At 36.7% G+C, this 72089-nt stretch overlaps 3 protein-coding genes across 3 annotated transcripts; 1 reads left to right on the forward strand and 2 right to left on the reverse strand.

The window, feature by feature from the left end:
- Positions 1-1135: 1135 nt before the first annotated feature.
- Positions 1136-2030, reverse strand: LOC132605158 (uncharacterized). The gene is made up of 2 exons (XM_060318393.1): positions 1520-2030; positions 1136-1441 (listed from the first exon to the last, which is right to left on the reverse strand). The coding sequence occupies exons 1-2, from the start codon at positions 2005-2007 to the stop codon at positions 1138-1140; spliced, it is 792 nt and encodes a 263-aa protein (XP_060174376.1). The 5' UTR covers positions 2008-2030; the 3' UTR covers positions 1136-1137.
- A 2833-nt stretch (positions 2031-4863) lies between these two features.
- On the forward strand, positions 4864-30836 carry LOC132607987 (uncharacterized). The gene is made up of 6 exons (XM_060322071.1): positions 4864-4959; positions 11322-11564; positions 11645-11758; positions 11873-11942; positions 27253-27771; positions 30438-30836. Exons 1-6 carry the CDS (start codon positions 4864-4866, stop codon positions 30770-30772), a joined length of 1377 nt encoding a protein of 458 aa, XP_060178054.1. The 3' UTR covers positions 30773-30836.
- Positions 30837-31929: 1093 nt separating this feature from the next.
- LOC132607988 (uncharacterized) lies at positions 31930-44246 on the reverse strand. Its single transcript, XM_060322072.1, has 4 exons — positions 44079-44246; positions 43692-43805; positions 43179-43571; positions 31930-32013 (listed from the first exon to the last, which is right to left on the reverse strand). The coding sequence occupies exons 1-4, from the start codon at positions 44244-44246 to the stop codon at positions 31930-31932; spliced, it is 759 nt and encodes a 252-aa protein (XP_060178055.1).
- Between the last annotated feature and the right edge of the window lie 27843 nt (positions 44247-72089).

The raw sequence follows: 72089 nt of genomic DNA on the forward strand, positions 1-72089 counted from the left end.
GAGGCTAAGGAGGAAGAATAAAGACGCACAAAAATGTAATTTCATAAAAGTTGCCAATTTCAAAACACTGATAGTATTCGAAAATCGAGTAATAAAGCTAAACCATTCCAGATAGAACCTATAAATAGGAAGTAAACAATCAACTACTAATTTTAAACATGTAAAGAAAATATGTAAGTCTAAAAAGAATACTTACTAATTGCTATTAATCATCTTCCCCATCCCCATCTCCCTCTTCTGACCATTCTTCCTCATCAGTTGTTTCATTTTCATTATTACATTCGTTCACCTCTGCATTTATTTCTTCCAATGTGTTCTGCATGCTCTAAATCATCTTCTAACTCATTGTCAACTGTTTGGTGAACAACTGATATGTCGTCATCCTGGAACGCAACAGGCAACACATTCTCCACTTCCACTCGACCCACAGGCTTGACTTTAATTACCACCCACCAGGCAGACTTATCTGGACGCAAGGGATAAGGAGCATAGTACACTTGTCTAACATTTTGTGCAATAATGAAAGGATCATAAGCCGCCTACTCCCTCGTGTGATTTACTTCTATGATGTTATACTGCTTGAGTACCCTTGTACCTCTATTTGGGGTTGGATCAAACCACTTGCACCGAAAAAGTACAATTCTTTTTTGCCACCACCAGAATATTCCAGTTCTAGGATCTCCTTAATTACACCATAATAATCGACCCCGGCTTGGTTTCCATCCCCACCTTTAACCCAAACCTCGCTGTTGTTAGTTTTCGTATGCTTAGATCGTTCTTCGGTAGTAAATTTAAAACCATTTACCACATATTTGTCCATAGAATAGACCATACCGGGTCCCCAAGATATGTCCTTTAAAAGTTAGTCATGGTAACCATACTCTGTACTGTAAACCTATTAGTAGTTAAGAAATAGCAAGTTAGCAATAATATAATGCGCACTTTTTAAATAATATTAGCTTTGTGAAAAGGCTGTAACACTTAAATAATCGTTAAACCACTTCCCAAACTGGTCGTACACTTTTTCAATGCCATTTAAATGCACAAAGTAGCTGTCCGACAAAATGGAGTTTGAGTTAGTTGTTATGCTTTGTACTTGGATATTTAGTGCAAAATAATAATAACTTACTCATAATATCATTGAACTTCCGGGCCATTTAGCAAGATATGTATCGATGCAGATTTAGACTCCATATCATTAAATTCTCTTGTACGTTTTTTTGAACCTGAACCCGGTTGATTGAGGATTGATATCGGCTTCGCTAAAGCATCATTCTCACCTCCTTCATAATGCCGTTTGGGTCTGTTTCGCAAGCATGGCACATCATTCCCAAAGTAGTAAGAACATAAATGAGTTGTTTCCTTAGCAAGGTAGGCTTCGCAAATTGATCCTTCAACTCTATGTTTCTGCTTGATACCCCGTTTAGACTTGCCAATAGTTCTGCATAATATTATTTTAAGCATGATTTTTTTAAAATAAATTAGTAGAGAGAAATAAATAAAAATTCACACCTATTACCTCTCGAAGGGATACATCCAACGACAATGAACTGGGCCTCCGAGTTGAGCTTCCTCCGCAAGGTGAATTGGAAGATGTTCCATCACATCGAAGAACCCCGGTGGAAGAATTTTCTCCAACTTACTTGTTATTACAGGAATATTCTGATGCAACCGATCCAGGTTGTCTACCCTCAACGTACTGGAACACAAGTCTTTGAAGAACAAACTAATTTCTGTCATAGGCTTCCAGATTCGGGCAGGCAAGCTACTAAATGCAATGGGGAGTAAAGTTTCCATGAAAACATGACAATCATGGCTTTTCATCCCATGTAACTTTCCTTGCGCCATATCAACACGTTTTTCCAAATTTGATGCATACCCATCAGGCATCTTCAAGTTCTTAACCCATTCACAAATCTTTCGCTTATGATCCATTGTGAATGAATAACTAGCCTTAGGCTTGAAGACCCCGTTCCCTTTGTCTTGCAACCATAACTCTTTACGCATACAATATTCATGTAAGTCCAATCTTGCCTTTGGATTATCTTTTGTCTTGCCCTTGACATCCATTACTGTGTTGAATAAATTATCAAAGTAATTTTTTTCAATGTGCATAACATCAAGATTATGCCGGAGAAGATTATATTTCCAATATGGTAACTCCCAAAATATGTTCTGTTTGGTCCAGTTATGTGCAAGCCCATACCTATCGAACTTGTACGGTGGTTCTTCAGTAACTTTTGGAAAGTTCTCAACCCTCTCTCAGATTTCCTCTCCTGAAAGTCTTGGAGGTGGATAGTTTCGTTCAATTTTGTTCTTCCTAAATGCATTTTTCATACTCCTAAACTCATGATCCATTGGCAAGAATTGACGGTGACAATCAAACCATGAATTTTTTTTGCCATGCTTTAAAGTGAACGATTTAGTATTCTCCATGCAGTAAGGACAGGCTAACTTTCCAGCAGTCATCCACCCAGACAACATCCCTTAGGCAGGAAAATCATTAATAGTCCACATTAAAGTGGCCCGTAAATTAAAATTCTGCTTAAGAGAAACGTCAAACGTCTCAACCCCTTCAACCCACATCATTTTCAACTCATCAATCAAAGGTTGCAAGTATACATCAATCAAAACTTTTGGATTACGTGGGCCAGGAATGATGCAAGTAAGGAATATATATATGGACTAGTCATACACAACTCAGGTGGAAGATTATATGGTGTTAAGAAAACAGGCCAGCAAGAATATGGTGCAGCAGAAACAGAATGTGGAGTGAATCCATCGGAACATAAACCCAACCTAATGGTTCGGGGTTCAGCCGCAAAGTCTGGATATGTTATGTCAAAATGTTTCCAAGCCTCTCTGTCTGATGGATGACATATAACACCAGGCGGCCTTCTATTTTCACTGTGCCATCTCATATGAGGAGAGGAGCTATTTGATGCGTACAACCTCTTTAACCTTGGTGTAAGAGGTAAGTAATGCATCGCCTTAACGACAACCCTCTTCCCGCTACGAGTCCGCTTAAAACGAGCTCTTCCACAAAACATATAAGATTCTAGACCTTCGTCATCCTTATAGTATAACATGCATCCATTTTCACAACAATCAATTCTCATCGACGAGAGTCCTAACTTAGACACTAGTCTCTTTGCCTTATAGTAATTTTCAGGTATCTCTAAATTCGGGTCAACTAATTCATGTATAAGGCCAACCACAGCATCCATTGCACCTTGAGGAACATTCTAATCTGCTTTGATGCTTAATAATCAAACAACAATAGACAATTGAGAGTGGGGACTCCCGTCATATAAAGGCTGACTAGCCTTTTTCAACTGTTCAAAAAAACGACTAGCTTCTTCATTTGGAGCTTCTTCACCATGGTTACCAGATTCAAAATCGGAATGCATCCCATAAGCATCTTGAACCATGTCGTGCATTCTAGAATTTTGGACATTAGGTTCCACCGCCCCACTACTTTCACCAACAACAAAGTCTTGAAATCTACCAAAACTACTATTTTGCTCCATGACTAGTCCACACTGTATAATCTTTTTGAAAGCCGTTTTTATAGAGATGAAGCCTAACAATCTCTGGATTCTCGTAATTCCTACATTGACATTTCACACAAGGGCACCTAACCAAGCCATGACTTAGAAAAGTTTCAAGTGTCATTGCATAGCCAACAAAAGCATCGACACCGTCTACAAATTCTTGCCTCATCCCCCCTCAATTTTTGTTTGTCCTATTATACATCCAATTACGAGATTCCATCTACACAAATAACACCAAATTAGAAATTGTTAGGGAACAAATTCAATGTTTAATTTTATTCAATGTTCAAAACCCAAATCACTAGTTGCCCTAATTAGCAAATTAAAGCTTCAGACTAGGACAATTTAATCTAAGAAAACTTCAAAATTAATTATCATTTATTTACCTTTTCCATCCTTTACCGACTAATGTTTTTGGAATAGTAAAGAACGTCATGATTCTGGACTTATTCTTGAATTTTCATAAAGAAAAGAATCATAGCCTGTAGACTACTTCGGTACTCCATTCTTTTCTTTACAATTCAACAACTTTAATATCCTTCATTAATTATTTTCTTTTTATATTTCTTTATTTTTTTTTTCAAAGTCCTACACGAACTTTACTAATATGACAAAATGGTCTACTGTTTTGGCTAGTTAATGATGCCATCATGCCCCAAATAAAGTTGTACAAAACAATGGAAGACAAAAGACAGCAAGATAACAATTACGGTGTTTCTAATTCCAAATTACATGACAAAAGAAAGCAAGATAACAATTACGGTGTTTCTAATTCCAAATTACATGACAAAAGACAACAAGATAACAGTTACAGTGTTTCTTATTCCAAATTACATTAAGCATCAATTCAACAATTAAAATAGAGAAAGCACATTTTGAGATAGGAAAATACACAGCAGAAAGATTAAGGAGGTTGTCTACTAATCGTCAAAGCTGTCAATAGAGGCAGCAGCACAATGATCTCCTAAATCAAGCACAAACAACTGAGAAAAGAAAAGGAAAAAAAATAAGCGAAAGACTGGGTCAATTCCAGCCAAGGCTTTAACATTTTAGTTAGAGTAACAAAAAATGGGGAAGTAACTTTGGGAATTAAAATGAGAAAGGAAATTAGTGAATCAAAGGAGAAATTAGGGCTTACCCAGAAGATGGAAAATGAAGGTGGAGAGCATTGGAAGAAGAGAAGGGCGTGAGATATGGGGAAAATGAAGTGAAGAAAGTTTGAGAGCGTAGAAAATGGGGGAGAGATCTGGAAGAAGTAGTCTTTTTTCAGCTGGGTAGGGACGGCGGCGGCACGGGGTGACCGGCAGGAATGGTGGTGACGTCGCCGGAGTTACAAGGGTTAGAGAGAGAGGGGAAGAGAAAAGTGAGAGGAGAGAGGCAGAGAAATGGGAACGAGTTTAATTGGGTCTGGGTGAATTTTATTTGACTGATTATACCGACCTCATGAGGTCGGTATATTTAATAATTTTATTTTTTATTTAAAATAATACCGACCTTGTGAGGTAGGTATTCTTTTAAATTAAAAATAAAGTTATAATATTTATCATCAAATAAATTTCCAACCTAGTGAGGTCGGTACATTATTTTTTCAAATTTTGGTACAATATTACCGACCTCATGAGGTCGGTTTATTTTAAAAAAAAATAAAAAAAAAATATTATGACTTTATCGACCTCATGAGGTCGGTTTATTTTTAAAAAAATTTAAAAAATAAATATTATGACTTTATCGACCTCATGAGGTTGGTTGTTTTCCAACCTCAACTGAGGTCGGTTTTTTGAGGTCGGTAAAGCCTATTTTTTTTAGTAGTGAAGTGAGGTACCACTATATCATGAACAAGATATATCAATAGTCTTCAATATCTACTATTACCACGTGGCATCAACCCAATAACAATAGAGCAATCAAGTCATAGCACAACGGGATGGCTAGCCCAAATCACACAACAGGGTCCAACCTAAGACGATATCCAACCCAACTTCATACCCGAAGGTTTACATGATTTCTCCGACAATATCATCTAAATATATGCTTCGCTAAACGAAGTCTCACCAAGGATAAGCCATAACCTACCTGGACGACTGAACAACAATAACACTAACAATCACTCCTTAGCCTTCCCTTTCCGCTCAGCCTCAAGATGAAAAAAGTCTAGGAATATTCAAATCTAGATTAGAAATCATGAAGATCGATACCTATATTGCTATCATTCAAATTAGGTCAAAAATCAACCCTAGAATTTGTGGAAAACGGGGCCCACAAGGTCAAAACGGGAAATTCGAGGGTAAAATATCCAATTAAACACTAGGTGATCAAAACCCATCAACTAATTGCTAAATTAACTCAAGGATTCATCCAATTTTTAAAAATCCAAGCAAAACCCCCAATTTTGCGTATAAACTCTAACTCTTAAATTCAAGAATTCAACACTAATAGTGGAAGGTATTTGATTAAAAACTTTAGATACATCATAATCTAGCATAAACCCAACCAACAAATCTTGATTTAGAAGCCTAGATAAAATATCCATTAAACCCACTTTAGTCTTCCATTACTAATGAACTAACAAGGAAAAAGGGGTTCTAAGATGATTAGGGATTATGAAATAGCAAGGGGGTTAGAAGGACTTACCACCAAGAATCCTCTAGAATTGTTCCCAAGAGCTCAATTTTCGGAATAAAAATAAATGGGAGACTTAAGGCATTTAACACTTCATTTAATGAACTAACTGCCCGTCACCCGCTTTCATGACAATATAACCGCTCCAGCGGTGCTGCCCCAGTGGTCATGCCCAATTGGCACAGACCGCTTCAGCAGCAGGGTGACCGCTACACAGGTACCACTGCCACGATGTTGGTGCCGCTAAAGCAGGCACCAAACACTAGAAAACTATTCCTATTTTCATAAATCAACCTGAATTTCCGACTAACTCCTGAGGCCATCTGCTCACAAACCACATACACAGACACACACAAAAACACGCTATGAACGCACTCGTGGCCTCAGAATTCTCAACGGAGGTCTCGTTGACCGAGTTAACCCCCGACTTCCCAACCCAAGTCCCACAATGCATCCGAGGGCATTGGGAACCGAACCAAATATGCACACAAGTTCTAAAAGGCCATCTGAACGTCTCGAAATTGACGGATTTTCGAAAAAGGTCCGTTTACCCAAAAGTCAACCTTGAGTCAACTCTTTTTTGCTTTAAGCCCAAATTTCACAAAAAGTCGCCCGAATCAAATCTAGACACCTCGGGAAGGGTGTCAACGATCCCCTCGGGTCAAAAATTGAGCTAACCAAGCTCGGAAAGGGGCGAAAGTGCCGGAAAGACTATAATGACCAAGCGGGTCGTTATAGGGTTTGTCATGTCATCAAAACATATAATTTCTTATCAATTTCCCCCTTTTTGATGATGACAAAGCGACATCCTTTGTGTTACCCCTAAGGACCAGATACCTCATTTGTTCCCCCTGAGACTCAGACCTCGAGATACATGGTAGTATTCTGGTTCTTTGAGTAAGGTTTGTCAAATCATCAAAACATAAGGTTTGCATGTCATGACATATCAGTAGTTATTAAAGGACGATAGTAAAAGACAAGTACTCGCCAAGTATATCCTGAGAGCTTTCAATACACACACGGTTATAATACTCATGGATATATATATATTCATGCCTATAATATGTGAGATACAAAATTTATTCACGCCTATAATCTACTAATATCTTATAGCGATTTCTTTCTTATTTTCCCCTTAATTGCATTTCTCCCATTTAGTTCTCTTTCAGTTTTTGCATAACATCAGTTATAATATCCATGTTGAATTCCCTTTCCCGATTTAACATCCCCACCTAAAGTGTCCAGTATGTATTGGTGTGGATAGTCATATATTACCCACACCAGAAAGGAGAACTCATAGGCAAGTTCAATGTTCAGAAATGTTCTTCAGCAACCCCTTTATTTGTTTGATATAATGTGGCTAAATGATTTTCTTTATGAAGTTATGATTTCTATTATTGATTTGAGTACGTTGTTTAGGTTGTCAATTTTCCATAGTTCTTTTAGTTTTGACAATCACCTAAGGTAGGTAGTGAATCTTGAAAATTAATGTTAACATTTGCAGGATATTTGTAGGAATGACACTGAGCCGGGAAAATGAAGTATCCGTAGAAGACAATAAAACATGATTTTATGTAGGAACGTGTGTTTAATTTTTCGTTATAATATCATTATTGTGAAACTTCTTTTAATATAAATGGTTGACACTTTTTCTTTAGGCGTTCGCTTTTGTTTTATTGTGGCAACTTCTCTCTATTTTCAAATTTCATTTTTTTGGGTTGCTTTGTTCAAACCCAGATTATCCTCGGATTTTAATCCTAAGATTATAATCAGAATTAATAGTTCCATCTTCAATATGAGATAAATAATCTCATGATTTCTGTATTAAACATGAGATAGATTTTCTCACAAAATTTACGCTAGGATAACCCGCTTAATACCTCCAACCAAACGACAGCTAATTAAGGTTATATTTTGATTTGACTTTTTGCTTTTAGTTTTTAGAACTTTAAGTTTTGCAAAATACCTTTGACGTGAATTTTGTGAACTTATGTGGTTAGACTATCTTCTAAAAGAAAGCTTGCAAAACTTTTGTAACCTTTGTAAGAATCAGTCTTTTGGATATTTAACATTCGAGAATTAGATAAAGATCATTACATAAAATAAGTAATTAAAGATTTTCGCACCAGGCAAATTTACTAGCATACATGAAAGATGAAGAAATATTCATACCTGAAAATCAAGAGTAAATGAAAGTGGCAGGAGAAGATCCAAGTAATTGAGCTAGAATTAGACAGAAGGAACCAAAATCTTGAACTAATTTTTTATTCCTTTTTAGCATCAGATGTTAACTGTTACACCTCGTAAATTTTCACGTCGTCGTAAGAAAATTAATGTGAGTCCAGAGAGGCTATGATACCCCTATAAGGTTAAGGAGGACTTCTGACAAGTGCTAAACAAAGGTCTAAATGTTTCGGGATCAAGTGAATCGAAGAAATTAAGTTTGTTGAAAATTTGGGAAAACTTGGCAGAATTTTGGACAGGATATTTTGTCCAACTTGAGAGAGTCGTATCTCCTAGAATATGAGGATTTACGGAATCCATAACCTATGTCAATTGAAGTTCAGCGAGTCTTCTTTCCAATGCAACTGACAGATCGCATTTCTGTGAAGTACGGGATAAAGTACGGCCCGTACAAAAATGCACGTCCCGTACATTTTGGGCGTATTTTGCCAAAATTTCCAAAAAGTCGAAAAATAAAGTACGGATGAACAGTAACCCGTACGTTGCCCAAATTTTCTAGAAAAATTAAGTCGGTGGACTTGGTATATATTGATTTCTCCACGGTTTGAGCCTCATTTTTCACCAAAAAACAAGTCCCCAATGTCTCTCTAAGCTTCCTTTAACATCCATACATACTCCAAATCATTCCAAATCAAAATGAAGAGAAGATCAACATTGAAAACCTAAGTTAATTTTGGAAAGTTGGATGTTCTTGCTTGCACTTGGAGTTGTGGGGATTAAGTCTTGGAGCAAGTTGTGTGAGTTGAAATTCTTCAAATACAAGGTATGTTCTTCATCTTATCTCTTATGTTAAGTTAATTTGAAGGTTTAGCAAGTCTTAAAAGTGGAAAGAGTTATGGGGAAAAATTATAAAGTGTTGTTATAGTCTTTGGCTATGAATTGAATTTGAAAAGAAGTTTCGGATGAATATGCGTCTAGTTTGAATATAATTTCTTGGGTATGATATTATTGATGTTGTCTGATAATTGTGCAACTTGATTGAACGAAGAAAAGTCCAAATATGAGTTAGGAACTATGTTGAGTTCATGGACTGTTTTGAGCATCTTGTGGCTGAATTGTCAAGTTAATTTCCATGAATATGAGTAGTATCTAATGTTGTTGATGTGTTGATGAGATTATACTCCTTGATTGAAAGAAAGAAAGTGTATATTATTATTGTATATTGGTATACTTTAGGCTGTTTGGTGTATATTCTTTATATGGACAGTGAAAGGAGTGTTTATGGACATTTTGTAAGCTTGTTGTTGATATTGTGGGACTGTTGTGTATGTTAAGGAAATAGAAGATATAAGGGCAAATGCTGCCCAATTTTCGTTAGCTCATTTATTAATTTAGTTTGACCACATAAGTGTTTCAATGAGTTACCCGAAGTGCGAATCATCTTGAAGGTAGATTTAGGAGCTTGGGAGGATAGGTGTTGAGTAGTTAAGGAGACGACAAGGTATGTTAAGGTTAACCCTTTCTTTCTAAAGGCATGATTCCCTTATTATGAACCCATACATGATATCCATAATGTCCTATTTCCTAGAATGAGCTAGAAACTCATAATTCTCAAGATTCCTATGGTATTGTTAATAAAAGATAATGATGATGATGATAATGATGATGATGATGATTCCATTTTTAAAGATACCAAAGCTTATAGTTCTTGATGTTCTCGTGATATTATGGAGCTTGTTCCATGATTATTGATTTTATTCATTGTTGTTGATCTGATCTTATAATAATTGTTCTTTCAAGGTGAGATGTAGCGATGATGATGATTTCATAATAGAAATCGAAGGTTTACCGAACTTACGTCACTCCGATAGAGTAGTACCGTTTTATTTGGGCTCTCATGCATGCTTTATATATATGTATGTATTTTCTCACACTGCGCCGCACTATAGTCGGCCGGGCAGGCACGTAGATGTGCACACCACTGCAGTGGGCAGGTTATGATGTTACCCCGGACGCGGGATGCCCTGAACGCGGGATGATATGATATATGGATCGGGCTACACGTTCCGCAGCAATATATATATATATATATATATATATATATATATATATATATATATATATATATATATATATATATATATATATATATGCATGAAAAATGTTTTTTTTTAAACTAAGCATGCGTGACATCCGCCTTTAGAGGCATCCAGATGTACATGCTATCTCTCTTATCTCATGATACATTCCATATTTTTATTTTGTTGTTATTCATGTCTTACATACTCAGTACAGTATTCGTACTGACGTCCTTTTGTTTGTGGACGTTGCGTTCATCCCCGCAGGTAATTTTCTCAGTGTTGTACAGGAGCACTCCACTTGTTCCGGAGCTGTAGATCAGCTGGTATATTTCCTTGTGTACAGATGGGTATGGCGGGGTCCTGTCCCATCCTTATTATGTTATGTATCCCATGTTGAGGCGCATAGACAGATGTGCACAGTTAGATGTCTTTTTACTTCCTCAGTCCATATTTTGTTATATCATTTTGACAGCTTTGTCGGCTTGTATACATAGGCCCAGTTTGATAACGTATATATATGTATAGCTCTTTCGGGCTTGTGTCCCCTGCAAATTATGAGATATATATTAACTAGCACAATGGCCCAATCAGGTATGGATATGAAATGTATGTATGTTTTGTGGTGCTCGGTAGGTTAGCTCTAGGTACCCGTCATGGCCCTCCAGTTGGGTCGTGACAAAAGTGGTATCAGAGCAGTTTGTCCTAGGGTTTGTCTACGAGCCGTGTCCAGCAAAGTCTTATTTACGGGTGTGAAGCGCGCTGCACTTATAAACAGAAGGCTGCAGGGCATTTAGGATGGTTACCCTTCTTTGTATACTAGATGGTGCTATAGAGCTGAGTCTTAGGATATAAATCTTTGACCCTGACCTCTGTTGTTTTATAGTTGACGAAGACTCCTCCAGGAACGATTACGGGTGATTCGAGGATTGTAATAATGACAGGGGGAGGATTAAGTTACACTTTGGCGGAGGACCCAAGTGAGGATGTACCCTCCATTGCGATGGACCCATCCGAGCTCATGTCCTCTATAGAAACAGACCCGTCGGAGGTTCAGGATGAATCAGTGCTACAAATATCATCGACTGTGATAAGAGTAGAGGAGCCAGAAGAGGCCCTGATATTGCCAGTTCCTCCTTTGGCCATAGCTGGGTAAGGAAGGGAGAGGTCATTGCTGGGAGTTAATCCCCAAGCTTCGGATTATGGTAGAGTGCAGGGCTTTCTGAGAAACCGAGGAGTTTGCAGCCTGAGGACCCTATTAACCAAGACTTGATGGTATCTTCGGAGCAAGGTTCAAATGAAGGTGGTGGCCAGACCGGATATGTTAGTATAGTTGGTACATTTTTAGAAGTTTCGAGTGGCGGGGAAAGACCGACAAAGGGACATCAGGAAGGAGAATTTTCCCAGTCCATATTAAAGCGATCCGTGCCAAATTAGGGTGCTAGAGTAGCTATGGAGAGGCTCACATTCGTTGGAGTTTCAGGACCAGAGCAACCAATGAACAAAGGTATATTTTGTTTTCCGCTTCGATAAGGTGTTAAAATTAAGAAATTATGATTTTGAAATGTTTTATGATATGTAGCGACGGTAAGCTGTAAAATCCCAATGATTATGTTAAGGAAAGGAAAAGAGTAATGTTAAAGAGGAACCTAGAGTGAAGTTGTGGTTAGACGATGGGTTAAAATGGTGAACACGATGAGAGAACAGTGGAAAGATATGTTGTGGTAATAAGGCAATAGTATGGTTAAATAGGAAAGGTATGCGTGGTGAATGTAGTTCGACGAAGAGATTATATCTACAGAATTATGAATGATGGGTGTCAAGAGGAATTAGTAAGGTACGAATGATTGGTAAGTAAGACGAGATAGTACAGTATGAAGGGATGAGTGGCAATGCCAAGTATAATTAATATTGTATTAATATTTACACATCCTTGGGGATGTTATTGATATATCACATGCGATGGTGTTAATATAACCTCCGAAGTACTCCCAATAAGTCCTAAAAAGAAGAGAAGTTTGATGTGATTTTTAGTTGGGCGATAGCGAATGATTTTTTTATAATGTGAGTGGTTAGCAACCTTAGAAGTGTTTTATTAATGAGACATCAATATGATCAGACGGGAGTTGTAATTTTCCTCGATGTAAGACGTGGAAATGATACGTATGTGCTTAAATATGACCCTTGAGTGTAAATATGTGGATGGTTTATGAGCAAAAAGAGGTAAGGCAAGAACTACGAAAACAGAAAAGAGTATCAATTATAAGGATGATGATGCATAATGTCCAAAGGGGATAGGATACGGAATGAAAGATTTGCCAAGGAAAGTTATCGTTTTGAATGTTAAAAAGGGATATGATTGGTTAGAAGAAGTAAAAGAATGATGTATGTTGTTCAATAAGTTAGATGTTGACGAGGGCTATTGACGAGGGCTTTCTTATCGTATAGAGTATGTTGGCAAGATGTTATACAAAGGTATGAGTGTAAGGATATATGAAACATGAGTTTCTTGGCAGGTATGCATAAGACAAAGGTAGGACCCATGTACCGAAAAAACAATCCCTCTAGAAGTTTACCATGACAAGATTATCGAGCTAGTAGTACAAGGCTGAATAGTTAATGAAGGAAATGAGAGATATTCTAGAAGAATTAACTGTATGATAGGAAATGAATGTGTAGGAAATCGCAAGTTGATATACAATATGCCCTTCATTGATGAGGCGAACTTGTACTCTAAAAGAGACCCGCCTAAAGAACGAGCGCGTATGTAATGAAGAAGAGGAGGAATATTGACAATCAGGGAAGATTTAAAATAGAATTTTGTGCTAGATACTATTACAGTGATGAAATGGGAAAGCGAGTAATAGGAGAAGGGTGCTTTTTGGAAGGACGGTAAGGAAAATTATGCAGATCTCTTCAGTGAAAGATTAGACCCACACAGGGCCAATACGCCTATAAAAGTATGTGACCCTTTATGTGTGCGTGGAACGACCAGACAAACACAGAAGATGAATAGTTATGGTTAAGATTAGTCGCGGAAATTACTGGGAGTATGTACCTACAGGAAAAAGTTGAGCTAAATGGATGTCAAATGCATAGTAGTGGCTTAACACCTTAAGGGGGGAAGACGAAACGACAGGTATGGGATCAGAAGTATGCCTTGTAAAGATGGGAAGATAGTAGCAAAAAGGAATTGGAAACTAGCTCAAAGGAATATTACGCTAGCAGGTCGGTAAGGTGTAAGGACGATTTGATGATAAACATAACCAGTCAGTCATATGCATGACTAAATAAAGATTGGGAGATAGCATTTCAAGGAAGGAATTATTCGAAGTTTCAAGATGACGGTGTAATAGGAAGTTCAGTAATAAAGAAGTAGAAAATGATCGAGTAAAATGGCACTCGAGGTATATAAGGGACTAAGATTAGAAGTTAAGAGAAATAGCCACCGCGAGCAAGTCGTATGGATACGAAGTTCCAGATCGCACAATGGTTAGGAAAATATTGTACAAGGAAAACCTTAAAGGCAAAAGCATCCGAGTCAGAATCTAGTAACATCTTGTTGAGGGAAGAGTGCGAAGTTAACAATATGAGAGGGCTGAAATGAAAATGAACTATTCGAAGGAACGCGAGTACTTGACGGTAATAGCCTACGATGAAAAAGAATAAATGCGTATGATTATGTGGAAGCCAAAGCTTATAAAAGATCCGAGAATTCCAGGCATAGAATATTCGGGAAGTAAGAGAATTAAAGTCGCGTTGTGAGTAAATTGAATAAGATGGATTTAAATAAGGAACTAGAGGCTAGTGGCTGTAATAAAGAGGATAATGAGGAGTAAGTTCGTGTAAGACAGCTTTATGGCATTAAGATGAATAGAACAGATCTAGCACCGAAATGGATACGTTCATTCTGGAAGGTAACAGAAGGATATGGAATTATATACCGCACAGATGATATAAGTATATAAGAAGCTTGCCAAGATCACTACAGAGATTCAACTGATGAAGCATAGCATAGTGGAGAATAGCAATAGCAAAATATAGTATATGTCGAGAAAACCTGAGTAAAGACATAGTATCCTAGCTATGGTACATCTTTAAAAACCCAAGGCTTGAAAGGGTATTCAGGGAAGGAATATTTCAGTAAGGTGAATTTCTAAAATATCAGGACCGACTATATGATAAATGTAGTGAAGTTATATGATCTATTCAGAAGTAACAAAGGTGTATCGTGACCATAGTGGTCCAATATAAAGGAAATATTACAGAGTTCGTGATTCGTTAATAAATAAACAGAAGCCTGAAAGACCGAGGAAATATATATATATATATATATATATATATATATATATATATATATATATATATATATATATATATATATATATATATCCTTGAGGAATGAAAGAATGATCAATATGGATTTTATAATTATAAAGGATCATGTAAGCTTTATATGAAATTAGTTAGTAAAGATGACCAGTTGTGTGGCTTGAATTTGCATATCCAGATGGCCCGTCTGAAGCTCTATAAGAATGGGAGAATATTAGAGTATATGAGGTTCTCATCCTGAAAAGATCTATGATAGGTAATAACGAGAATAAGTTTACACTTGGATACCTTCGACTTTACAAGATAAAAATTGAAGGGCCTACGAGATTTCTCCTAAGAATTGGAATCTACATATCCAGTCTTTTATACATCTATGCTAAGCAAATGTATTGAGAAATCCCCCACATTTGTACCCATCTGATGACATTCGGATTACAGAATAATTATCATACGAGGAAGTTCCTACTACCCTCTCAGATCACCAAGCTCTAGGGTTGTGGATTGAGAATTAGAGATGTAACCTCAATAATAGTACTATGAAAAAATGTGAAGGTAGAAGTGATGACTTGAGAAACTAAGAAAGATATGAGATCCAGATATCCATATTTGTTCCCACTCCCAGAGAAGGTTCAGATAGAGACATCATTATCTTCAGTTGTGTAATGCTTTACTATTATGATTTCTTGGTCGTGTGGGGCCATTATTGTCGTTGTTGCAGCCCTGTGAGGCATTGTCTATTTTGGGTTGTTATAACAGGATGGTAGTGTATTGTTGCAGGAGAAACTCTGGCAAAATTTTTGTAGAATCCCTAAAAGTTTAACATTCGAGGACGAATGTTTCTAAGGCGGGAAGGATGTTACACCTCATAAATTTTCGCATCGTCGTAAGCAAATTAATGTGAGTGCAGAGAGGCTATATACCCCTATAAGGTTAAGGAGGACTTCTAACAAGTGCTAAACAAAGGTCTAAAGGTTTCGGGATCAAGCGAATCGAAGAAATTAAGTTTGTCGAAAATTTGGGAAAACTTGGCAGAATTTTGGATAGGATATTTTATACAACTTGAGAGAGGCATATCTCCTATGCAACTGACAGATCACATTTCTGTGAAGTACGGGATCAAGTACAGCCCGTACATTTTGGACGTATTTTGCCAAAACTTCCAGAAAGTTGAAAAAAATAATTACCCCCAAAGTACGAGATGAACAGTAACCCATACTTTGAAGTATGGGATGAACAGTAACCCATACTTTGCCCGAATTTTCCATAAAATTAAGTCGGTGGACTTGGTATATGTTGATTTCTCCACGGTTTGAGCCTCATTTTTCACCAAAACACAAGTCCCTAATGTATTTCTAAGTTTCCTTTAATATCCATACACACTCCAAATCATTCCAAATCAAAATGAAGAGAAGATCAACCTTGAAAACCTAAGTTAATTTTGGAAAGTTGGATGTTCTTGCTTGAACTTGGAGTTGTGGGGATTAAGTCTTGGAGCAAGTTGTGTGAGTTGAAATTCTTCAAATAAAAGGTATGTTCTTCATCTTATCTATTATGCAAAGTTAATTTGAAGGTTTAGCAAGTCTTAAAAGTGAAAAGAGTTATGGGGAAAAATCATAAAGTGTTGTGTTATAGTTGTTGGCTATGAATTGAATTTGAAAAGAAGTTTTGGATGAATTTGAGTCCAGTTTGAATGTAATTTCTTGGGTATGATATTATTGATGTTGTTTGATAATTATGCAACTTGATTGAATGAAGAAAATGTGAAGAAAAGTCGAAATATGAGTTAGGAACTATGTTGAGTTCATGGACTGTTTTGAGCATCTTGTGGCTGAATTGTCAAGTTAATTTCCATGAATATGAGTAGTATCTAATGTTGTTGATGTGTTGATGAGATTATACTCCTTTATTGGGAAGAAAGAAAGTGTATATTGTTATTGTATACTGGTATATTTTGGGCTGTTTAGTGTATATTCTTTATATGGACAGTGAAAGGAGTGTTTAAGGACATTTGTAAGCTTGTTGTTGATATTGTGGGAATGTTGTGTATGTTGAGGAAATATAAGATATAAGGGGAAATGCTGCCCAATTTTCGATAGCTCATTTATTAATTTAGTTTGACCACATAAACGTTTCAATGACTTAGCCGAAGTGCGAATCATCTTGAATGTAGATTTAGGAGCTTGGGAGGATAGGCATTGAGTAGTTAAGGAGACGACGAGGTATGTTAAGGCTAACCCTTTCTTTCTAAAGGCATGATTCCCTTATTGTGAACCCATACATGATATCCATAATGTCTCATTTCCTAGAATTGCTAGAAACGCATAATTCTCAAGGTTCCTATGGTATTGTTGATAAAAGTTCCCTATGATGATGATGATGATTCCATTTTTAAAGATACCAAAGCTTATAGTTCTTGATGTTCTCGTGATATTATTGTGCTTGTTCCATGATTATTGATTTTATTCATTATTATTGATCTCATCTTATAATAATTGTTCTTTCAAGGTGAGATGTAGCGATGATGATGATTCCATAATAGAAATCAGAGGTTTACCGACCTTACGTCACTCTGATAAAGTAATACCGTTTTATTTGGGCTCTCATGCATGCTTTATATATATGTATGTATTTTCTCATACTGCGTCGCGCTATAATAGGTCGGGCAGGCACGTAGATGTGTACACCACTGCAGTGGGCAGGTTATGATGTTACCTCGGACGCGGGATGCTATGATATATGGATCGGGCTGAACGTTCCGCAACAATATATATATATATGTATTTATGAATAATATTTTTTAAAAAAAAAAAAAAACTAAGCATGCGTGACATCCGCCTTAAGAGGCATCCAGATGTACAGGTTATCTCTCTTATCTCATGATACTTTCCATATCATTATTTTGTTGTTATTCATGCCTTAAATACTCAGTACATTATTCGCACTGACGTCCTTTTGTTTGTGGACGCTGCGTTTATACCCGCAGGTAGACAGGGAGACGATTCGGGTTTATAGGTTGTTTTCTCAGCACTGTATAGGAGCACTCCACTTGTTCCGGAGCTGCAGATCAGCTGGTATCGTTCCTTGTGTACAGATGGGTATGGCAGGGTCCTGTCCCATCCTTATTATGTTATGTATCCCATGTTGAGGCTCGTAGACAGATGTGCACAGTTAGATGTCTCTTCCTCAGTCCATATTTTGTTATATCATTTTGACAGCTTTGTCGGCTTGTATACATGGGCCCAGTTTGATAACGTATATATATGTATAGCTCTTTCGGACTTGTGTCCCCTGCAGATTATGAGATATATATTAACTAGCACAACTGCCCAATTAGGTATGGATATGAAATGTATGTATGTTTTGTGGTGCTCGATAGGTTAGCTCCGGGTACCCGTCATGGCCCTCCAGTTGGGTCGTGACATCAACCTTTTCTTTTAGTATCAGCAAGGATGGAAACCGAAATTGATTAAAGAAATTGCATGTTTTAATTTATTATGGCTGGACATGTGTTTTAATTTTTGATAAAATTGGTTGGAATAGAATTTGTCATTGTTTAGTTGAGAAGAAAAATGCAACATTGAGCTGACAAAGAAAAGTCCTTTACTTTTCTCTTTGGTTTGGTATGAATGAGCATCAAAGAGTACGTGGACCCCACAATCTAATAAAGATTTCCACCCCCAAATTTGCTTTAAAAATCAAACTTCCCCTTAACTTTGAACATTAGACATTCTCCCCCTTTATCCAATGCAATGACTATTTCACCCTTTTTTTTTCAGTCCTCTATTTATGTAATACATTTTATATTATATATAATATTTATCTTTTCAATCTAGATATTCATAGATTCTTATTTAAGTTGACTAACATTACAAGTAGAATAATACTTTTACGAATTTGTGACAAAATCTAATGCTATTTTTTATGATTGTTATTTCAATATTATATGCAATATGTATATCTGTATGTACATGCATGTGTGTATATTTAAGTTTCACTTCTCTCTTATTATCAATTGTTTATATAAATAAATTAGTGGTTGTCACTAATCGAATATTTCTTAAATTATAAAATTCATTTACAGGTATAAATAAATCATTTTTAAAGATTTACCTATATTTTTTAATTTTTTTTGCATTACCTGCATAGAAATATATTCATAAAGTTATTATAACCTGTTTCACTTGTATAAGTAAATATGCAAGTTTGATTATTTTTAATAAAATTATTTTTTTGTTTATTCTGTTAATTTATTTTATTATAGAAAATCATTAACTTATGTACTCAATTAGTATTTATCACTTTTTCTTCGCCTAGAAGACAATATTAATTTTTTATAAGAAATTTGTTACATGAATTAAAAAAATGAAAAATATCATGATTTTAAAAAAGAAGACAAAAGTTGATAATATAAGGGTAAAATAGGCTTTAAAAAATCAATTGGGATAAACGGGAAGAATATCTATTGTTCAAAGTCGAGGAGGGAGTTTGATTTTTAAAATATAGTTTGGGGGTGTAAATGATTTTCACCCATATTTATTTTATCTAACACAATTCTACTAGCTTAGCCTTAAAGTAGAGAAAGGGCCCATAGTCCACTTGTAATTTAATGAGCTCCTCACACAAGTATCACATGGCATATCTCACTTCATAATAAAAAAAACCTAAGAGAAGGCTTCTAGGCTTCGGGCCAACTTCCTCCAAATCTAGTTAGGTACTCCCTCCGTTCACTTTTACTTGTTTATTTTTAACTTTGAATGCCCTTTAAGAATTAATAAATAAAGTATGTAATTTTACTATAATACCCACATTCATTGGCGTATAGTCCCATTGAACTTGGAGAATGAGTAATTAATGATAAGGGTAAACCAGGAAATAAAAGTTTGTCTTTTCTTGATATGCCAAAATGGACAAGCAAAAGTGAAAATTTATTTTTAGTATAATAGACAAGTAAAAGTGAACGGAGGGAGTAGTTGGGTAGTACCCAATTTAATGCTACTGTAGTTATAGAAGATATCCAGTTGATTTAAGTTTTTTTTTTTTTTTTGGGATAAGAAGTTGACTTAAGCTACTTCCTTTGTCCCAATTTGTTTGATACTTTTCGCTTTTCTAGAGTTAAACGAGTTGTTCTTTGATCGTAATTTTTTCATATGTTTTTAAAATTATTAATTATGGTGAGATATAGTACTTTTTACGTAGTTTCCAAATATGAAAATTTTATTTCAAAAAATTTAAAGATTCTATGTTAATACACACGGTCAAAACTAAGAAGTTTGACTCTCAAAAAATGAAAAGTTTCAAATAATTTGAGACGAAGGGAGTATATATGAGCGTATATATAATGTATTGTCGAAAAATAGAGTAAAAAAAGCACACAAAGACTTGTGTGGTAAAAAAGTTCAGGTAACCCATCTTAGTTTGCACGTTACTCTAAAATCTTACTATGTACCACCATTAGTTATTATATTTTAGGTCATCTAATATTATACAAAAATATTTTAACTACCAGTATATAGAAAAAAATATCTTAATTTTGATTTTCAAATCAAAGTTTATGAGACAACATAAAATTTGTATAAATATTGAAGAAAACCTCTTTAACATAACTTAAGAGTAACATAACAGATCAACAGCCAGTTTAAAATTTGGTCCAGGTCACAAGTTTGAACCCTCGAAGAAGAATTTTTTGCACTTGCTTTTTAAATCAAGGTTGTTACTGAGAGGAAACAACAAAGTAGAAGTCACAATTTCAAATCTTTTCAAAAGTTCATTTACACCCTAAAGAGAATATATCACATCGGTGACAGATGAGAACCCTGAACTCCTTATAAGGTTTAGGCCATCCTTCTTCCTTTGATCTAACTTTTGGGGTGTGAGTTAGGCCCAATGCCTAATTTGATATGGTATCAGAGCCAAGCTCAATCCGATGTGGCCCTTGGAAAAAGAGGGGGCATAATGCGCCGGACCAATGACCAGTCCGGACCGATGGGGGATGAGAAATGCCCCCGGTCCATGAATGTGCCCCGGACCAATGGGGAATGAAAAATGCCCCCGGTTTATGAATGTGCCCCGGACCGATGGTGGTTGAAAAATGCCCCCGGTCCATGAATGTGCACGCTTCAGACTGGGTAATGGACCCCGGATAAAAAAGAATGTCCGGATCTGGGCATGAGGGGTGAAGAGAATATACCAAGAACTCTGAGCTCCTTATAAGGCTTGGGCAATCCCCCTCCCTTTGAGCTAGCTTTTGGGGTGTGAGTTAGACCCAATGTGTGATTTTATGCATTCCCTAATGTCTGAGTATTACACTTGCTCGATAAGAATCCATTATAGCTTGTAGGTATTCAATGTTTAAGCTCTAATGTTGTCCCAATGGTACCAATTCATTGAAGACTTTGATATAAGTTTTCCAATGACATGTTTCACGTTCTGAAAGACCAACTTGTTGCTCCCAAAGACGACTCTTCCAACTATAGTGTTCATCATTAATTGTAGGGTTCTCAACTTAGGAACGTACACTATGATCCTTCCAGTCTCGTTCTGTGCTAATCCCACATTTAACATCTTTAGTGTTATATCCATGCTTTCACTTCATAGACTCGTACTACCGTTGGGTAGAAGTTTAATGGTGGCTAGGGTTTGAAGGGGGAGAAGAAAGAGAAAAGAGATACAATTATGGAACAAAGAAAAATTAAAACCGACTCCTAATTTATTGGGACCAAATTTTAAAATATTTTATTATTAAATGTAGAATTTTCTTAAATATGCTACAAACGTTACAAAGTCTGCCATTATTGGAATACTTCAAAAGTTAGGTTAATTACGTACATAATTTTCTAAAGCTGATGCATAAGGTATATAAAAAATTCTTTAATAGGTGCACATGTAAATTTATTTTAAAAAAAATACTTAGTGTGTTAAAGAAGAAAGTGCACTTTCCCATGCAGCCGCTTATGGTCTCTTTTAATTTATTGAGATCTAAATTTGTACTCCCCAAATTATCTATCGTGATTATTAAAAATAATTGACTCAAATTATTTTTTGTTTTAGAAGTTTAAGACATAATTAATTGTTTTTCTCATATTACCCTTAGTAGAATTTTTTCATTAAGGAAGATAACAAATAAATAGAGTAAACATTTAATGGAGAGAGATTATAACTTATACATAAATAAGGGTAAAGTTAGTCAAATATTCCTCCTAATTAATATTCCCTCCGATTCAAAAAGAGTGTCCACTAAGCCTTTATTTTTTTTGCTTAAAAAGAGAGTCCACTTACCAAATCAATAAAGATTTAACCTTATTTTTTCGGATTTGTCCTTATTAAATGTTAATTGACCAAATCCCAATACCTATTTAATTGGGGGTAGTTTAATCAAATTACCTATATTTGCCTAGCAGTTAGTATATTCTTAAGGGGTGTACAAATGGCTAAATGGACACTTTGTTAAAACCGGAGGAAGTATTTCTTAAGGGCGTGTAAAATAAAAAAGCGATAGATAATTTGAGACAGAGGGAGTATTTTCTTAAATAATCTAGTCTTGTCACATACTCCCTCTGTCCCAAAATTATCTGTCGTGGTTACTAAAAATAGTTGCCTCAAATTGTTTTCATTTTAGAAGCTCAAGGTAAAATTATTATTTTTTCTCAATTTACCCTTAGTAGAATTTTTGGAGATAACACACAAATACAGTAAACATTTAATGGAGATAAATTATAACTTAAACATAAATATGAATAAAATTAGTGAAATACCTATTTTAATTAATATTTTTTAAAGGGGCGTATAAATAAATAAAAAGTGACATGATGTCTTGAGACAAAAAGAGTATCAATTTGTGGATCTTCCATTAATAAATTGGCCAAAGAAAATAAATTACTACTAATAAAGTTGAAGTTTGGCTGGAAGGGAATCCACTAAGGATTTGACTCTATGCCCTAAAGTTTTTGGGGGGGCCCATTTTCTAGTACTCTCTCCGTTCCAAAAAGATTATCTTACTTTCCTTATTAGTTTGTTCCAAAAATATTGAAACATTTCTATATTTAGAAACAATTTCACTTTATAAGATGATTTACAACCACACAAATATCTAAAGCTTATTTTGGACCACATATTTCAAAAGTCTTCCTTTATTTCTTAAACTCGGTCCCAAGTCAAACTAAGACAATCTTTTTGGGACGAATGGAGTAATACTTACATGAACCACTACCTTTTAAGAGCTTTTAACAATTCAAAACTACATTTTATGTATTTACATTTCATAGATAGTTTAGGACAATTCGTTGTATTTGAATACATCATTTAGTTGTATCAAACCTTATCTGTGTCGTGTGTATTTGACTATATCTGAATACATGCAACCTTAATTTCTTTGAATACATGTGTATTCAAAATTATTGTATTCCAGTGCATTTAAATACACGACAGAGTTGTATTTTAGTGTATTTATATATTGATGTATCCTTTGGTTTTGGCTGTCTTTGAATGTATTCGAGCTCCGACCAGCAAGGTCGCCACCAGACGTCGCAAGGTTGACTGTATTCGACTGTATTTGAATGTATTTATACTCAGAAAATGACTAAATGAAGAATACAGTCAAATCCGGTCAAATCTTCGGCAAAAACACAAAATACACTGTATTTAAAAAGGAAGAATACAATCAAAACCTATGGGATCGAAGACAAAATACAAAATACCACTGTATTTGCATTCAAAAAATAAAGAATAGATTCAAATCCTTTTAAAAATGCACTGTATTTACTCAAAAAACAGTTAAGATACATTGTATTCATACAGATCTGCAACAACTCCATCGGAGATCATAAAAATGCGAAATTGTTGATAATGTATTCACACTGCATTTACATTAAGAAAATGAAAAATACACTCAAAAGATACATTGTATTTCATACAGATCTACAAAAAAAAAAATGCATAAAAGAGAGATCTACGGGGTTTGATTTTTTTAGATCTGGTCGATGGCGGCGAAGAACCAGAAGGAGAATATGAAGTGTCGATGGTAGCGAAGGAGTTGACAGAGGGTTGGCGGTGATGGTGAAGAACTAGAAGCAGGAGATGGAGTGGTCGACGGAGGGCACCGAAGGAGTTGACGGAGAACATCGGAGGAGACAACGCCGACTGGTGATGGACTTCCTCCACCAGATGGAATCGCAGAGAGGGAAAGCAGAGAGAGGTGATGGAGAAGTGAGAGAGGTGATGAAGAAGCTTGATACAGTGGAATAACTCTATGTATTTGGTATAGCTATGAAACATAATTTACAAAATTACTGTAGCTATGAAATATAAATAAATTAAGTAGTAATTATTATCAATAATTACTTCTTAGAGGTAGCTATGCCAATTAATTTTTCCTAATATCTTTATGTATGCATACCCGTTTATGTATTAAATTTAGGGAAAAGGGTCAAAAATATCCCTCTACTTTGGAAAAAGAGCTAAAAATATCCTCCGAACTTATTTTGGGTCAAAAATACTCCTCCGTTATTAAACTTTTCAAACATACCCCTCTTTTAACAGAAATATCAAAACCACCCAAATACTCGTTTTTTTGACCCGACCCAATAAAATATTAACCCCTAATCAACCAAACAATACCCAAACGTTAAACACCCTTCATCGACATTAGAGACGATTTGTGTTCCAGTCGATTAGAAACAGTTTGTGTTCCTTTTGCTGGCCTTGCAATCTTTTTATGGCCTCTAGCTGTTGTTTCTGTGATAGCGTTTTTTTTTTTCGAGTTTTGGTCTTGCGCTTTACAGCGGGGTTGTGGTCCATCAGGTCTATTTCCTCTCCTTCCTCCATTTTACTATATAATCATATGAGCCGTCTTTAAAGTTTGGGATGCACGTCGCCTGAATCTTAATGAAGTGACACGAGTTTTGCTAGGAAGACTCGTTTCGAATGGGGCTTGCATACATCCTAGCAGACATTTCCATATTTGATGAATACACAAACGACCTACTTGACATGAGGGAAAGATCATGCTTCTCAAGGTATTCCCTATATAGTATAGTTGGTCACTTCTCTCTCTCTCTCCCTCCCTCCCTCTAATGTCGATGAAGGGGTGTTTAACATTTGGGTATTGTTTGGTTGATTAGGAGTTAATATTTTATTGGGTCGGGTTAAAGTTAGGTCGGGTAAAAAAAATGGGTATTTGGAGGGGGGGGGGGGGGGGGGTTGGATATTTCTATTAAAAGAAGGGTATGTTTGAAAAATTTAATAATAAGAGGGGTATTTTTGACCCAAAATAAATTCGTAGGATATTTTTAGCCCTTTTTCCGAAGTAAAGGGATATTTTTTACCCTTTTCCCTTAATTTACTTCAAGAAAATATTGAATACTATAATATAGAAATTACAAAGACTTTATAAAAAAGGAAAGCAACTTTCTAAGTTGTATATTAATGTTGAAAAAAAAATAGGCAATGAGAATAACGTTTTTTAGAACCTTACTTTATTTCTGAATATAATTTTTTGTGGGTCGTCATTTAATTTAGAATTGGAATAAAAATCGGCTAAGAAGTAGTTGCACGGATTTCCCTTCAAATGGACTGGTATTTAATTTTTGCCCTCCAAAATCGAACTTATGCCTAATGAAGCATAAATTTTCTAAGAATGCTGGCATAACTTGTGAATATTATAATACGTAACTTATGCCCCTTCAGACATAAATTCGGTTTTAAAGGACAAAAATTAAAGACCAACACAAAATAGGGTAATAAGCGCAAATGGGAAACAACTGCTAAAGATGCTGCTTTAGGCCCATAATAGGGCCCAAATTGTTTTAATAGGTGTATTTCATTTAGGAAAATTTACTTGTCATAGCTATCTCTAAGACATATTTATGAATAATAACTACTTTTTATTTTATTTATTTTTCCTGGCTAAAATATTTTCTTAAATTACACATCATAACTAGTGTCCTGTATTTCACAAGTTCCTCTCTTAAATTGATTTTCTCTCACCTACCAAATCTATCTTTTCCCTCACCCCTCTCTTTTTCTCTCTCCGTTCTCTCTCCTACCCCAGATCTCATTTCCCCTTACCCCTCCCTCCCTCCTCCATCTCCACCATAATGTTGTCGTCAACACCAAAAACAGCGGTACCCCCCAGATCTCGTTTACCCTTACCCCTCCCTCCCTCCTCCATCTCCACCACCAACGTTGATTTCAGCACCAAAAGCAGTGGTTGAAGCAGGAAAAGGGTACAAACCTAGAATCAATTGCAGAAAAAGTAAGAAAAGATTCAAAAAATAAGGATGATTGAAGAGGTCTCAATTAGGGGTTTTTCCCATCTGGATCTCTATTGTATACCTCTCTATACCCCTTTACGTTTTCTTCTGTGCTTAGAGAAGGGGAAAAGAAGACATTAATTAGTCTTTATATTGCTTTCCCCGTCGGCAACCTTTGCCTTGAAAACTTTGTTGTGTTGTCAACTTTCAACTCTTAGTCCAATTTGGTGCCCAATTCATAAATTCATTGTCAGATCCGTAGCTTTTAAAAGGATTTGAATGTGTTCATCTTTTTTCGGTGTAAATACAGTGGTATTTATGTATTTCGCTTGTATTTGTTTGTATAGAGTGTATTTTTTTGTATTCGCTTGTATTTCAAAGGAGAAAATGTGTATTTGACTAATCAAATACACCCAAATATAGTGTATTTTTTAAATAATTTGAATGTATTCATCTTTTTTTGGTGTAAATATAGTGGTATTTTGTATTTCACTTGTATTTTTTTGAATAAAGTGTATTTTTTTGTATTCGCTTGTATTTCTGTATTTCATCGGAGATCCGACCGGCGTTATTGTATTCTTCCTTTTTAAATATAGTGTATTTTGTATTTTCGCCTGAGTTATGACCAGATTTGACTGTATTCTTCATTTTCATCATTTTTTGAGTGTAAACACATTCAAATATAGTCGAATACATTCAACTGATGCAACGTCAGGCGGCGACTTTACTGAGCTGAACTCGAATACATTTAAATACGCCAAAACAAAAGGATTATCAGTATATAAATATAATGAAATACAGAACTCCTTCGTGTATTTAAAGGATTTACTCCACTCTATTTTTATGATACATGTATTTTGTTGTATTTAAAGCACGGAAATACAGCCGAAACTCCTTCGTGTATTTAAAGAATTTACTCCACTCTGTTTTTATGATACATGTATTTCACTGTATTTAAAAATACGAAAATATAGCCGAAACCACATAAAAGGTAGCTACGGTTTGTAAATTGCAAACTTATAGCTATTTATTGTTAGGAGCTTATAAAAAATAGTTGTTTATGTATATTTTCCTTTAATTTACCGACTGAAGTAAGTGGATCAAAATGGGCCGAATAACAAAATAAGCGGGTCATTAACCTATCCAAACCTACACGGATTGGGCGGATCAATGAATTTATGAATTGAGTTTGTATCCCTATATATAAGTATGCTTAGTATTACTTATATGTACATTAAGATGAGGCTCTATATTCAAGGACCCATTATTGGCTAGTTGAGCACCCAACCATTAGCCAATTTGAATGGAAGCATGGACAAAATTTTGGTTCCTCCTTACTTTTCCCTGCACTTTCAGCCTTTATCTACTTATCTCTCATTCTATTAGCATTTCGATATTCACTACTCCTCCCCACCCTCTCCTCCACCACCCTCCGCTGCATCACGGCCGTACACAGCCTCATCCTTTGCCTCCTCTCTCTCATCCTGGTCGTCGGTTGCAGCCTTGCTGTCCTCCACCAAATGCCTGACTGGAAATGGGTCTTTTGCTTCCCGGCCAATCGTACTCTCCCCCGTGGATTCTTATTCTTTTGGGCTAATCTTTTTTACCTTTCCAAGATTCTTGAATTCATAGAAACCCTTCTCATCATCCTCAGTAGTACTCGGTCACGGAGGCTCACGTTCCTACACGTGTACCACCATGCTACCGTGGCTGTTATCTGTTATCTCGGGATTTCTAGTGTGGATTCTGTTACACCCCGTACCTCGGAGAAGCACTGGTTAAATTTGAATGTAAGTATGTCGAGTTATGGCTAGGTGAAACAACTTTGGAGTCTGAGGAACGAGGCATTATTAAGTATATTGGTTAAGTAAGGGTAATTATGATCTCGTAAGTCGTAATCGGGAAAGACTATTTTGAAACACAAGAACATGGCCATTATCATGTATAATAAATGATAAATATCATGTATGGAGAGTTTCGGAAGATCCGAGATCAAGAAAATTGAAGAAAATAAGTTTGACGAAAATTTGAGAAATGTTGGGCAGATTTTTAGTCAACTTTGGAGGGGCATATCTGCTTGTATATTAGGAGTTTTAAGGTGTTTCAAAAGCCTAAAATGAAGTTCGTAGAGTCTAGTTTCTAATGCAACAAACCGCTCATCGATAGGATATCGGAGTAGAGAATTATAGACGTTACAAAATGAGCTGTCAACGCAAAAACAGGGCTGCTACAGTACTGCTACAGTACTGCCGCCCAACTTATTATAAAAGGGGTCAAAACCCCATTTTTCATCATCAAAATTGTCCAAAACTTTCCAGAAATTTCAGCAAAGGAAAAGGGCTCTCATATCACCCAAAAGTGAGGATTTTGAGTAAAATTAAAGCTACGGAGTATTAATCGAGGTCGAAGCAACGTGTGGTGGTGATTGTAGTGTTGTCTTACGGCGGAATTGGCTTGGATTCAAGGTGAAGGAGTGAAAATATAGTATTATTATCGAGATGAAGGTATGAATCTCTTGCTATTAACGTTAATATTGGTTTATTTATGGAAAAGGAGTTGTAAATTGTGTAAATTTAGTCTGTTGGTGGAAATATGGAACAAACACCATATGGGCTATTCTATGGAATAATTTGATATGGGAAATGATTTTATTGATGTTGGTATTGTTATTGTTGTGTTGGTTGTTGAATTGAGAATTCGGGCTGGGCATATAAACAGGGGAGATGCTGCCCGATTTTCGGCAAAACATAAAATAGTTTGATTTGAAACTTCGAATAAGTGTCCGATAAAGAGGCTAACGTTGATGTAAATCCTCTTAAATGTAGACTTGCCAGCCCGGACGAATAAGCGTAGCTAATAGGAGGTTGAACAGGTATGTTAAGGCTCGTCCCTTTCTTTCAAAGGCATGATTCCTATGATTATAATTTCATAAATGTTTTCATAGCCTCCTTATTTCCAAAAGTTAGATGTTCATGATTCCAAGGCATAACCCCTTTCCTAATAATTCATGAATGTTTTCCAAAATGTTCGTATTTCCTAAACCAGAGGTTTATGACTCCGTAAGCTTTTATGACAACTACGATGGATATGTTTTACAATGACAACGATGATGTCAAGGGTGAGAATATTATTATGATGACTATGATGAAAACGATTTTATGTTTAAAGGTTCCAAGTTTATGATTTCAATGACGATATAAGAATGTTGAACTATTTCTTGATGTCTCAATTTTATTCATGGATGATGACTATTTTTTTTTTTAAGATTCCAAAAGTATATGAATCGATGCCTTATGAGATTTATGATCTTATTCTATGTTTTCTCTTAATGCTATTCTTCATTGATAGTCTCATCTTATAATAATTATTCCTTCAAGGTGAGATAAAGCGACAGTGATTATTCTATAATATAATCGGAGGTTACCGACCTTACGTCACTCCGATATAGTTGTGGCTCTTGATTGGGCTCTCATGCATGCTTTATATAAATATATGTATGTATTTTCTCACACCGAGCCGCGCTATAGTTGGCCGGGTACGACACCTATTGTGCACACCACTGCAATGGGCATGTTATGATATTGCCCCGGACGCGGGAGGCCCGGACGCGGGCTAATGATGATCACACCGAGTCCCGAAAGGGCCGGGTACGTTACACACCGAGTCCCGAAAGGGCCGGCTACGTTATGATGACAATATTATATATATGTATGTAAGAAAAGTTTTTTTTAAAAGGCTAAGCATGCATGACATCCGCCTTATGAGGCATTCAGATGTACAGGTTATCTCTCTTACTCCTTGTTACCTCTCATATCTATATTATGTTGTTATTCATGCCTTACATACTCAGTACATTATTCGTACTGACGTCCCTTCTTGTGGACGTTGCGTTACATGCCATCTTACTCCTTGTTACCTCTCATATCTATATTATGTTGTTATTCATGCCTTACATACTCAGTACATTATTCGTACTGACGTCCCTTCTTGTGGACGTTGCGTTACATGCCACGCAGGTGTATACAGATGAGTAGAAGATATTGCTAGAAGATGTTTCAGTTGGATTGGCTAGCTCCATTTCCTTCCGGAGTGTTGCCGAGTCAGAGTATTTATGTTATGGTATATTGATTTATGTTAGAGACTTTGCAGACAGAGTCACATATATAGCATGTCAGTCTTGCAAGTGGCTCTTCAAGCCGATGTATCATTATGCATTATGTTATAAATTTCATATGATTACAGATTTTTACTTGATTTGAGAAAGACGAAAAGAATGTTTTTTTTAAAAGCTTTCATTATGCATTTCATTTCGTGATTTAAAGAGTCCAGTGAGATTATGAATGTAACGAGAACCAGTGGGTTCGCTCGGCTCTAAGTAAAGGGTCGGGTGCCCATCATGCCCTATTAGGACTGGGGTGTGACAGATTCCATGAGTCACGTTGCGGTGATTGGGAATGCTTCGGTTCATGTTATAATGTATGCTTATTACTTTCTATGTGCAATGGGAAAGAGGCCAAGATGGAAGAGGATTGTTACCAACTGTCAGATTTTCCAGTTCATTTTTTACTTCTTGTGTGCGGTTGCAACTATCTATCAGCACCTTACCACTGAGAATGGGTGCTCTGGATTTGGACATTTGTGCTTCAATATGATTTTTAATACCTCACTTTTTCTTCTTTTTCTTGATTTTCATTCCAAGAACTATGCCAACAATGTCAGCAAAGAACGTGAAAAGAAGTTGCTGGATAGACAGAAATAACATCTTTGTCAGAAGCTGCTGGACAGACAGAATTAGTATTCTACCCTTTTCATAATAAATGGTGCTTTTACCTTTTTTGTTTTAGTTCAAAATAGGTGGTTTTACCTTACCAAATCCAAAGAATAGCGGAAGCTTTGTGCATCAGATTGTCCTTTTTCAAAATAGGTGGTGTTTCACGTAATTAATAAGACATTGATTTTGTTTGTCCAATTTTAGCCTTACTTAAATTTTTAAAAAAGGTTTTACATAACCAAGAAATTAATAAAGAGCTACTTCTTTTTCAAGACATATATTAAGGATAATTTAGCAAAATACATCTTACTTTTTATTATGATTGAGCTTAATCTTAGTTTATAGCTTTGTCTTTACTTCTGTATGTCATTTGAGTTACAAATTGTAAAAGAGGAGTCCTCTTACAAAAACATTTTTTCTGAGCTACAATCTATATATAATATAAGTTAGGCATAGAAAAGCACTACAAAATAGAACACTCCATTTGCAGGGGTTAAATTCACATATTGCGGCGGTTGTTAACCCCTGCTATCCGCTGTAATTGCGGTCCACAAAACCCCCCCAATTCTATTAGCCGCAAACACTTTGCGGAGGTTGTTTTCCCGACCGGTGCTACCCAATTACGGCGGTTGTGTGATGTATTTAGCGGCGGTTCTGACCTCCTCAATTAGTAAAATTGACTATTTAATTTTTTTATTAAAAAATATTCTGGGGTTTAAAAACCCCGCAATTTAATTATTTAGCGGGAGTTACGACCTCTATAAATTTGAGTACATTTTACCGGCTAGATATTGGCAGCTATTCTCTTCTGATACCTTTTTTTGGGGGGCAATTATTACACCAAAACTGATTGATCTGATATTTCTAATGTATTAATATAATGAAGCATCAATTTGTTATTCGAGTTATTTACTAAAATCAAGTAACATCAATGTATTATTAAGCCATATTGACATTAACATAAAGCAAGTATTATCATTAGTCTCAAAACCTAACTTTAAATACATCTACTCCAACATCAGTATTATCATTAGTCAAAAAAACTAGCATTAAACACATCCACTCAAACCATTAATCATAAAGGATCGACTACGTCCATTCAATCAACTACCATACTTAATTTTCTAATACAATTGCACGGAACTTCATTGGTTGTCATTAGGATTACTGCCACCACATGATCTTCTTATGTCCGTGGGTGAAACGTGTCCACTAGCTGCATCACTTGCCTACAAAAAAATATTTAGGCTACAAAAAAGAATTTAAAATAAAATAAAATTAATCGAAAGGACCACAACTAATGATCAGATCCTCGTAATCAGAGACATCATTGTTCATGCTACTTTTGTTTGAATCAATAGCTTAAAAAGATATACATTTCATTCTAGCAAACAATCACCATTTCCTTGAAAAACAATAATCTTCATATGAGACCTATATACACTCAGTTACCACTTTACATCACCTAGATTCAAAGGCCATCCATTCAGTTATCAATATCTGAAAGTTCAACAACTCAGTTATTGATAAAACTACTACTCAATCAATCAATAAATCAACCAATCACATCCACTAAAAACTAGTAGAGGTCATGTTACACCCCGCACTTTAAAGCATGAGCATTCCACGTACTTCACCATTGTAATGGAGTATCGGAGACGTCCCATGAAGTTTTGAAAGGTACAAGCCATGGGAAGTACGTAACAATAGAGTAAAGGATGAATTGCGATCTTGTAGGTCGTAACCGGGAAGGACAACCTTGAAACATGAGAACATGACCATTATCAAGTATAATAAATGATAAATAGTATGTAGGGGGAGTTTTGGAAGATTTCCGGACCAAGCAAATCAAAGAAAATAAGTTTGTCGAAAATTTGAAACAGAATTAAGGACAAACTTTTGGGTCAAATTTGGAGGGGTATATCCCTAGGTATATGAGGATTTTTAAGGTGTTTTAAAAGCCTAAAATTAATTTCATCGAGTCTAGTTTCCAACGCAATAAACCGCTCATCGATAGGACACCGGAGTAGAGAATTATAGAAGTTCTAAGTTCGGCTGACAAAGCAGAAACGCGTGCTACAGTACTGCTACAGTGCCACCGACTTTAGCCACCTAGAAAAGGGTCAAGACCCCATTTTCAGCTCCAAAAACAGATCCTATAGCCCAGCACACATATAGGGGCAAATATGTCATAAAAAGTGAGGGTTTGAAGTGATTTTTGGCTAATCAAGGCTCGTAACGCATAGTTACGATTATAGTATCGTTTTGCTGTGGATTTTGGCTTGGATTCAAGGTGGATATTGGAGATATTATTGTTCGAACAAGGACAAGGTATGAATCTCTCCTTATTGGTATTAATTTTGGCTTCTTTGCGAAAATAAAGTTATTAAATAGTAGTATCACAAGTTGGCTAGTTGAGAAATTTGGAAAACATCGTGTGGGATGTTTTAGGAAATATATTAGCATGGATAATGGTATTGATGATTATGGCATTGTTGTTGTTGATTGGTTGTTGATATTATGATTTCGGGCTAGGCATATAAACAGGGGAGATGCTGTCCGAATTACGGCATATTCTAAATGGATTTAAATTAAGGGTTTTAGACGAGTGTATAACGATGTGCCTAATAATAATATGAATAGTTTACATGTAGATTTACGAATTTGGAAGGATAAACGTTGAGTAGTTAAGGAGACAAAAAGGTATGTTAAGGCTATTCCTCTTTCTTTTAAAGGCATGATTCATTTCCTATGAACGCATACACGCCTTTCATAATACCTTACTTTTGAAAACACTAGCAGTTCATGATTCTCAAAATCCTTATGATGCTAAACACGAATGTTTTCTATAAGGACCATGATGAGGATTATGATGATCCCATTTCTGGAGATTCCAAAGTTATGGTTTTAATGTCATTATGAGATTACTGAGCTGGTTTCAAGATTTTGATTATATTTGTTGATATTGATCTCATCTTATGATTTTGCTCAAAAGGCATGATTCCTATTTTATGATTCCATATATGTTTCGATAACTCTCTTACTTCTAAAAGTTAGAAGTTTATGATTCCTAAAAACTTCTTATGATACTTAAGATGAGATGTTTTCTATGATGAACATGATAATGAAGATCTTAATTCTAGAAATTCCAAAGTTTATGATTTTAATGTTATTATGAGATTATTGAGCTTATTTCATGACTTTCTCATTTTTATTCATTGTTGTTGATCTCACCTTATAATAATTATTCCTTCAAGATGGGATAAATGATGATGACTGATCCATAATATAATCGGAGGCTACCGACCTTACGTCACTCTGATATAGTTGTGGCTTTTGATTGGGCTCTCATGCATGTTTTATATATATGTATGTATTTTCTCACACCGCGCCGCGCTATAGTCGGCCAGGCATGACACGTAGATGTGCATACCACTGCAGTGGGCATGTTATGATTTTGCCCCGGACGCGGGAGGCCCGGACGCTGCCCAATAATGATAACGCCGAGCCTTAATGGTCGGGCATGATACTATATATATGACACCAAGCTTTAATGGCCGGGCATGATACTATATATATGACACCGAGCCTTAATGGTCGGGCATGGTACTATACATATGTATAAAAATGTTTTTTTAAAAGGCTAAGCATGCAGGACACCGCCTTATGAGGCATCCAGATGTACAGGTTATCTCTCATATTCCATGTTACCTTTCATATCTATATTATATTGTTATTCATGCCTTACAAACTCAGTACATTATTCGTACTGACGTCCCTTCTTGTGGACGTTGCGCTCATGCCCGCAGGTAGGCAGAGAGACGGATCTAACCCGTTTGGTTATCTATCAGCGAATTCTCAGGAGCACTCCACTTAATTCGGAGTTGTAGTCTATTTGGTATTGTCCTTATGATTATTTGTTTTCTATGTAGAGGCTCGTAGACGTGTATGTACAGTTAGATGTTTTATAGCTCCACCAGTTCATATTGTTGTATAATATATTGGTGGCCTTGTCGGCCTTATTTTGAATTCTTGATACTTTACAGTTAACCTTGCCGACTTTAGGATACACGTTATGTTGTGGCGACTTTGTCGGTCCTCATATGAACATATGTGCTGAATGATCGGATATTCCTATGTTGGGCCTTTTTTGCGTGCAGGTGTTCTTTGAGTGATGGTTTATCATGTTCAAAGTAACGGATAAGTCAGGTGGTTCCCGGCCTACGAGTCGGAGCCCGTCATACTCCTGGTAGGGGTGTGACAAAGTGGTATCAGAGCAGTTCATCCTAGGGAATGTCTACGAGCCGTGTCCAGTAGAGTCTTGTTTATGGGTGTGAAGCGCGCCACACTTATAAACAAGAGGCTACAAGGCATTTAGGAACCATTGACCTTTATTTCTTATCTTTGATCGTGCCACAGAGCTAAATCATAGGATATGATGTCCCTGATTCTAATCCCAAATGTTTTGATCATGGATAAGCAGTTGATTATGCCGCTACGAGGTAATTGTTGAGAATTGAAGTTGTTCATTCGAAAGGTATGTTTCCTGTTTTATTAATATGGATAGACGTTGATATAAGAACTTGAGCAAGATATTATGGGTATTTGTGATTGCTCTATGGGGAATTGGATGTGTTTTCTAGGCTGTGTGCAGGAATGAGGTAGTAAGAATTATAGAGGAAACTCTGCCGAAATATTTACAAATTGAATTGTTTGCATGTTTATAGAGAAAGAGTAAAGGGAAAATGTGACCATCAGCCGTTTTGTAAGTCATGATTGAAGGAACAACTATGCGATGCTTTCAAAGAGAAGATTTAGAGTGATTTTAATTTAATTTAAAGGAGGAACCCTGGAGGGAAAAATGATTAGTAGTTAAGAATCTGGGATGAGTTGCATCCGAGATTTCGGAGGATTAGGACCCATTGAAAACATAAAGAAAGTTGACATTAGGAACTCAAATACATTATTACGATTTATAGATTAGATTGGTTAGTAAGAGATAACAAAGAGATATTGATATGGAAAAGGAAGTTAAATAGTACGGGAAAGTTTCACCCTAGAAGTATATATATATACGAGATCAAGATGGGTTTGTATTTATAGTGGAATGTTCTGCAAACTTCCAGGTAGATATTATTAAGTGGAAAATGGGAAAGAGCACTTTAAGAGCAAAGGAAATCAAGAAGGACCTTTAGGACAGAAGTATGAGAAAGTGCGGTTAGAAATTGATTAAAGGAAGTTATGTGATTGGCGACGATAAGAGGAATCTTAATAAATTAGTAAGGTTGGCCAAAGGTAGACAGTGATGGCATAAGACAGTCGACTTGGAATAGATATACGATTACAAAGGAAACAGGACGAATATGAGGAATAGACATACATACGAGCAAGCTATGGTATCGTAAAGGGAATAAGAAATAAACGAAGGAAGAAAGAAAAGGGTGTCTTTTACTAAAATTTCATAATGAGAACAAGAATCAGCGGGACATTAGAAGGATTATGACGCATGATTATGATACAAACAATTAGTTAAGAGAGACTATGGGACACCATGAGCTAAATTAAGGAAAGGACGAATCGTGAGAATTAGTGAGAGAGAGTATCGACTTTTACTGGTATGGTATAAACCCAACTCGGAATTGGAGACCAAGGGTAAGAGGAATCTCAAGGGTACTGGTGAAATGATAGCTATGAAGGAAAATTGCGGCTGAAGGAGCATGGTATATTCGGGCATTCTATAAGGAGCCTAACGAATTCCGGTGTCACCACTGATTCATTAACTTAGGGAACTATTAGGCATGAAAGAAGGAAGTGGTTTGAGTTGTGTCCAATGTGTGTGGACGTTTGAATTGATACAAGAATCAAGTTAGACCAAAAAAAAAAAAAAAAACTCAAACCATGCGATGAAAGTAACTCCGGCATTATATGGACTAAAGGAGTTGAAGGATCGCTAGGGTCGGCCAAATGATTACCAAAGACGCTCAATACTCGAATGTTACTGGTATATGAGAACATTCTTAGACGAATTAGAATATTCCCAAATACAGAAGAAGGAAATGTACTGGGTTGAATGAGTCAAAATTTGAGATGAACTAATATAGCAAGGATGTGCTAAAGAAAAGTGGAAATGGACTAAATGCAAGTATATTATGAGACAAACATGGGAAATGAGGCATGACAAGATAATGAAGGTTTAGCAAATGAAGGAAATAAGTTTTGTCAATGCAATACGTTGTGTTCTGGGCTATGATTCGAATCGCTCGTACCAGAGAAATTTTTGGTTACAATTAAATATGCAGCAAACGTGCCCCAAAAAGGTAACAGACAAAGTGAGAAAGCCTACAAGTGACCAAGGATAAGTGTCAGGGATTAGTAAAGAGGAATCATAGCGCTGGAAGAGATGAGTGTTTTAAAAGAGGAATATTTATAGGAATTTCAATGATCGTTAAAAGAAAGAAAGACACTATGCCTATGGATAGCACGACAACAACACTGCCTGAGACTAGAAAATAACTCCCGCATCGTGAAATCATAAGTCACTGTTTAATTAAATTGCGAGAGAATATGTCATAGGACCATATAAATAATCGTCCCGATGAAATGGCTAGTAAAATGGTGCGGGGACGACAATAAATAAGAAGAATGGAAGCTAGTTAAGTCTCAATTAGCCGCTGATATAGGAGAGCCAAGGACTTAAATAGGGAAGCATACTCGTATTGAAAGGAAGTCGTGATTAAGTAAGATTTTATTTTAGTCTCATGCTTATGAGTTATTTTGTAATGATGTTAAGATTGGAGGAGAGGAAATTGGAGGAAAGATTTAACCATGGATTTGAAGATATTTTGAATAGTAAATTAACTTGAGATATAATTATTAGTATGTTGTGAGTATAATTTTGTTATGAGGGATAACAGTGATGATAAGAAAATGTTGTATACAAGTATATAAGGGGTGGCACTGAGGTTGTTGTATGGGTTGAATTGAGTTCCATTTGACTATAAATCCCTTGGCTATGGTATTTTTGACACATTGGATGAGTGATCTGAAGTAGAACAATTAATGAGAATAATAAGCCATTAGCAAGGAAATGCTATGACAAACCATCTGGGCGCTACCATAGGTGGAACTATGATGACGATACAAGGAATTAAGGAGTTCGACCAAAAAATTGACAAGGAGATGAGATGATATGTATGCAAAATCGATTAGTATTAAGAGGGATAATCTAAAGTAGCACTAGAGAAGCAAGCAAGGAAAAGTGTCACAGCCGAATAAGAAAGTTGTCCACTAGTAGAGAAATAAAGGGCTGCGAAACAGGAGGAACTAAGTCAATGGAAGGTGAAGTCATGGAAGTAGACGAAGAAAAGATCTCAAGAAAAGGATTCAAGGATATAAATAAAGGAGATGGACATTTAAATAATCAAGAGATCCGCTTGATTAATAAACCAAAATGATAGATAAGTGCGTCAAACTATGGAAAAGACTTATCAAGTGAGAGTCGGGCAAAGGTTAAAAGTAGAAGGAAAACCCCAAAGAAAATGATTAAAGGATATTGCGTTTGATTAGAACTATCGGGTGACAATGAAACCTCGTGGAACAAGCAACATGATGGATCTTATTGGAAAAGGAACGAATGAAGGTTATAGACAAAAGAAAGAATGAAACGATTCGAATTCGCTGCATGACTAGGAATCTTTGTTATTTTTCGACAAACTTCTGAATTCACCCCTAATTTATTAGCTGAACTAAGGATCAGAAACTTTAAGAATAAATTGAAGGAAAGGAATCATTAAAGAAAAGATTTAAGACATTCTTAATATAAGTACAAAAATTATTGTTAGTTAGCCAAGTGCCAGAAGTCCAATTGAAGGAAACAGAAATTAAGCGAGACATTTCAATGTTAAACTAGTTGGAAGATAAAGTACCGCAAAGATTAATTCGACTGCTATAGAAAGCAAAAAAAAAAAAAAGCTAAAATGTGACGAGCTTGAATTTATCTTTAAGGGAGGAAGAAGGAGAATAAGTAAACTCCAAGAAGACAAAGGCCTGGGACATCTGTAAAACGTAAAAAAGGTACGTGGAAATCGAAGAGAACAAGAATTTATAAATAAAAAGAAGATGGGATCAAAATTTGATAAAAGTATATGGTAAGTACTGGATAAAAGAGCATATAAGAATGTAAACGACGGAGGCTGAAGAAATAATGAGAACGATAAAGCATGAAGAGTTAGTAAATAGATAGATAATAAGAAAAGGGATGCATAAATTTTGGCTACAAAAGAAGAAGAAAAAACAGCATAATTCGGATAAGTTTAGTTTTAAATGAGCAAGTAAGACTGCAAGTAAGTACAGTAAATATCGACAAATACAGGTAAGAACATTGACATCTACCTCAGAGCAAACTCTACCTCAACATTCGAGGACGAATGTTTTTGAAGGGGGGAGAATGTTACACCCCGCACTTTCAAAGCATGAGCATGCCACATACTTCACCGTTGTAATGGAGTATCGGAGACGTCCCATGAATTTTTGAAAGGTACACGCCATGGGAAGTACGTAACAATGGAGTAAAGGATGAATTGCGATCTCGTAAGTCGTAACCGGGAAGGACAATCCTGAAACATGAGAACATGCCCATTATCAAGTATAATAAATGATAAATAGTATGTAGGGGGAGTTTTGGAAGATTTCGGGATTAAGCAAATCAAAGAAAATAAGTTTGTCCAAAATTTGGAAAAAGTTGGCAGAATTAAGAACAAAATTTTCGGTCAACTTTGGAGGGGTTTATCTCTAGGTATATGAGGAGTTTTAAGGTGTTTTAAAAGCCTACAATGAATATTGTCAAGTCTAGTTTCCAACGCAATAAGCCGCTCGTCGATAGGACATCGGAGTAGAGAATTATGGACGTTATAGGTTCGGCTGACAAAGCAGAAACGCGTGTTGTAGATAGGCGTTCTACAGTAACTGCTACAGTACTGCTACAGTGCCACCGACTTTAGCCACCTAGAAAAGGGTCAAGACCCCATTTTTCAGCTCCAAAAACAGATCCTATAGTCCAGCACACATATAGGGGAAAATATGTCATAAAAAGTAAGGGTTTGAAGTGATTTTTAGCTAATCAAGGCTCGGGTAACGCATAGTTACGATTATAGTATCGTTTTGCTGTGGATTTAGGCTTGGATTCAAGGTGGATATTGGAGATATTATTGTTATAACAAGGACAAGGTATGAATCTCTCCTTATTGGTATTAATTTCGGCTTCTTTACGGAAATAAAGTTATTAAATAGTAGTATCACAAGTTGGTTAGTTGAGAAATTTGGAAAACATCGTGTGGGATGTTTTAGGAAATATATTGGCATGGATAATAGTCTTGATGATGATGGTATTGTTGTTGTTGATTGGTTGTTGATATTATGATTTCGGGCTAGCCATATAAACAGGGGAGATGTTGTCCGAATTTCGGCATATTCTAAATGGATTTAAATTAAGGTTTTAAGACGAGCGTATAACGATGTGCCTAATAATAATATGAATGGTTTACATGTAGATTTACGAACTTGGAAGGATAAACGTTGAGTAGTTAAGGAGACAAAAAGGTATGTTAAGGCTATTCCTCTTTCTTTTAAAGGTATGATTCATTTCCTATGAACGCATACACGCCTTTCATAATACCTTACTCTGAAAACACTAGCAGTTCATGATTCTCAAAATCCTTATGATGCTAAAGACGAATGTTTTCTATAAGGACCATGATGAGGATTATGATGATCCCATTTCTGGAGATTCCAAAGTTATGGTTTTGATGTCATTATGAGATTACTGAGCTGGTTTCAAGATTTTTAATTATATTTGTTGATATTGATCTCATCTTATGATTTTGCTCAAAAGGCATGATTCCTATTTTATGATTCCATATATGTTTCGATAACTCTCTTACTTCTAAAAGTTAGAAGTTTATGATTCCTAAAAACTTCTTATGATACTTTAGATGAGATGTTTTCTATGATGAACATGATAATGAAGATCTTAATTCTAGAAATTCCAAAGTTTATGATTTTAATGCTATTATGAGATTATTGAGCTTATTTCATGACTTTCTCAATTTTATTCATTGTTGTTGATCTCACCTTATAATAATTGTCTCTTCAAGGTGGGATAAATGATGATGACTGATCCATAATATAATCGGAGGCTACCGACCTTATGTCACTCCGATATAGTTGTGGCTTTTGATTGGGCTCTCATGCATGCTTTATATATATGCATGTATTTTCTCACACCGCGCCGCACTATAGTCGGCCGGGCATGGCAAGTAGATGTGCATACCACTGCAGTGGGCATGTTATGATATTGCCCCGGACGCGGGCCAATGATGATAACGCCGAGCCTTAATTGCCGGGCATGATACTATATATATGATACAGAGCCTTAATGGCCAGTCATGATACTATATATATGAAACCGAGCCTTAATGGCCGGGCCTGATACTATATATATGACACCGAGCCTTAATGGTCGGGCATGGTACTATACATATGTATAAAAATGTTTTATTTTAAAAAGGCTAAGCATGCATGACACCGCCTTATGAGGCATCCAAATGTACAAGTTATCTTTCATAGTCCATGTTACCTTTCATATCTTTATTATGTTGTTATTCATACCTTACAAACTCAGTACATTATTCGTACTGACATCCCTTCTTGTGGACTCTGCGCTCATGCCCGCATGTATGCAGAGAGACCGATCTAACCCGTTAGGTGTTCTATCAGCGAATTCTCAGGAGCACTCCACTTACTTCGGAGCTGTAGTCTATTTGGTATTGTCCTTATGATTATTTGTTTTCTATATAGAGGCTCGTAAACGTGTGTGTACAGTTAGATGTTTTTATAGCTCCACCAGTTAATATTGTTGTATAATATATTGGTGGCCCTGTCGGCCTTATTTTGAACTCTTGATACTTTACTGTTAGCCTTGCCGGCTTTAGGATATACGTTATGTTGTGGCGATCTTGTCGGTCCGCATATGAACATATGTGCTGAATGATCGGATATTCCTATGTTGAACCTTTTCTGCATGCAGGTGTTCTTTGATTTATGGTTTATAATGTTCAAAGTAACAAATAAGTCAGGTGGTTCTCGGCCTACGAGTCGGAGCCCGTCATACTCCTGGTAGGGGTGTGACAGGTCAGCTTTATCAGTCCTTTGCATTTCATTAGACATCATCCTAATGCTCAATCCTTTATACACATTGCAATTAATTTTCCATCACCTTAATAATAAACTAAGAGGAAATCTATAAAACACCGATCTAATATACCAAAAAAATTGCATCAATTCCATGAAATCAATACTCGAAATACAAAAAATAACAAATCAATCAACACAGTGCATAAAAAATGAGGAAGGCAAAGAGGGTAGAATCACATGGCTGCTTTATAGCCTTAATTTTATTTTCCTGCAAGCATAGACCATCAAACGATAAACCACCATCTGCAGCTAAATGAACATAAATGCAGGAGCATATTTCTTTAACAAAGAGATTCACTAAGGTTGTTGTTCTCAAACATGAGGATATCTACTCTACACAAGAATATGACGTGCATTTATTTGAACTTCATAGTAGTACCTAATTCAATTCTGTTTCAATCGTGCTTGCTACTACAGCTAAATGTTATGGATTTGGACAATAACAACATAGAATATGACATTTAACGAAGATACATGCTCCGGGGAATATGTAGCCCATTATTAACCATAAAAGAGAAAGTAGTGGGTAGGCTATCTCTGGCAAAGGACATCCCCAATTCTTTGTAGCATCAAACAGTTTACTGTCGGAACTGTTAAATTCAATTCTTTAATAATAAAATCAAACACATCAGAAGACCAAAATGAAAATAAGGAATTGATATTGTATGCATTCTACTCAATTGAAAGCTATTGCCCAAAGCAATGACAATAAGAAAGTCGAATAAGCAGAGATCGAAGAGAATACGGACTGAATCGCATACGTCGTGGAAGAACCTTAAATCTGTCACCGCCTACCCTATATCCAAATCCCAAGCTAACAATCTTCTTTATCTTGTTTATTTTACTAGTAAAAATGTATGTACTAGAATATAGTTTGAGATTAATTTAGGATGTGAGTGAGTACATTTCAAAGTTAACAATCTTTGTGGAATTCATCCATAGGCAAATGCAGTTCATTTTTAAGGATCTCTCCACATGAACAAAGCAAACACATATTTTCTGTGCATTCACTTTCACAAGAAATAAGCAGAAACAAACTAAAGATTCCATAGAGACTAGAAGGCAGAGCTGGCAATGACAATAAATATATAATTATAGAACATAGTTATATAATTAAACAAGAAATTTATTAATTTTTTCTTACCGTTGAAGGAGGAGTAGCAGAGAAAAATAACCCAGCAAATTCTTTAGGTATTCTCCCTTCTTTCCTTATCATATACATCCTGAAAGCGCTCATCATTTCAGTGTGAGCATTCATTAGAAAATTGAGGTTGTCTTGGCTTTTGTTGTGAGCATTGAACATTTGATTGTACTTCTCTTGCCATTGAGAAGAACATGAACCATTATTGTAACTTGAAGCATTCAAATCACTATAACGGGGTCTTGTTTGTTTAAATGCTCTGCTTGGAATGGCTCGTAATCCCAAGCACCTTACCCGTCCAGAATGCTCTTTTCCTAGTACTTTTCCAATGGCATCATTTGGCGAAATCTCAGACTCATCTGTGGTGCTTTGAGTCATGGCTTGCTCAATTTTTTCCTAAACACAACACATACCAATAACTCAAGTAGCAGTTGACTAGTTTTTCTTGAAAAGAATCTTTTGATACTAAATACTCAAGTACCTATAGAATGGATGCATAAAGCTAAGATTAATTACATAAAACCTTACACATATCTCTTTTGCTGCCCCATTAACATATGATCCATCTTCATTCCTATGAGTAGCAAGATAAAGTTGACCTCGTCCACGATGTTGTCCACTTTGAGTCATCTATAAATGGAAAAATGAAAGTCAAAATAACTTAACTAACTAGGAACAGTTTCTAATTTTATTAAAGTAGTCCAAAATGAAGCAACAACTTTCACCATTTCAGCCCTTCTTCTGGAGTTGGGTTTGGAGCCACTGATGTGTGAAATGGTTTGTGTCTTCCAAATTTCAGCATTTTTTTGCACATTTCCTTACAAAAAGATACTCAAAAGTTAAGATATACAAACAAATAGCCATAAAAACTACACATACCAATTGAAGCATTTAAATAAATGCCCTTGTTTTTTCTTTAAGGAAGTAATCAACATAAGAAATCCATTGATCCTGTGAAATCCCATCTGGAACTTTATTAATTGCCTCAGCTCTTATCTGATCTCTGCTCTTAAGTGGGTCATCAATTGCATTAAACAACTTTAGCCTTCTTGCACCCCACTTCTTACACATCGAATTATATGCATATCGCCTTGCATTTGACTCGGTGGTCCTTAAACAAAATCGTGACTTCAAGAATAAAAGAAATGATTAGCTTATCTATTATATGCAAATATACAGTCCAATGACATAAATTTAAGGTAAGAAAAAAGCTGTCCAATATAAGCAAGCAGACATTTCGTCTACTATTTGACGCTTAAACGTTTAAGTGAAAGAAGGGTCACAAAGAATTTCAAATCTATCAAATAAATTTCAGATAGACACCAAATACTCTAACCTATATCTAAGAAACTGTGTACTAAACCCCCATGGTCATGATCACTATAAAATGAGGTCTTCAAATCATGAAACTAAATCAAGTTGTTATGTAGTAATATTTATGCAAAACAGGGGTAGAAGCTACAACAATTTCCCGTTAAATAAAGCAGATTTGAGCTATGATTTTAGCATACAAGGACATCCAGCATTCATGTTTAACCCCAAATTGGGTTCAAAACAGAAAAATAAAAGAAGAAAATAGTAGACTCCAAGTAATGTATCATAAGATGCTTCTCTAATTAACATAAGGTCAGGAGGAACTCAGGTCCTTTCGAAATAGGATATAGGGTACCGATTGCAACTTCTAAAAACACCCTTATGAGCTAAAGAAAGAAAAGGATTTAGGCTTTTCCATGTCACAAATAATTCCTAAAACAATAACCAAATCACTTGAATCATCCAAACTAAAACCGGCTTTAAATCTGCCTTAAACTACCAACCAAATGAACTTGGAAAACTAAAATTCTAAAAGAACCATGAAAGACTTAAAAACCTAAATTCATTTATCTTGAACTTTAAAAGCATCAGAAAGTTAATTTCAACTTATTAGCTGGTTTATCGTAGAGTCATCCTTAATAAATCTTCGAAATAGACTCACACAACATTCAATACATTCATTTTGGATGACTCCAAACATGGACAAGATTCATTTTCAAGAACTCCCAAGTTAACTAGTGATTAGTTATGATTAAATAGAAAAAAATAGGAAATTAAGCCTCATATAGCCTATACCTTTATAAATTGATCAATGCAATTGTTTGAGTAATGTATAACCCCTAAAAAATATAATCAACATCATTAGTAGCATTCAAGTAATAAACATATGCTACTACGTACACATAATAATAATGAATATTTACCACTGCCAATCAAATTGCTGACTTAAACTTTTCAGATGCATTTGACTCCTCAAAATGCCTTCATAAGTGCTCATGTCAGGGTAATTGTGTTCATGGGTAGGTTCCGCTTCAGTAACTTCAACCTGAATTCTAGATGGGGTTGCCCGACGAGGTCTACTTCGGGGTTCCCGAGGAGCTATAGCCATGACTTCAAGTCGATAAATGGGGACCTTCTGTACGTACATTTCAAGGACGTTTAAAGTTATGCATTCCCTATAATCGTAAGGTGCCTTCAAATAATCCGTCAAAGAATCATCGTCTTGAATGTACCACTGTCCATAACTAACTACACCTTGCGGTGTAAATGATATTGGATATCTTCCAAGTATATTTAAATCAAAATCACCATACTCACTTGTAGTCTATTATACAAGGCTTGAAGTATTTTTGAGAATTTTAAGTTAAGTGGAAACTTAACATGGTATTTTGGGGGAGAATCATAACGCAAATTATTTCCCTCGAATATAATTTCTCCATCCCAGAATAAAGAAACCCTAATTTTTGAAACATCTTCCATTTTTTGACTAATTTAAGAGTACAAAATGTAAAAGTTGGATGAAACTTAGAATTTGTGTAAAATACAGAAATTGGATGAAACTTAGAAACTGTGCTTTCCTTTCATACAAAATCCATATTAATAGGTTTGAATGCCTTTGAATATTCAATCAACGCAGGCATGCAATTAGTATGTCTTGCAGCATTACGTCAAGTCAAATCACCAGGGAATTGCATAACGCAGTAATTTACTGCGTTATGTCAGAATAACGCAGTAAATTACTGCGTTATTAATCTATAACGCAGTAAATTACTGCGTTATTCTGACGTACCATAATAAATTACTGTGCTATATCTGTGCGCTGTGTTGTCAATCGGAGATGTGATACAGAAAAACTGACATAATTTGAATCTAAAATTTGCGTTTGATGCTAGCGAGTGTTATATAACGTAATTGACGAATAACTACCAACCATACAAAATTGAGTTATTATGTCATTTTTTAACCAATTTGGAGGTATTAGTCGTATTACAACGTTCTCTCCAGGAGACATATTCAACGCAATGGGTAGGACATGGGAATTGGGTGCTGATGTGCTCGCGAAATTACGGGATATCCGATGCTAATTCCTTAAGCTTTTGTGACTCTTCAAGCACTTTTGCTGTTACTTTTTGTGTATTTATGTCATTTTGTAGGATAAGATGCCCGGAGAGCATAACGGAGCAAAAATAGAAAAATCAGCACTTTCTGCCAGCACATGCTAGCAACACTTCCTGCAGCATGTTGTGCATGCGAGTAGCACTTGCTGCAGCATGTGCTACACGCAGGGCATTTTTGTCCACAATTTGTTCCCGCTTTGGAATGTTATAAATACTCTTTTAAGGTTTGTAAAACATTATCTTTGGCCATTCAACACAAGTTTTGGAGACTAGGGTTCCTATACCACACTTGGGGATTGAAAATTTGAAGCTTTGATAAGAAATTTCTTAACCGTTCACTCATTTCTTCAATTCCTTGCTTTGTATTGTATATCTAAGTGTGTAGAATTTTATTCCATAACTTTAATCTTGTTTATGCAAATATTAATTTGCAAAGTTGGATGAAACCTCTTGTTATGGTTATGTATTGAATGATATTTATTACTATTGAAGAGGGTCTTTGTTGTTTTAATTAATCTTGTTCTTTAATGTTTCTTAAGGGATTGGCTAACCCTAAGACTCGTCCATTTACTTTGATTGAGCTCGGAAGAGGAAATCTAGGTTGGGAAAGATTAATTAACAAGAATTTGGGTCATTAAACCCGTCTAATAACTTGAGCTTGGAAAAGGATAGTTACTTGAGGTTAAATTGATTGTGCCTAATATCACACTCTAAGGCTTGGAAAAGCTTAGAGTGAAATTCATTGATTTGGTTGGAAGACTTTCAATGAGATTTTAGAAATCATTATGTATCAACACAAACCGGCTCTTAGTTGTAAAATCATAAAAGACATTGGATCGTTACTTGAGAGTTTCTTGTATCCATGCTTGTGGCCATTGATCATTTTACTTGCTTTCTAGGTTAGTTTACATTTCCGCATTAGTAATAATTTTCTCAAAAACCAAAATATTAGCTATCGTTTGGCTTAGCTTGGTAAGTGAAAGTTCCTTACTTTATTAATCGCCTAATATATTGTTCCCTGTGGGATCAACCCCGACTCATAGTTGGGTAAATTATATTGCATACGACTGTGTACACTTTCTCTTTGAGGAATGGATTTGGACGTTATCAATTTTGGCGCCGTTGCCGGGGAACAATTTGGCATATTTGGGTTAGTTGGGAAATAAGCTAACTTGCTTTGGTCCAAACTTGTTAATATTTGTGTAGTTGTTTCTTTGCTTTATTTTATTTTTATATAAAAAAAAATGGTATCAGTCCATGAAAATAGGTCGGATGGTAGTTGTTCATACTTTGATGACCCTTGTCCTTATTGTGGAGGACCTCACTCTTGGCAAACTTGTTTAAAGTCTCTCGAGGAGGATTGTGCGCACAATCTCAAACCCATGAGTGGAGCATATGTGATAGATGTGGTGGTCAAAATGGCCATTGGGCTAACTGTGCTTATGTGTCCTTCCCTTCCCCGAACCCCCACTATGACGATTCTACTTTTTGTTGTGACAATGATAGGGGAATGAAAGTGGAAGAAGTTGAGAATGATCAAAATGGAGAGTTCAAGCTCATGATGGAGTGCCTACTTGATGAAGGAAATGAAAATCAAAAAGCCTTGGAGGAGTACTTGAAAACTAGTATCCAAAATGCCTTGATGATTGAAGACAAAAATCATCCATGGGCATTTGAACAAAATCAAGAAGAATTCTCAAATGCTCAATATGAGAAGAGAATGCCCATTTTGGAGGCCAATCATGAAAAGGAGGAATCAAGAATTGAACATCCTCCAACCGAATCCATTTTCATTAGAGATGCCAAAGAAGAAAAGAAATTAGAGTCAACCGTTGTCTTGAGAAAAATGGTGGAAGTTGACTCTAGTTTGGGGGAAAATGAGAATGTCAGAATCTGGAAAAATTTGTAAATTGGGAGGTTGAAGTCTCACTCTAAGCATTTTTCAACATTGGATTTGTATGGTGATATGGGAATTGAGCCACATACATCCATGTTGGATGGTGAAGAAGAAAGACAAGTGCCTTACATCTTGCAATTCGAAAGAGTAAGAAGGCAAAATGACATTCCTCATTTGAAAGCCAAGAATTGCAAAATGAAGAAATTAACGTTTGGCTTGTTTATCTACTTACTACCCCCACCGCTCGTGGTCACAAACTTGAGTCCAAGTTGGGTGCCTAATTCATAAGCTCCAAATGGCGAGAAAAGCGGTAAAGTTGGCAATAGTCGTGTCGCGACATTAAATTAAGCGCTTGGTGGGAGGCAACCCATCGTTTTCAAAATTTTAAGTCGTTTTTGAAATTTCTTTTTTAGAATAGCTTAGAAGATTATTTTTGACTAATCCACAAAGTTTTAGAATTTTTGAAGTTGCTTTGAGCATGTCGGGTTTTTAGAGCAGCCCCAAACCAGTAGTTGCTGCTGAAAAAAGTTTTCAGGTGACATCACCTGCGATTCGTAGGTCATGCCTGCATTTCGCAGGTGCTGACAGTAAAAGAAAAAAAATCAGGTGACATCACCTGCGAACCGCAGGTCATGCCTGCGAGCTGATAGAAATTTTTTTTATTTGCCCTCAAACTATTTTATGTTTTGTTTTGATTATATGCAGTGAGGACACTGCAATGTTTGTAGTTGGGGGTGGCATGTGGTAGCACATTATATTTTGGTTATGCTTGATTTGTGCCCTTGCCGGGCTTGTTTTGTGACTGTTGGTGTGGTTGTGAATAGACGTTATTGCAAATGGAACTTGCTCAAATTTTTGAAGATTTTGTTTTGTTGGCATGTTGTGGATTTGACACTTTTATTATTTTATTTTCTTTCTTAGCTTCTTTAATTAGTCTTGTAGTTTAGGTGTAGGTGCTCCTTTGAGGAAAAATATGGAATCTCTTGGCTTGTTTTGTACTAATAGAGTTAGTCTCTTGCATGTGAAATGTTGAAATGCGAAGACCCTCCAATGTTTTTTTGTGAAAGTTAAAAAGCAAGGTGCATAGGAATGAATGACTTTTGTGACAACTTTTTCGCTCATTTGGTGACTCTTTACCTACTAGTTAGGTTTACTTTGGATTATGAGATATTGCTCTAGTTGTTCTTGCTTAGGAAGTGAAATTGCTCCATCTTGACTAGTTCATATACCATGTGTGGTGAGTGTTTGTTGAATAATTCTTGTGCTTACTTTTATCAACTAGAACTTGCCCGGTTAGTCTTTCAATGCTAATTTTGATTATGTTGGTTGGAGAGATGACCTTGGGCTATCTTTGTGATTTTTGAAAAAGCCTCTTTAGCCTTTCTAGCCTACCATTGCATAAATAATATCACTAGTAACCCCATTTGAGCCTATGACATTTCCTTTGATTGCCATATTACAAGCCTTTACCCTTCTTGACGAAATTCTCTCTTTTGAACCTTTTCCTCCTTGAACGTTAAATTGTGAATTTGAGGCCAAAAACCTAAGTTGGGGGTGTTAGTGTTGCTTGAGAAGTGGTGAAGATTGATGTTGTGGAAAAGTCAAAAGAAATGAAGAAAATTTGAAAAATACAAAAAGTTGCAACCTTTTTGTGCAAAAAAAAAATGTATCTTTGTGAAAAAAAAATAGAAATCAAGAAAATGGTTGCACAAAAAGAAGTTGGAATAATTGGGGAAACAAGTATGCAAAGGAAGGAGTGATGTTTTGAAATGAAGAGGAAAGTGGACAAAAGGTAGTGTGTAGTGTTCAAGGAGGGCGTAGTCACTTGTATCCCAAATACTTATCCTACCCTTCCCTAAGCCCACATTATAAGCTTAAAAAGTCCCTATGTGATCTCCAACCGAATGTTCTTGAGTTAGTGATGATTGAAAATAAGGGCAAGCTTATGGTGTGATATTTGTTAGCACTAGAATTTCTTTGTTGAGTGTGAGTGACTTTGTGTTTATGTCCCCCGTGTTGTTTTTGTTGTGAATATAGTTATTTGGGGACTTTCTTTCTTGCGAGGGCATATGAATTAAGATAGATTGGCAATGTTGAAAAGTTCCAAGTTGAGTCAACTGGGCACATCTAGTAAGCTAGTGGTTTTGAGTCACTTATTGAGGCTTGAGTGTTGTTGCTTGATTGTTTTGAATTTCTATTGCATTCTTCAAATTGTATTTTGAAATGAGGGAGTTATTTGGTTGAAGTTTCACATGGTTGTAGCCTAATTGTTGGTACCAACCAAAGTCATGAGGGTTGTGCTTAGTTGAAGAATGTGCTTTGAGAATGATAGTAGCACTACCTAAGCTTGTATTGATGGATTCTCATTGAGATTTTAGTTTTGTTTTGCTTGAGGACAAGCAAAGACTTTAAGTTGGGGATGTTATGTGCCGCGAAATTACGGGATATTCGATGCTAATTCCTTAAGCTTTTGTGACTCTTCAAGCACTTTTGTTGTTACTTTTTGTGTATTTATATCGTTTTGTAGGATAAGATGCCTGGAGAGCATAACGGAGCAAAATGGAGCAAAAATAGAACAATCAGTACTTTCTGGCAGCACATGCTAGCAGCACTTGCTGCAGCATGTTGTGCATGCAGCATCTGCGAGTAGCACTTGCTGCAGCATGTGCTGCACGCAGGGCATTTTTGTCCACAATTTGTTCCCGTTTTTGAATGTTATAAATACTATTTTAGGGTTTGTAAAACATTATCTTTGGCCATTTAACACAAGTTTTGGAGACTAGGGTTCCTACACCACACTTGGGGATTGAAGATTTGAAGTTTTGATAAGAAATTTCTTAACCGTTCACTCATTTCTTCAATTCCTTGCTTTGTATTGTATATCTAAGTGTGTAGAATTTTATTCCATAACTTTAATCTTGTTTATGAAAATATTAATTTGCAAAGTTGGATGAAACCTCTTGTTATGCTTATGTATTGAATGATCTTTATTGCTATTGAAGTGGGTCTTTGTTGTTTTAATTAATCTTGTTATTTAATGTTTCTTAAGGGATTAGCTAACCCTAAGACTCGCCCATTTACTCTGATTGAGCTCGGAAGAGGAAATCTAGGTTGGGAAAGATTAATTAACAAGAATTTGGGTCATTAAACCCATCTAATAACTTGAGCTCGGAAGAGGATAGTTACTTGAGGTTAAATTGATTGTGCCTAATATCACACTCTAAGGCTTGGAAAAGCTTAGAGTGAAATTCATTGATTTGGTTGGAAGACTTTCAATGAGATTTTAGAAATCATTATGTATCAACACAAACTGGCTCTTAGTTGTAAAATCATAAAATACATTGGATCGTTACTTAAGAGTTTCTTGTATCCATGCTTGTGGCCATTGATCATTTTACTTGCTTTCTAGGTTAGTTTACATTTCCGCATTAGTTATAATTTTCTCAAAAACCAAAATATTATCTATCATTTGGCTTAGCTTGGTAAGTGAAAGTTCCTTACTTTCTTAATCGCCTAGTATATTGTTCCCTGTGGGATCGACCCCGACTCATAGTTGGGTAAATTATATTGCATACGACCGTGTACACTTTCTCTTTGAGGAGTGGATTTGGACGTTATCAGGTGCAAATTTTGAATACTCGAATAACTCGAACGAGAGATACAATCAACGTTACAACACTATGAAGACAAATGAGTGGAATTGGTGTGTTAGGGAGGCTGCAACATTGAAACAAAACTTGATGTCATTAGGGATTAAACGCCCAAAAAAAGGTGTTATGTCAGTGCCTCGTGGTACTCCATAAGTGTTGAATTTTTCTCTTAACCATTTTCACGAAGAGAACAATCGGATGAAAATATGTTGCCTTAGGGTAGAATATGGTCAACATAGTTACGTCAGATTCAGATCCAAGTGGGATTCAGACTGTGAGATGTCCGATGACGATGATTCCCCATGATATTATTAATAGTTGTACTGTATTAAATAAAGTTGGTGGGGTCATAGTCATGATCCCACAACCTATTGAGTTTGATACCTACATAAAGAGTCTTTTGCTACTTAGTATCTACTTAAAATTCAATATCGAATAGTAGAAATATAGATTGGTCGGTATTGTTTCCACAGGATTCGAATAGCAGTGGTGATGACAACTCAAATCAAAGCAACTATTTCGGTGATTCCTCAACCGATAATAGTGAATTCGTGCTAGACAATTTCAAGCCCCAACTTTTAATAGAGTGTAATGAAGATTTTTGCGAGCTGAAATATTCAGATCCACGTGACTATTATTGTGGTTTACGTCGCGAATGGGCATATCAGTACGCCGAATCACAATGTCTTATTCGTGACTTGGAAAATCTTAACGCTCAAATTCTAACAAGGTACTCAATAAACATGTCTTGAGTAGGTCCAGAAACTTGCAAGCTTGCCGTACAAAGGATTAGAAAAGAGAACAACAGAATGATAGCAAGACGTTGTAGATTTTACATGCTAAAGTTGCCGAAGAACAAGCATCATCAACAAGTAGAGAATTAACATCTACAGAAAAAAAAGATATGTCTTAAGAAACCCAAAATATAGTTCTGAGGATGATATTGAGGACTTCTATTCTGATGATGATTAAGAATATTGTGATTTTAGTTTTATGTTTAATTTATGATGATGTTGTTAATTTGAAGATTATTAGTATGTTTAGTTTTTCATCAACTCAAGGGCATGAATTGATGAACGTATGTTAAGTTTTTTCTTTCTTTGATGATTGTATTTTTACTACCTTCGGTTTGTTATTAATGAACAAGTTTAAGTATTTTCATATTGCTATAACTTAAAGCTAATGACACCAAGTCTTCAAACAAAAATGGAGTTCGAGCACTTTTCAATCACTAAAACAACAATCCGAAGTTGTGCTTATTCTTGATATATTGTGCCTACCTTATTAATCGCACAAAAATAAGTAGGGTTATATATATATATAAAATATTGAAGTTTCGGAGTCCCAAAGCATGATTAATCTATGGCTAAAGTACGTAAAAAAATGTAAAGAAAGAGGAGTTTAACCAAAAGTAAAAAAAAAAAAAGGGTGGGGGGGGGGGGGGGGACCCCTTTAACGGCGGTAAAGAACTTAACCCCGCCGTTATAGTTAAGTCTTTTAATGCAGTAAATTTACTGCGTTAAAGATACTATGATAACCTTTTTTTATTATTGGGGTATTTTGGTTCAAATGGTCTTTTTTTGTGTCATTTTGGTTCCGGACTCCTTTAACACAAAGAAATATTATAGTATAGAGGAAAACTCATAAATAAAAGTGAGGCAAAGCTCAATATTTCAGGAGACGATCCCATGGTCTTTGCCATGGAAGTTTAATTTTCTTCATTAGAGGGACCAAAAGCCCTTAGTTTGTATTGTGTTTCAAATGTATCATAATATGACTTCAACCATAGAAAAGGATGAGAAGCAGACGCGAATTTAAGTTGAAAAAATGGGTCACATGAACCCATAGTCATTTGAGTAAACTCGATATATTATGTGTATAATTTTGAAAATATATCTAATAATAACTGAAGGAACACATGATCAAACTAGGCTGAGCGGAGTGAGTTAGGAGTTGGGCTTAATACTTTAAGGTTGGGTGATCAAACCCGACTTGTTGCACCTTTTTTTTTGTTTTATTTCTAAAACAGCCTTTAACTTTCCCTTTTTATATTATTTCTAAATCTTTTTTTTTCTTTTGTTCTAATTACCTAACAGGCAAAAACGACTTTCTTTTTTATATTATTTTTAATTATTTTTTTCCCTCATTATTAATTATTAATTACCCAAAAGGCAAAAGAAATATATTTAAAAGCAATGATGGACCCATTCTCTTAAAATTCTAGTTCGCTTCTGATGAGAAGGATTGTAAAATTAGATATATCTAACCAGAGATTCTTACAACTCTTTGATAGCTCCAGTCAACTCAAACGCACTATCAGTTGCTGACAATCCACTTAGCATGCATACATGATAAGCCTGAAGACAAAAAAAAAAAAAAAAAGCTTTTGGGGGAAAAACAGCAAAGATGCATGAGTTGGGCGAGGACAAAGAACCTTACCTCCTTTTACATCTTAGAATACAATATTATATCCTATAAAAGTTCATGATCTAAAAGGATCTTAAAGCAGCCAGCCAAGAAAAATGCATTCAAACTACCACAATCAATGCATTTAGCGTAAAAGAATTTCAGGGAGGATTGAATTGCCAGATGGAAGTTTTCGTGACTTTTATTCTGAAGGAAGGAAGATGAAATTGATTCATACTTAGCGGACCCGTGACCATCGACCGGAGGTAGATCAAATTTTGTAAGAAGATGATGGGATTCTAAATTGTAGTAGCATGCTTAGCTACCTCAAGTCAAAATTATCTACTTTGTATAGATGAACAGAAGAGATTGTACTGATTGACTTACGATCGGTTTACTGCATAGATAAATTTCTAAAAGAAGAAAACATGCAAAAAACACTGCAAGGAGGTCCATGGTTTGTCAATGGATTCTTCTTGTCTATTTAGAAATGGTATCCCAACTTCGTCGTTTCTGAAGCCAAAGAAACAATGTCAACCATCTAGATAAACTATCGGAGATCCATACAGAATTTTGTGATCATTCCGTCCTTGCTAGGGTAGGAAAAAATAGGGAGATTAGTCAAGACAGACGTATGTACATCACTTACATTGAGAGGTCGCTATGCAAAAATTTGTGTAGAAATCCCTATTGGGGTACCAGTGAAAACACGAATATGCATAGGACTATTCGGATCGAAATAATCAGGGCGTCATGAAGAAGCTATCAATTGCAAACCTTGAATGACGATAAATAAGGAGACAAAGAAAAGTATACTAAAAAAACATAATATCCTAATAGGGTTTGGTCAATTGACCTACATATGAAAAACTATTATAAAAAAGCATAAAACCTATTGAGAGAATTATCTCCCCCTAAATAAGACTCTTTAATGACTACATTGTGGATGCTATTGTGTTTTAGTTGCGGAAAGGAGGTCTTCAATTTGTAGATGTCCAAAACTTTTCCTCCAAGACAAGGAATAGCCAATATGGAAGAGAATTATATTTTTCTTTCAAGAAAAGTAAAAACAATTATGGTAATACTTTGAATTTCCTGAAATTTGGTAAGAAAATCAGGGCAAAAAACCCTAACAAATCTCCCCTTTTGGCCTGGATTTTCTTGACAAATAATTTTCATCTTCCTTCTTCTCATAATCTTCATCACTGCTGCTTGTCATGGTTAAAAATAAGGTTAAAAATATTATTAGTTAAAAATTGATTTAAAAATATTTTTCTTTATTTTTAAATATGCAGCAGCAGGAATGTTGAAAATATGGTTGAAATTCATCTCCACATGTAGTACTTTGGACAAAATCTTCATTATCGCGAAAGCGATTGCAGCTTGATTTGAACTGGTCGCCTTGAACCTATCTTCAACCCGTTGAACCTTTAGCTCTGATACCACTTGTTGGGATCGAAATAATCAGGGAGTTATGGGGAAGCTATCAATTGCAAACCTTGAACGACGATAAATAAGACCACAGAGAAAAGAATACTAAAAAGACATAATATTCTAATAGGGTTTGGTCAATTGACCTACATATGAAAAACTAATATAAAAAAGCATAAAATCTATTGAGAGAATTATCTCCCCCTAAACAAGACTCTTTAATGACTACATTATGGATGCTATTGTGTTCTAGCTGTGGGAAGGAGGTCTTCAATTTATAAATGTCCAAAACTTTTCCTCCAAGACAAGAAATAGCCAATATGGAAGATAATTATATTTTTCTTTCAGGAAAAGTAAAAGAAATTATGATAATACTTTTAATTTCCTTCAATAGAAAAGTAAAACTCAAATTGGTAGAAAATCAAGGCAAAAAGCCCAAACAAGGACAACATAAACAACCAATTGTTTATGAAGAGGCAGATGTACTATGTAGTAGATGCGGTATATTAGGCCACACACAAAGGACTTGCATAAAGAAAATTGAAGTTGTCATTCGATCCAATATAGAGCAAGCTTCGACGAGCTCAACTCAAATTGAACAGCCAGCCACCCATACAGCTAGCAATGAAGAAGCGGAGCATGACAGACGGTTACTTTTGATAGATGGAAAAACAAGCAAGAGACCAGAGGTAAAGCCCAATGATGCCCATCCAGGTATAAACGTCATTTTCTTCCATGCCACAATAGGTAAGTTGCTGAAAATAAAACTGAAAAATAGGGAAAATACAGGAGTCATTCAAAACACTCAAATGTCGATATTAGTCTCGATCCAATATAGGCAGGCTAGTTCAATCGGCTGATAAGGTGATAACGTCAGCAACAGTCATGTCGCAAACCCTACAACACAATCCCCAACTCCCCACCTACTTAAGAATAAGGTGAACCCTATAATGGCCCCTAGAAAGATCCCTTGTGGTAATTACTACATCTAAAAGAAGTTAAGAGTATCAACATCAGATCCCTTAAAATTTTCAAAATCAACTACCCGCTTAAATCTTCTAAATAACTCTAGTACCATTAATAACTCCTCTACAGGGTGGCATAATTTGAAGGAACCATTGAAATGGAGTGCACACCAAATTAGTGCCCCCTAAACCCCAAATCCAACCCCCAAATAGCCGATACAGAACTACTAAAATGAAGCCTCGAAATACGAAAAGACAAAATCAACAACAAGTGGGTCCTATTTTTAATGGCAAGATCTCGCCGTCCATCAGACTTCAAAGCCAAATCAAACCCACATCAAATCCACAACAAATGTTACACCTTGAAAATTCCCCGTTAACATACAGTGAATAGACCAACGAAGAGCACGACGTATACAATGTTTTGATAAGTAAGAAATAGCATTTGATGATCCTAATCGAAATTTTAAAGACATTTGAGGTGAGGGAACAAGGTTGTCAAGGAAAGCAAGGGATATGTTGTGTGTCAGCTAAGAATTACGAGTGACAAGTTAAGGATGGCGTAATGATGTCTTGGAGAAGAGTGATAATGTCTCTTAGATTGGCATTGAGGTGTTAAACAAGTGTCAAGAAGGTTCCATAAGGATTGGAGGTCAAACGAGTCAACGAGAACGAACTTCGAAAAGCTGGGCATTATACGGCCAAACATACTGGCCGTATAAAACATACGGACCGTATGTCCAACCGTATGTTCTGCCCAGAATGAGGGTCTTCACCGAACCAAACATACGGTCCAGTCATACGGTCAGTATAAAATGTACGGACCGTATGTTGGTCCGTATGTTTGTGTCGGGTCAGATTTTAAAATGATATAAGGACCCTCCCTCTCATTTAATTCAATTCATTTCTCCTTTTCACACCTCAAGAACACTCTATAATCCTCTCCACTCTTCACCCACAAGAACCCAAAAGGAATCTATGATCAACTTCATCAAACCCACAAAATCAAGTGTATGAAGCATATCAAACTTCATCTAAGCCAAGAAATTCCAATGGAAGTGGACTAGGGTTTTGGTGCAGGAAGAGAATTTCCACTCAAGGCTTATTCTTCCATTATCTAAGGTGAGTTTTATGATCATTCCATGTTGTTTAAGGTATTGTAAAGTTGAAACACTTGGATTGTAGACGGATATGGAAAATAAGTCATGAATGTAAGAATAGTGTCATTGTTGAGTAGTAGTTTGGAGTGAATTATGAATATTGATATGTTGTGATTATAAGTATGATATAAGTGACATTTATAACATAGGATAAGTATTATATTTGAGAAAACGCGATAGCGAACTATGACCACGATTATGGAGGAATCGAAGTGAAATTGTGAAATGTGGATAATGTAGATGAATGATGATTGTTGTTTATAATATTGTGAATGTTGTGATGGATGTTTGGGAGTTGATATGTAAAATGAGGAAAGTTGTATAAACAAAGGAAATGCTGCCCAATTTTCTCTAGTATTAGTAACACATTCATATAATCGAATAGCTAATGTTGATGCGAACTCTTTTGAAGGAAGAAACGCGAGCATCGAAGGAGAACGATCAAGCGATAAAACTGTTAAACGAAAGAGGTATGTAAGGCTAGTCCATTCTTTCTAAGGCATGATTCTTATGGCACGATATTCCCTAACTCTTCATGACTTTCCTACTTCCCGAAAACTAAGAGTCAATCTTGGCAAAGAGCTTCATATGAGATAAGATAAGAGATATGTCACGAGTGCGATAATGATGATGATGAGTCTAAGTCTAAAGATTCTAAGGCCTATAATATCATGTTTCTACAAAGTTAATGATCCTTATTATGATCCTTTGATGTTGTTCATTGAATACACTCACCTTATATGTTAATTCCTTCAAGGTGAGGCAGAATGCTTATGAATACTCCATAATGGAATCGAGGGTTCACGACCTTACGTCACCCCGATAGATGTATAGTTTGTCTTGAGTTTTATGCATGATTCATGATAAGTATATGATGATATTATTACACCGCGCCTACATGGCCGGGTAGACACCGCTAAGGCGGGCAGCGTATACACCATGTCTAGATGGCATGGGCAGACACCACTAGTGGGCAGCATGATATGGTACCCCAGACGCGGGAGGCCTGGACGCGGGCTAATGATTATCACACCGTACCTATATGGTCGGGCTGTTTATACATATATGCATACATGATATGATGATGATTATGGAGTAAGCCAGCATGCATAATTTCTTTTATAGTTGATAGTCAGTTACAGGTTGCTCCTTATTTGATGCTTCCTTAATTCATTGATGTATTGTTATTGTTGATGCCTTACATACTCAGTACAATGTTCGTACTGACGTCCGTTTTCTTTGGACGCTGTGTTCATGCCCACAGGTAGACAGGGTAACGGTGTAGATCCATAGGAGCTACCAGCAGATTTACAGGAGCACTCCATTATTCAGGAGGTGCTATTTGGTTTATTCTTTTGTGGATATATACGTATTTTGGGCACGACGGGGTCCTGTCCCTTCCATATGTCTAGTACTCTAGTAGAGGCTCGTAGATACGCATGTGTGTGTAATATGGTCTCACGATGTCCTCATTGTATAAATATATATATGTATTATTTTGATAGTCGAAGGGCTTATGTATATAACAGTAATTATGTTTCCAAATTAAAAATGGCTTTCCTATGATATGAGTATGAAATTAATGAAGGAACGCATAGTGAGTATGATGAGTAATAGAATGAGTGGTGCTCGGTGGTTAGCCCCGGGTACCCGTCATTGCCCCTAGTTGGGTCGTAACAACAAAGCACTCAAACATCATGCCCATTTTGCACTGGACACGAACACGAATGTGTACCACAGATGTCACGCCCCGAACCATGGCCTAGGCATAACACGGCACTCGGTGCCTAACTGCATGTGACCGACCGAACCCATAGGCTGGCTGAATTAATATGTGATTTAAAAACATACTAATTTATGAAAATAAAACTTAAACATGCTGATCTACTAAAACTCTGACTGTAATATATTAAATGTGGAATTATTGCTTAAGTATAAAACATCTGAAATCAATACCAACACATCAAAGTTGTTAATATCTAACTGACTGGACTATGTCTATGAAGCCTCTAAAGAATACTGAAAAGATAACTGTCTAAAATGCTGGAAAGATTGAAAGAAGGATAACGCCTAAAGGAACTGGGCTCACCAATCAGCTATGTAGCACCTCGTACCCCTAACTAGCTTATGTTCTTGATTCGGGGACTTAGAACCCGAAACGAAGGTGTTAGATTTAGAAAATCTAGCTCAGAACGTTAAATGTACGTCCTACATCAGAAGTACAGCCCGTACTATGAAGTACGGGACGTACCTTGAGGGGCAGAAGTTCAGAGCTCATTGGTCCAACAAGGTGAAGTACGCCCAGGGATGTACGGGTCGTGCATCAATGTACGGGACGCACTTCCCAGTCCGTACATCGATGGCCATGGCAGCCCACTCACTGGAAAATTAAGGCAAGGTATGCCCAACATGTACGGGCCGTACTTTGAAGTACAAGATGTACATGGAGCCCGTACAATGCTCGTGGCCACCAGAATCTATAAATACTAGGGGTTCAGTTCTAATTTCACTTTTCACCAGTTTCCAAGCCCTAGAACGAACATTTCTTATTCTCCATCACCAAGAACATTAAGGTAAGAAATCCCAACCTATTTCAATTGGATTCTAACATATTTTAATGAACATTAAGGAAGAATTCATCATTCTTAACCTAGGGTTTTCAAGAAAACCCATTTCAGGGATTCAAGACTAAAGCTTTGGGATTCTTCTACAAAGTTCAGATTTTTATTATGAGTTTGGAGTATTACCGGGTATGTAGAGTATTCTATCTACATGTGGGAACATCATTGTTCTTCTCGAAGCCACGTTCCTCTATGATTATGCAGATGTTTACCAAAACTAGGGTTTAGCCATGTTCATGATAACCTAAAGTTCATGTACCATGATATACCATGTTTGCTCTAATAGTTCGTTATTGTGTTCTTAATATTCCCTTTTGGTTATTGAGAATCTGTTCGTAATCCATGAATACCTATACTTTGCATTTCATAGGTTCTTAAATGTAAGATATGAACTTTTATGTTTATTTTCGTGAACTTATACATATTTTCCATATTTCCATACAAGTTATATTATATATTATCTTTATGTTTTAATACAAGCAAGAATCACGTTTACAAGCAAGTTATATAATTCATTAACTTCTTAGCCAACTATATCATGTTCATGTTTTTGAGAGTTGCACTAATTATCGAGAAGGCTTCAAGCAGCCTGAACCTACGTTAGCCACCGTAGGATAAGGATCTCTCTGCCCAGTAGGACGATTCCTTAATATTGATTGGATCCTATTCATATTACAACTTATACCCTGGCAAGGTATGAGAGGCTTTGTTGGTAGGGCGCAAGTACCAGACTTCATGTTGTTGGTTATATTTATGCTCTCCCTACTTAAAATGTTTTTATTCATGTCATATCTATGTATATTTATGTTCATGACCAGGTTTCAGTTTCAGTTTCACTTCTTATCATGTTATTTCATTCAGTCACTTTACATGCCAGTACATTCAATGTGCTGACGTCCCCTTTCTATTGCGCGGGGGCCTGCATTTCACGATGCAGGTACGGATTTACAGGATGATGTATCTGCTTAGTAGGATTCTTCACGTATCAGCTTGTTGGTGAGCCCCATCTCCTTCAGGGTTTAGTCATTCATCTATTTCCTTATGTTAGTCATGCATTGAAGGTATGTTGGGGCCTTGTCCCAGCAAGTATGTTTTACGATCCAGACTCATGGTAGAGATTTCATAGACTAGTTAGTTATGTTATGTCAGATGCTCAGAGTTGTTTAGCCATCTTTGGCTCGATTAATGATGTTTCTGCATTCATGTTTTAAACAAGTATTTTATTTAATTATTATGACTTCATGTGTTTTCGTAAAGCCCATCATGTTTTATGTTATATTCCGCTTATGTATGCCTCATAATAATTCAGCAAGCCATGTGGTTCGCTCGATGACATGTAGTAAGGCACTGAGTGCCTTGTTTCGCCCAGGCTATGGTTCGGGGTATGACTAAGCTTGGTATTAGAGCACTTGGTTCAAATGTCTTAGGGAGTCTATGAAACCATGTCTAGTGGGGTCATTTTTATATGTATGAGGGCCCCATACATATAAATAGTTGACCACCAAGACATTCAGGATTGTCTCACTTCTTTCATACTCTAGATCGTGCAGTTAGAGCAGTACTTTCAGGAAATCTTCTAACTCGTGTGAATTACGTATTCCAGAAAATGGCTCCAAAAATAAAGTACACGAAGAAGAACTCAGCTACCAGCCAAAGGGCTGCCGTTGATGCAGCTCAGGAAGAAACCGTTCAGACTCAGACAACTGCTCCTACGGCTGCTCCTCCTAACATTTCGGACATGGATGTTAGGGGAGCCATTCAGTTACTCACTCAGATCGTTGCTAACCAGGCACAGCGACAGGAAACGACTCCTAGCGTCAGTGCTAGTGGAAGATCTACTAGTTCCAGGACTCAAGAATTTATGCAAATAAAACCTCCAGTGCTCGCAGGGACTAAGGCAGAAGAGGATCTGCAGAACTTTATACATGGGCTGTAGAAGGTATTCCACATTATGTATGCTACTGAGACAGAAGCAGCAGAGTTTAGTGATTTTCAGCTACAAAATGTGGGCTATATCTGGTATGAGTCATGGGAATAATCCCGAGGGGAGGATGCACTTCTTGCTAATTGGGATAAGTTTGTTGATGCTTTCCTTGACCATTTCATGCCTATTGAGGTTAGGGAAGAAAAATCTATGGAGTTCGAGAGACTAAGGAAAAATGACATGACTATCCATATCTCAAGTTTGTGTCATTGTCTAGATATACTCCTCACATGGTTCCCGATATGAGGGCAATGGTTAGAAGATTTATACTTAGGCTAAAACCCGAACTGCATGCACAAGGATGCTAACACTACTGCTCAAAATGACAAGATGACTATTTCCAAGATATTGACATTTGTACAAGGTAATGAGGCTGAACTTAAGGAAGCAGAAACACCACAGAAACCGAAGGATAGGGAATTCAGCAAGAGGGCCAAATCTGCAGGTAACTTCAATCAAGGTGGGGCTAGTCAGTTCTTTAAGAACAAGTCATCAGGAACCACTCCATCCATGGCTAGTGCCCCGGTCCCAAAGTTTCAGAATGAGAAGAAACAGAGCTTCAGGCCAGCAGGTTCCTACTCTTAGGCTAGTATGGGTCAGCAGGCCTATTCTAATCTAGTTTACGGTAAGTGTAGTAAGAGACACCCAGGCGAGTGTCTTGTGAGTAAGGATGCATTTTATGGTTATGTCCAGAGGGGCAATATTCAAAGAGATTGTCCATCAGTTAGGCAAGAAATCAGAGGTAATGTGGCGTAGTCCACAAATTCAGCAGCTCCTCGTAATTTTCAGGCCCAGCGGGGCCATAGAGCATCGAAGCCTGGTAATACGGACAATGGACATAATCGTTTGTATGCACTAATAGGTCGTCAGGATATAGAGGCCCGTGGAAACATTGTCACAGGTATGCTAACCGTCTTCACTTATGATGTTTATGCTCTCATGGACCCCGCATCCACTCCATCCTATGTAACCCCCTTTATTTCTAATGAGTTTGGGATAGAACCCGAAAAGTTGCGTGAACTCTTTGAAGTATCCACTCCAGTTGGAGAATCAGTCATAGCTAAACGCGTCTATAGGGTTTGTCCAGTTATGGTCTATTACCGCAGAACCATAGCAGACTTTGATGTGATCATGGGCATGGATTGGATAGAGTTATGTTATGCCACGGTATGTTGTAGAACAAAAATAGTGAGATTTGAGTTTCCTAACGAACCAATTATAGAATGGAAGGGTAATTCAGTAGTACCTAGGGGCAAATATTTTTCTTACTTAAAAGCCAGAAAAATAATTTTCAAGGGTTATATCTATCGCCTAGTGGGAGTCAGGGATTCAGATGCCCAGGCTCCAGCCCTCCAGTCCGTTCCAGTCGTTAATGAATTTCCAGAGGACTCCCAGAAGATCTTCCTAGAGTCCCTCCTGATAGGGAGATTGACTTTGGAATTGATCTATTATTCGACACTCAGTCAATATCTATTCCGCCATATAGAATGAATCTAGTGGAGTTGAAAGAATTAAAAGTCCCGTTGAAAGACCTTCTTGACAAGGGATTTATTAGACCAAGTGTCTTACCTTGGGGTGCACTGGTCTTGTTTTTTCGAAATAAAGATGGATCCTTGCGTATGTGTGTAGACTACCGTCCGTTGAACAAGGTCACCATTAAGAGCAAGTATCCCCTTCCCAGAATCGATGACTTATTTGACCAATTTCAGGGTGAACAGTTTTATTCTAAGATTTACCTCAGATCAGGCTACCATCAGTTAAAGGTTGAGGAAGTTGATATTCCTAAGACCACTTTCAGGACCCGTTATGGGTATTTCGAATTTCTTGTCATGTCGTTTGGGTTGACAAATGCACCAGCAGCTTTCATGGACCTTATGAACAGGGTCTTCAAGCTTGATCTCGATTTATTCGTCATTGTGTTCATTGATGATATTTTGGTATATTCCCGTAGTGAGGCTAAACATGCAGAATATCTCAGAATACTGTTGCAGACAGTAAAGGATCGTGAGCTTTATGTAAAATTCTCAAAGTGTGAGTTCTGGCTTAAGTCAGTGGCGTTCTTAGGCCATGTAATTTCAGGTTAAGGAGTTAAAGTTGATTTTTAGAAAATTGACGCTGTTAAGAATTGGCCCAGACCCACCTCAGCATCAGATATCAGAAGTTTCTTGGGTCTGGCAGGCTACTACAGGCATTTTGTCGAGGGATTTTCCTCTATCTCGACTCCACTAACTAAGTTGACTCCGAAGAAAGTCAAATTTCAATGGTCAGATACATGTGAGCAGAGTTTCGAAGAGTTGAAGAAGAGATTGACTTCTGCTCCAGTTTTGACGCTACCCGAAGGAACCGAAGGGTTCGTGGTTTATTGTGATGCTTCTGGAGTTGGTCTTGGATGTGTCTTAATGCAGCATGGTAGGGTTGTTTCTTATGCTTCTAGACAGCTTAAGACTCATGAAAATAATTATCCGACTCATGACTTAGAGTTAGCAGCTGTGGTTTTTGCACTTAAGATATGGCGTCATTATTTGTATGGAGTGCATGTTGATATTTTCACAGATCATAAAAGCCTGCAGTATATCTTCAAGCAAAGGGCGCTGAACCTTAGGCAGAGAAGATGGCTCGAGTTGCTTAAGGACTATGATGTGGATATTCTTTACCATCTGGAGAAAGCGAATATTGTAGCCGATGCTCTTAGTCAACATTCCATGGGGAGTTTAGCCCACATTGATTCAGATAAGAGAGTTATGACCAAGGAAGTTCACCGTTTGGCCAGTCTTGGAGTTCGACTTTTAGACTCCAAGTATGGCGGCGTGGTTGTTCATAATATAGTTTTTTTCTACTTATTCGTTGAAGTTAAGAGAAGCAATATAAGGATCCCTAATTGTTGCAACTGAAATAGGGGATTCACAAGCATAAGCTGACGGCTTTTGAACAAGGGGGAGATGATGGTACCTTGAGGTACCGAGGCAGATTATGTGTTCTAGATATAGTTGGGCTCAGAGAGAGAATCATGTCAGACGCTCACAACTCCAGGTATTTCATTCACCTAGGTTCCACTAAGATGTATCATGATCTTAAGGAGATTTACTGGTGGAATAATATGAAGAAGAATGTAGCAGATTTTGTAGCTAAGTGTCTGAATTGTCAGCAAGTGAAAGCCAAACACCAGAGGTCTGGTGGCTTGGGTCAGAATATTTATATTCCTGTCTGGAAATGGGAAATGATCAATATGGACTTTGTATCAGGTTTACCTCGTTCAGCTAGGAGGCATGATTCTATTTGGGTAATCATCGACCGACTCACTAAGTCGGTGCACTTTTTGCCAGTCAAGACCACAGATTCAGCAGAAGACTATGCCAAGTTGTATGTTAACAAAATTGTTAGATTTTATAGGACCCAAGTGTCTATTAGTTCAGATCATGGTGCTCAGTTCACAACGATCTTCTGGAAATCCTTTTAGAAAGGATTGGGTACTAAGGTGAACCTCAGCAGAACTTTTCATCCACAGATAGATGGTCAGGTAGAGCGTACTATTCGGACTCTTGCGGACATGTTGAGAGCATGTGTCCTAGATTTCAAAGGTAATTGGGATGATCACTTACCTCTCATTGAGTTTTCTTATAATAACAGTTATCATGCTAGCATTGGGATGGAACCGTTTGAAGCTCTGTATGGGCGAAGGTGTAAAACACCAATTGGTTGGTTCGAAGTTAGTGAAGTAGAGTTGTTAGGACCATATTTGGTCTATCAGGCTATGAATAAAGTTAAGTTAATTCAAGAGCGTTTGAAAACGGCCCAGAGTCACTAGAAGTCTTACACAAATGTGAGGCGAAGGGACTTAGAATTTCAAGTTAATGATTGGGTGTTTCTTCAGGTTTCGCCTATGAAGGGTGTTATGAGATTTGGCAAGAAAGGGAAACTTAGTCCCAGATATATTGGACCTTATAGAATTCTGTGAATGGTCGGTCAAGTAGCTTATAAACTTGAGTTGCCCCAAGAGTTGGCCGCTGCTCACCCAGTGTTTCATGTCTCCATGTTGAGAAAGTGTGTAGGAGATCCGTCGTTGGTTGTTCCTGCTGATACCATAACGGTTAAGGATGGCCTAACCTATGAGAAGATCCCCGTAGACATTCTTGATCGTCAGGTTTGCAAGTTGAGAACTCAAGAAGTTGCCTCAGTTAAAGTCTTATGAAGGAGTCAGAAAGTTAAGGAAGCAACATGGGAAGCCGAAGAAGCTATGAAATCCAAGTATCCATGCTTGTTTGACGAACCAGAGGAGAACGTCCAAAGTAACTAACCTCCGTATCCATGTCATGTTCCTCATGTATTCATGTATCATGTTTCACGTTCATGTTCAGGCATTCAGCAGTCATGTCTCATGCTTCAGTATTCATGTTTCCATGTAATCATGTCATGTCAGCTCAGTCCCCATGTTGCATGTCATGCTTCCTTCACGTTCATGTATTCAAGCCAAGTCTCGTCCCATTCTTAACTATGACCCATCATTAGAGGATTAATGATCCCAAGGGGGAGATATTGTAACACCTCGTACCCTAACTAGCCTATATTCATGATTCAGGGACTTAAAACCAGAAACGAAGGTGTTAGATTTGGAAAATCTGGCTCAGAACGTTAAATGTAGGTCCTACGTTAGAAGTACGACCCGTACTATGAAGTACGAGACATACCTTAAAGACGTACCTTGAGGGGCAGAAGTTCAGAGCTCACTGGTCCAACAAGGTGAAGTACGGCCAGGGATGTACGGGTCGTACATCAATGTATGGGACATACTTCCCAGCCTGTACATCGATGGTCATGGCAGCCCACTCACTTGAAAATTAAGGCAAGGTACGCCCAACATGTACCGGCCATACTTTGAAGTACGGGTTGTACATGGAGCCCGTACAATGTCCGTGTCCACCAGAATCTATAAATACGAGGGGTTTAGTTCTATTTTCACTTTTCACCAGTTTCCAAGCCATAGAAGGAACAACTCTCATCCTCCATCACCAAGAACATTAAGGTAAGCGATCCCAACCTATTTCAAGTGGATTCTAACATATGTTAATGAACATTAAGCAAGAATTCATCATTCTTAACCTAGGGTTTTCAAGAAAACCCATTTAAGGGATTCAAGACTAAAGCTTTGGGATTCTTCTACAAAGTTCAGATTTTTATTATGAGTTTGGAGTATTACCTGGTATTTAAAGTTTCTATCTATGTGTGAGAACATCATTGTTCTTCCCCACACCACGTTCCTCCATGATAATGCGGATGCTTACCAAAACTAGGGTTTTAGCCACGTTCATGATAACCCTAAGTTCATGTACCATGATATACCATGTTTGTTTTAATAGTTTGTTATTGTGTTCTTAATATTTCCTTTTGGTTATTGAGAATCTATCTGTAATCCATGAAAACCCATACTTTGCATTCCATGGGTTCTTAAATGCAAGATATGAACTTTTATGTTTATTTTCATGAACTTTTACATGTTTTCCATATTCCCATACAAGTTATATTATATATTATCTTCATGTTTTAATACAAGCAAGAATCATGTTTACAAGCAAGTTATATAATTCATGGGCTTCTTAGCCAACTATATCATTGTTACACCTCTCGTTTTCATACGTTGAGTTTCACCGAATGCTAATTGTCCTAGCCTTGGGAAGTAGGATAAATTTTTCGAGGTCATGGGGATAGATATGTCCATCTTGGGTATATAATGGAGAAAAACCATGTTTAGTAAGCCTCGGGAAGGTTTAAGACTAGTCGGATCATCAAAGTTAAGTTTCGGTGGAAGTTAGGTAAAATATCACATTCTGGCGCACTTTGCGGCGCAACATGTGAGCAGCAAACACGCTTTGCAGCCACGCAGTTGCACAACAAAGTGTGACAGTGAAAATATGTGTTGTGCTCGGTCTGCGACACAACATGCGGCTCGCAAAGCACGCATTGCGTCTAGCAAAGCTTGCCGCATGTTGTGTCGGTCCAGAATTTTCTGGACCACTATATATAGATCAAACTCGACCCAAAAATCATATTTTCACCATTTTTGGTCCTAGAAACCTCTAGAATATTCTCTCCACTCTTCATCCACAAGAAATCAAAGGAAAGCCAAGATCAACCACTTCAAATCCATGAAAACAAGTGTGTGAAACTTAGTAAAAGTTCATCTACTTCAAGAAAACCCAAGGGAAGTGAAATAGGATTTTGGTGCTAGAAGAGCATTTCCATTCAAGGCTTGTTCATCCATAATGCAAGGTAAGTTTCATGACTGTACCATGTTTTTTAAGGTATTGGAAGGCTAAGACACTTGAATTGTAAAAAGACATAGAAAATGGGTCATAAATGAGTGAATAGTGTCATTGTTGAATAGTGGTTGGGATGAACGATGAATGTTGGTATGTTGTGATCGTGAATACGTTATAAATGACATTTAGACCTTGGAAAAAGTATTATATATGGGAAAACTCGATAGTGAACTATAACCACAATTATGGAGAAATTGAAAAGGAATTGTGAAATGCGGATAATGTAGATGAATGATGATTGTTGTCTATTATATTGTGAATGTTGTTATGAACGTTTAGGAGTTGATATAGAATATGGGGAAAGTAGTATAAACAAAGGAAATGCTGCCCAATTTTCTCTAGCGTTAGTAAGTCCGTTCTTATAATTGTTAGCTAATGTCGATACGAATTCTCTTGAAGGTAGAACGTGGGCATTAAAGGAGAACAAGTACGCGATAGATTAGTTAAACGAAAAACGTATGTAAGCCTATTCCCTTTCCTTCAAAGGAATGACTCTTTTTTCATAATTTCTTCCCTATACTTCCATGAACTTCATACATCCCTAAAGATGAAGTTTGAAGAACTTTGAGAACTTCTTACGAGTTACGTTCCATAACGATAAAGACGACAATGATGACTTCATGATGCAGATATCTCTATGCTTATGATTTCATTGATATTATTTGTCCTTGTTGCCTCACCTCAAAATATTAGTTCCTTCAAGGTGATACTTACGGGGAGGACGACGCCATAATGTAATCGGAGGTCCACGACCTTACGTCACTCCGATAAAGTGCACCTTTATTTGAGCTCTCATGCATGCCACGTATATTAGATGTGTATATGATATGTATATGTATATAGGGCACATGGGGAAAAGGGTGAGGCGCTATAGACGCATAGCCACCTGCTCAGCTGGTATCTTATGATATCATCCCGGACGCGGGATGCCCGGACGCGGGATATATGGGTAATGGATCGGGTAGTTCGTTCCGCGACAAATTATTGATATATGATGATCTATGGATCGGGTTGCACGTTCCGCGGCAATACATGATATGGTGATATTTTACGAGCTTGCATGCATGACTCCGCCTTAAGAGGCAAGCAGTCGTCGGTTATCTTCTTATCTTTATTTTATTTTCCTGTTCTCTTGTTATTTTATGATGCATGCCTTACATACTCAGTACATTGCTCGTACTGACGTCCCTTTCCTTCTTGGACGTTGTGTTCATGCCCACAGGTAGACAGAGAGACGATCCAGCTTCCTAGGAGCCAGACCAGCTTGTACCGGAGCACTTCCATACTATGGAGGTGCAGTTTCTGATATATTCTTTTGTGTTCATACTTGGATATGATGGGGTCCTGTCCCGTCTTCATGACTTCAGGATTTTAGTTAGAGGCTCGCAGACACTCATGTGTGGGTAGTGGATGTTGTGTAACCCTCATTGTACATTCTGAATATTATTCTTTTGCCGTCGCGAGGGCTTATATATATATAAAGGTGTGTACATGTTTTATGGAGTTTATATACATATAGGTTAAGACGATAGTAGTACGATGCGAGGTGCTCGGTAGTCAGCTCGGGGTGCCCGTCATGGCCCGTTGGGCGGGTCGTGACAATCATATTCATGTTTTTGAGAGTTGCACTAATTATCGAGAAGGCTTCAAGCAGCCTGAACCTACGTTAGCCACCATAGGATAAGGATCTCTCGGCCCAGTAGGACGATTCCTTAATATTGATTGGATCCTTTCATGTCATATTACAACTTATACCCTGGCAAGGTATGAGAGGCTTTTCTGGTAGGGCGCAAGCACCAGACTTCATGTTGTCGGTTATATTTATGCTCTCCCTACTTAAAATGTTTTTACTTATGTCATATCTATGTATATTCATGTTCATGACCAGGTTTTAGTCTCAGTTTCAGTTTCACTTCTTATCATGTTATTTCATTCAGTCACTTTACATACCAGTACATTCAATGTGCTGATGTCCCCTTTCTATTGCCCGGGGGCCTGCATTTCACGATGCATGTACAAATTTATAGGACGACGCATCTGCTCAATAGGATTCTTCATGTATCAGCTTATTGGTGAACCCCATCTCCTTCAGGGGTTTAGTCATTCATCTATTTCCTTATGTTAGTCATGTATTAAAGGTATGCTGAAGGCCTTGTCCCAGCAAGTATGTTTTACGATCCAAACTCATGGTAGAGATTTCATAGACTAGTCAGTTATGTTATGTCAGATGTTCAGAGTTGTTTACCCATCTTTGACTCGATTCGTGATATTTCCGCATTCATGTTTTAAACGAGTATTTTATTAATTATTATAATTCATGTGTTTTCGTAAAGCCCATCATGTTTCATGTTATATTCCGCTCACATATGCTTCATGATGATTCAACAAGCCATGTGGTTCGCTCGGTCACATGCAGTAAGGCACCGAGTGTCGTGTTTTGCCTAGGCCATGGTTCGGGGCGTGACAAGCTGATACGATCAGTCCTACCTAGCTGAATGGTCAACCTGTATATTGTCATGATGTAGGCCCCCATGCAATAAAAAGGGGGCATCAACACATTTGAATTGTACTAGTATGTAAAGCGAACTGAAAGAAAGAACTGTAAGTACTGAAACTGATAACTGAATATATGAAGTAAAGATATGAATACTTCCTGGTTCTGAACGAAGAATCACCTGTATAACTGTAAATATTAATTGTGGTCTAGGGCGCAAATAATGTGCACAAAATTTGTGTCCCTAGGACCAAGTAATACGCATGCGTAAACTGTGGGCCCAAAATACAGATACAGGTGTTCAACATTAAACAAACAATGATACTGAGACTGAGATATAACTGACAGCATGATAACTATTTCTGATTATGGAACTTAAGCCAATAACTGATTATACACTGACTGAGACTCGTGTGATGTCGATACACAAGTCTATAATGATTACCTACTGAGTTCATGATATTCAAAATGATAACCATGAACGAATTATGGAACTATAACCCTAGAAGATAGCAGTTTTATAATTATTCATGAAACTAGGGCATAACTATATACTAAGTC

Source organism: Lycium barbarum, chromosome 8 (genome assembly GCF_019175385.1).
Source record: "Lycium barbarum isolate Lr01 chromosome 8, ASM1917538v2, whole genome shotgun sequence".
NCBI lineage: Eukaryota > Viridiplantae > Streptophyta > Magnoliopsida > Solanales > Solanaceae > Lycium > Lycium barbarum.

Coding starts and splice junctions, on each gene's coding strand:
- LOC132605158 (XM_060318393.1), bottom strand. CDS start 2,007: ATGCGTAAAGAGTTATGGTTGCAAGACAAAGGGAACGGGGTCTTCAAG. Junction 1,442..1,519: donor TGGATGTATCCCTTCGAGAG/GTAATAGGTGTG, acceptor AATATTATGCAG/AACTATTGGCAAGTCTAAAC.
- LOC132607987 (XM_060322071.1), top strand. CDS start 4,864: ATGGTGGTGACGTCGCCGGAGTTACAAGGGTTAGAGAGAGAGGGGAAG. Junction 11,565..11,644: donor AAGAGGCCCTGATATTGCCA/GTTCCTCCTTTG, acceptor GGATTATGGTAG/AGTGCAGGGCTTTCTGAGAA. Junction 27,772..30,437: donor TGTGGATTCTGTTACACCCC/GTACCTCGGAGA, acceptor GGGGTGTGACAG/ATTCCATGAGTCACGTTGCG.
- LOC132607988 (XM_060322072.1), bottom strand. CDS start 44,246: ATGTGTAAGAAGTGGGGTGCAAGAAGGCTAAAGTTGTTTAATGCAATT. Junction 43,572..43,691: donor AGATATGTGTAAGGTTTTAT/GTAATTAATCTT, acceptor TGTTGTGTTTAG/GAAAAAATTGAGCAAGCCAT. Junction 32,014..43,178: donor CTGCTACTCCTCCTTCAACG/GTAAGAAAAAAT, acceptor ATTTTTTTGTAG/GCAAGTGATGCAGCTAGTGG.